This window comes from Hirsutella rhossiliensis (assembly GCF_020360975.1).
Source record: "Hirsutella rhossiliensis strain HR02 chromosome Unknown scaffold00014, whole genome shotgun sequence".
Lineage (NCBI taxonomy): Eukaryota > Fungi > Ascomycota > Sordariomycetes > Hypocreales > Ophiocordycipitaceae > Hirsutella > Hirsutella rhossiliensis.
In genome coordinates this window covers 1,421,605-1,491,959 of record NW_025408680.1, presented here as the reverse complement: position 1 = coordinate 1,491,959, position 70,355 = coordinate 1,421,605, and the positions used below count along the sequence as shown (strand labels likewise).

The following is a 70,355-nucleotide window of genomic DNA, read 5'->3' as shown; positions in this document are numbered from 1 at the left end:
AAGGGAAAGATATAAAAGCATAAGAAATATCTAAAACCCTTTTAATTACTTAGGAACTTATATTAAGGATAGACTATCTCTAAATTTATAGAGTAATCTAGGTCTTAATTCCTTTATAAAAATATTAGCTATATTATCTTTTAATTTAATATAAAAAACTCTAGTTTCCCCTTCTCTTATACTAGTTTTAGTATAGTAATAGGCTAATCTTATATACTTAGACCTTTTATAAAATTCCGGATCTTCTACTAATTTAATAGTAGTAGTATTATCCGTTAAAATAGGAGGTATAGTATTAGGAATCTTAATAGATAGATCCTTAGTAATATTTTTAAAAAGTATATTTAAATAAACAGCTTCTTTATTTGCCTCCCTAAGGCTAATATACTCTACTTTATAGGTAGAAAGGGCAACGGCCTTCTACTTAGAGTAAGCCTAGCTTATTATATTATTATATATATAAAAACAGTAACCGGAAAAGGATTTTCCGTCCGTTAAATCCGACGCCTAGCTAGAGTCGGTAAAACCCTTTATATATAGATAGGTAAAAGGGATATTGCAATTATATTTAATTTTTGGGCTAGGGAATTTATTTAAATATTTCTAAATTATATTTAAAGCCTTAAAATATATCTAGTCGGGCTTAGCCGCGAATCTAGCGCAGGAAATTATAGAATATAAGATATCTAGCCTAGTAAATAAGGCTAAGTATAATAGAGATCTTATTTATTTCTAAAATTATAATATATCTTCCTTAGAAGGTAATTCCTTTGCTTTTATAAGCTTAAAGCCTACTATAGTAGGTAAATTCGAAGTTCCTAAACCTTCTTTATTAAATTCCTTTAATTTATTTAAGGTATAATTTTCTTAGGATATATATAGCTCTTTATTTTCTTAGTTTATTATAATATTTAGACCTAAGAAGTCTTTTATATCTCCTAAGATAGTAAAATCTAGGAATTTAGATAATTCTTTAAATAATCTTTCTTTTATTATAGATTTAGAGGGCCCTACTATAAGAAAGTCGTCGACGTAAATTGCTAAGGCTATACTATAGTCCTTATTTATAAATACTCCTTCGTCTATTAAAAGAGGAAGAAATCCGAGTTTATTTAGTATAATTTTTAAATAATTATACTAGAGCTTAGGACTTTATTTTAGGCTATATAATGCTTTCTTTAGCTTTGCTTTAATTTAACCGGTTTTATATAGGTCTAGGAATTTAGTTAATTTAATTCCTTTAGCTCTATAAGCTAATCTATATTTTAAATAATATTCTTTAAGAGCGTATTCTTCTGTAGCTTATAGGAAGATCGATATATACTTCGCTATCTATATCGGTATATATAAAGGCATTTATTATATCTATTTATAAAGCTTTAAATTCGTAGATAATAGCTAAAATAAGTAGAATTCTAATAGATTTAGGTCTAGCCGTAGTTAAGAAGGTATCTAGGAAATCTAAGCTATAGATCTACTTAAATCCCTATATTATAAAACGGGCTTTATATTTTATTATATTATTTTAACTATCCTTCTTAATAGTATAGACCTAGCGGCCTCCTATAGCCTCCTTATCCTTAGGGAGGTAGGAAAATTCCTAAGTTTTATATTTAATTAGCTAGATAATTTCCTTAATTATAGCTTCTTTCTAAAATGCTATTTTAGGGCTATTTATTACCTATTTATAGGTCTTTAGAATTTTTAGATCCTAATTTTCTATACTAGCTAGAATTAGCTCTATAAAATCGTAGTTTAGAAATAAATTAACGTTAGGGTATTCGATATAGTTAGAATCGAACTCTTCTAGCTTCTTAGGTAATTCTACTACTATTTTACTAGTAGTAGGAATAGGATCGTTATTTAAAGACTCTTCTTTTATAAAGGGCAAGGGACTTTTATCTCTAGGTTCTTTAGTAGCTTCCTCTATAGGGATATAGCTTTCTAGCTTATCTTTATTCGGAATAGAATTAAAATTAAAGGTATTATTACTACTAGAAATTCCTAGATTTTTTATAAATTTATTTTCTAGTATAGTAATATCTCTAGAGATAGTAATCTTTCTCTTAGTAAAATCCTAGATTTTATATACATTTTCTAAATAGCCTACTATTATTCCCTTAAAAGCTCTATTATCTAGCTTATCTTTAGGGTCTTTATTCTTATAATATATAAGGCTTCTAAAGGTCTTAATTTTATTTAAGGTCTCGAAGGGTAGTATTATATTATCCCTCTTTTTTATAAGACTTTTAAATCCTATCGTAGAATATAGTAATCTATTATATAAATAGGTAGCTATTAAAACAGCTTCTCCCTATAGATATTTAGGAAGCCTAGTAGTAAATAAAAGAGTTCGTACTTTTTCTAATATAGTACGATTTATTCTTTCTATTCTACTATTAGATTCCGGCGTCCTAGGAGGACTAAAATTAAAGGTAATTCCTTCTTTTTCGTAATAAAGCTTTATTTTATATATAAATTCTTTAGTATTATTAGAAAATGCTTCTCTAATCTTAGTATTTTTAGGGTTATTTTCTACCCTATTTTTAAATTCTAGGAACCTATCCAAAGCTTCTCCCTTTTTTTAAAGAAGGTATATTTCTAGATATCGGGTTCCTATATCTAGGAAAGAAATATAATAGTAATATTTATTATAAGTAGGCACTTTAATTAGCCCTTAAATATCTAATACTATTTTTTCTAAATAAGAATAAGACTTATATAAAGGTTATTTATTAACCTTATTCGTTGCTTTAGCTCTAATATATCTTTCGTATTACCTTATTTTATTTTCCTCTTTTAGAGGTATTTTTATATCCTTACTATATCTTTTTAATATTTCTAAAATCGCCCTACTATTTATATGCCCTAAGCGTAAGTGCTAAGTATAAAAATCTATATCCTTTGCCTTTAAAGACGTAATAAGGATTAATTAGCTTTCTAATAAAGGTTTTATAGGAATATAATATAGTTTATTTCTAAGAAATCCTTTAGTAAGGACCTTAGCTTTATTATCTAATAAAAGGACTTTATTTCTTCCTATTAAGGCATAGGTATTATTAAAATAAGATTAGGATAGTATATTTACCTTTAATTTAGGTATATAAAAGCAGTCTTAAAGGATATACCTTTTTCTACTATATAGGAATTGAAATACTAAGTCCCCCTTTCCTTTTACTAATATAAAGGAAGCTTTTCCCTAGTAAACTTTAGACTTAATTTCTTTATAGTTAATAAGGAAATTCTTATTAGATACTATATGCCTAGTAGCTCCGGTATTATAGATAAAATTAAAGATCCTTTTATTCTTATAACTAGGAAATCCTCCTTCTCTTACCTTTAAAACTAATTCCTTTATTCTAAGAATCGAGGCTTCTAGAGGTCCTAAAAGAGAGTCTTTATTAGCTTTTACTATAGGGGTATTTATAGAGGTTAAAATTACCTCTAAATCCTTAGACGTTTATATAGGGGTCGGAGCCCTAGAAAGGTCTATAAGGTCGATATCTAAGTCTATATTTTCTTATAAAGCTATATTTAAGACCTTATTACTATCGTCTAAATCGGACTCTAGCTTTATAATTCGAGCCTTCCTTTTTTTATTAGTAGTAGAAACAGTACTAGAAGGGGATTTCTTCCTAGAAGAAAAAGATAAAGAAGAAGATTTTCTCTTCTTAGAAATTCGAGTCCTATTATCCTTCTTTCCTTTATTTAAAATCTAATAAGTAGGAGCCTTATTTAAGTATAATTTATAGTAATTTACTATAAAATGCCCTGGTTTTTTATATTCCTTATAATAAGGAGTATCTATAGAATTTCTATAGGATTTCTAAGGCTTCCTTTATATTAAGAAGGCTTTCTCTAAAGATTTATCTATATCCTCTATTCTTCTAGCTTCGTCTAAAAGACTAGCTATTAGGGATTTAAGGGTAAACGCTATAGAATTATACCTAAGGCTCTATATAATATTTATAATATAGCTTCTAAATTCCTTATTAAGGCAATTAAGAATCCATGCTATAAGGATAACTTCTAGAATTTCTATATTATAGTATTTTAAATACTTATAGATTTCTTTTACCTTATAAAGGTATTTCTTTAAATTAGAGCCCGAGGGACTAAGATTAAAGAGCTGCTTTATAAGTAAATAATTCGACGAGAAATTCGACGGATTATATAGCTTTATAAGCTTATCCTAAGCAGCTTTAGCATTTATTAAATGCTTAATTTATATTAAAGGGCTATCTTTAACTTAAAGAAAAATCTAGGATAAAGCTTCTATAGTCTTTATATAATATTCTTACTCTAAGGTAGCGATAAGCTTTTCCTTAGTAAGGATAGTTCTTATCCTTATAGTCTAAAGAGTATAATTTAAATTTCCCTTAAGTTTAGAGAATTTATATTCTTTCTATCTACCTATTTTATATAAATTCGGTATTACTTCGTTTATAGGGATCGAGAAGTCTAGGCGGGAGTTTAAGAGCGTAGGAAGGTAGAAAAAGTTATTAAGGGGATTTTCGAAAGGAATTTTAATCGGGTATTTTAATAAGGAATTTTAAAGGTATAAGTAGTTAATTTCCTAGCTTAAAAGTAGTAAGCCGGGCTTATAACCTCTTAAGGTATATAAGTAAAAGCGGAATTTTAGGAAATTAAGGAATTACGTAAGACTACGTAATAGAAGGGAAGAAGGAGTATAAGGTAGGGTTTTTAACGGAATTTATTAGTAGTATATTAGTATATAGAAGAGGTATTTAAGTTAATAATTCTCTATCTATCTACTAGCGGACATACTATCTTATATAGATAATTATAGCTAAACGGAAGAACCTTTCGGGACTAGATTTAGGCTGCCGTATAGCCCTAAGACTAGGGAATTCTATAATACCTTAAGTAAATTTAAAAGTATCTTAGTTTACTAATATTCGTATTTAAAGGAGGTTAGTCGTGCCGGTATTCTTAAGAGGTCTCAGCTAGTATTCTAAGCTAGCTCTATTCCTTCGATTCCCGATTATACGATAACCGGCAACCCGTTTAATATATAATAATATATAAAATAACGAGCGATTCTTGCTTTATAGGATAGGATTTTATCTATAATTAATATACTACTTATTAGCTTATATAATCGGGAGATTATATTATAGCTACTTTATTTATAGTAAGAACACCGTTCCTTATACTTTTAGATTCCTTAGCTTCTACTTATACGGGCTTCTATATCTCTACCTAGTATACGATAAGCCTTTAAATATATATACCTATTTAAGAAAACCTATTAATAAGTACTAAGGGAATTACGCTTTTATTATCTTTTCTTCTAAGGTAAAGAGTCCTATTTACTACTTTATATATTATAAATCCGATCTCGTAGTCTTAAGAGTATACCTCGTACTTATTAAGGTAGTATCCTTCTTTACTATAATAGAAGTATCTCTTAGGCCGGTTAAAAGCATTAACCTAAAACTATATATATTAATTAGATAGGTAGTAAAATCCGATAGTATTTATACTACCTCTTTATCTATAACTTAAAGAGTAGCCTCTACTACTAACGCGTCTCTATTCCCTATTAAGCTAGTTAAATATCTACTCTTACTAATAAGTAAGGTTAATCTTTATATCTTTAAAGGCTTTTATTAGGTCTAAGATCTCCTTTATAGGCTATCTAGGTTTCTTATCTATTTTCTTTAGCTCTTTAGGAAGTTTTTCTTCGCCCTTATTAGATTCGGCTTCCTTTATTACTTTATTAATTTCCCTAAAGAGCTAGTCTTTCTTTAGGTTTTTAAGCTTTTAATTATAAACTTTAGATATTATATCTCGTTACTTAACGTCCTAGCGAGGTACTAAGTAGTTATTAATTATATAGATAAGGCTTTTATATAGGAGTTTTAAGATAACTTTAGATATCTTCCCGTTTCTCTTTATAACGTTAATAATAAGCTCCTTTAGTATTATATAGTAGATAAAGTATAACTAGACTATAGATTCTTCCTAGCTATTAGGTTATACCTTATACTATAGGTATAAGTAAAGACTAAGCTATTCTATAACTTTTATAATAGTCTTAGGCTTTTTAGTATTATAATAGTCTAAGCGGTCGTTAGTAGTTTCTAGTTATTTAATATTATATATATAGTAGTATTAAAGGAGTCTCTTCTTTACTTCTTCCTAAGTAAGTCCGTCTATAAGAATTTTAATAGTAGGGGCTTATATAGAGGAGATATAAACTTCGAGCTAGTTTATTTTATCCTCGTTATAGATATAGTTAACGCGTATCTCCTATTTAAACTTCTTAAGGAATTTAGTTATATTTTTACCGTTAAATTTACTAATAGGTAGGAGTTATAGTTAGCGGAGTCTTCGTACGAGGTTATCTTAGCTTTTAATAAGTATATCTCTAAGTCTATTAGCAATCTTATTAATATCTACCTTAATTTTCTTTATATCGCTAGTAGTAAGATTAAATAATCCCTTTTAACGGTTAGCGTTTCTAGATATAGTATACCTATAGATTATAAGGTTACGAAATTTAGAGTTAGAGTTTTTAGAGTTAAAGGATATCTTATTATAACTATCTTATTACTTACTTTCTTATTTATTAGTAGGAGGTAGGCGTTCTTTATAAGCTACCGCGTAGAGGAGAGCTAAGGTTAAGGTTATTAAGGTATCCCTTATTAGTACTTATATTAGTATTATTAGTACGTATATAAGTAAGAGGTCTTAGTAGGGTTCTAGAACGGTTTAGATTACGCTATTATTATTATTTATATTATTTAAAGTATTATATAAGGATCGTAGTTTCTTAACTAAGTCGCTAGTATTAAGGGTTATAGGGTTAATAATAAGAGCTTAAGGTTTTTTAGTATTAGCTTATTACTTTTCCTTTACTATTAGCGAAGGTATTATCTAATTATTTATTTCTTAGTAAGTCTATTACTTTATTAGGTCCCTAACTCTAGCTATTAAGGTAGTTACTACTTTAATTATTAAATCCCTAGATTTTATTTTTTTCTAAATAGTACTATTGTCTTCTAGGTATTCTTGGCTTTATAAAGCTACTTATCGCCGTGTAAATAAAACAGAATAATAAGTTTACGCCCTAGAGACTAGTTTTAACGGGGATAAGGGTATATACTTAAAGCACGCGTAGTACGTAGCTAAGGATTAGCAGAGCAATTAACTACGTAATTATCTAATTATTTAGCCTATATATAGCTTTAAGGGCCTTAGGTTATAAATATAAGTCTTAGAGATTTCTTTACTCTATGCCTTCTTATCTTTACTAGAGTCGCGTAACTAATAGTATTTACTTTAAAAGGGAAAAATAAAAATTTAAATTAACTATAATTAAGGAAGATACTTAATTAGATAATTAAGGTCTTTATAACGCCTTTAAGTATACTTAGAAGTAAGTTAAAAGGGGAGTACTAGGGGTCTTATCCCCCCTTAATAGGCTAATATCTATAGGGGTGCGATCTTACCTATTAAAGTAGTTATATATAGAGGGCCGGATCCTATATATATATATACGGGCTAGCCGCGTATAAGAGAGCTCTATATAGCTTATTAATATTATCCTATAGATAGCACCTACGCTTATACCTTTACTTACTCTATAATAGTTAAAAGTAATAAATAAGTCTTATCTTTCTTTTATTTAATTATAACTATCTTTCTTTATTTTATTCCTAAGGTCTTAATAAAGTTATAGTTTAGTTTTATTTTCCTTAATAATATTTAATAAGTAGCTTAAATAGTTTTCCCTTATTCTCTTATTTTACTATTTTATATATAGTTATAAGATATTTAAGTATACTAATATATTAATAAGTCGGTAGTAATTTAATAGGGATTTATTACTAACTTAGTAGCGCCTTTTTATACTAATAGGTTTCCTTACCTTATTATAAGAGCGCTACTAAGAGGTATAAGCTAATAAAGTACTTACGTATATAGTACTAATATATTAGTAGGGTATTAATAAGGAATCGTATCTACCCCGCTTATATATTATAGACCTCTCGCTACTCTAACTAAAAAGGAGAAAAATCCCTCTTCCTATTAGCTTTAGTCTTATAATAAGGAGAATATAATATATATAGTATAGTACCTCTAGCTATCTCTACTACCTAACTAATTATATTATAATATATATTCCCTTATAATTTTTAAAGCTTCTTTTTTTAGTTACTTAGTAAAGATAGCTACTTAAAGAAAACTATATAACGCTCCTATAGCGCGACGTAGTAGTTAACTAGTTAAGGCCTCTTTATTATATATATCTAGTATCTACTTAAGAGATAAAGAATAAAGAGATATATCCTTAGAATAGACTTTTATTATAAACGATATTCTAGCTATATCGAAGATATCGCTACCTATAAGTATAAGACTACTAACTCGCTAAGAAAAGCTTATAGCTTTATAAGCGCGTATTAAGGAGCTAGAAGAGACGAAACGCTTATAAGACCACGTTATATAATTAAAGGAGGAAATTACTAAACGCGCTAGTGCTATCGCTATCTATTTAAGAAAGCATCGATAGTCCTACTCCCTTAAATCGGACGGTAGTCGCGGTAGCGAGGTTAAGATTAAAAACATTGCTTAATTATCCTAACCTATTAATATATAAAAACGTTTAAACTAAACTTATAATCTAAAGGATACCTTTAAGGCAGCGCCTAAACGCTTTTATCGCGATAAAATAAAGATCCTCTATAGGGTAGATTATATATATAGTAGCTATAAAGCGAGATAGCGCTAATACTTTAAAGAATAAACGCCGATTAACTAAACTAAATATAGTATAGATTAAGTATACTTTAAGGAATAAATACTTATCCTAATTAAGGATACTATAAATAAAGAGATACTATTAGCGATATAATTAAAGGAGGCTCGCTAATAAGAAGGCTAGTCCCCCTTAGAGTTTAGCTTATACCTTAACTCTTTAAAGAGGTATTTTAAACGCCTATTAAAAAAGGCGCGTGCTCTTATATTTTTTACTAAGCTAGAGCTATAACTTTAAGACTAAATTAACCTTTATTCGATACCTATTTATACTTATTAATAAGAAGAGCTTATATAAGTCGCTTAATAATATTAAGATACTACTATTAATAAGAGGTAATATACTAATATTACTTTTATACTTAGAGGAACTAGGAATAGAAATAGTACTATACCCTAAGGTAGTATATATAAGGGAAGGAATTAAAGAGGCCGATAAGCTAGGCCGAATTATTAAGGAAATACTACTAATTCGACTAATAACTAGTAAGCTAGCGATATACCTACTAAGGGCTAAGCTAAGGGACGTTATCGAGGAAAAGGATCTTTTACTTAATCGGGAATTATATATTTCTAATATAATAAGCTAGGATACCTATTTATAAAATATACTAATTCTTTAAAAGTAAAAACCTTAGTAAAAACTCTTAGACTTAATACTATAAAATAAGGAAAAGGTAAGATATTAAAGTAAACGCCTCTCCCTTAATAAACTTAATACTTATAAGATAGTTACTTAAAACTCTTATAATAACATTAAGGTAAAACCCTACTAAAGTCCCTATATACTTAGATACTTATAGTACTATTAACCTTATAAATATATACTTTACTTAATAGTAAGGATTACTATATATAGCGCTATTATACCCTAAGTTATTAAGGCTTAATAATAATAAGGTAAGTATAAGAGTCTTTAACTATTATAGGTTATAAGCTTAAGCTATAGCCTAAGCTATATAGTTATATATAGAGGGCTAGATCTTATATATATATATATAAGCTAGCCGCGTATAAGAGAGCTCTATATAGCTTATTAATATTATCTTATAGACGGCACCTATATATATACCTCTACTTACTCTATAATAATATAAGCTATTAACTAATAGATCTAATAAATATCTTTTTAGAGAGGGCGCTTCTCCTTTAAGGAAGTACTCCGCCCTTTCTTAGACGGATAGGAAGTATCGTAGCTATCCTAAAAGCGATTAAAAGCGCGATAGCTAGCGAGAAGGATAAGGTTCTTACTATACTAAGGGAGCTATCTACGAGACTAGCTTTAACCCCTATAACCTCTATAACGCTAGTTACGGCGGCTATACTATTAACGCGGAAGCCGCTCCCTTAGCTAACTTAAGATAGTAAGCTAGAGTCCTTTTACTTCTTTCTTAGCTAGCTATAAATAAAGTTTATAACTAATAAGAAATAGGGCCTAAATAGCTATTGCGATATAGCGTGGTATTCGCTCCTCTATACGCTACTAGAGCCCTAAATATAGCGGATCTCTAGATTCTAAGATAAGGGCGGCCCTAAGGGTAAACGCGACCTATAAGACTTCTTTTAATACCTTATATATATGTTCGGCAACGTATAAGAGCGGGAGAAGGTATAAGATAGGCTATAGACCCTTAAGTAAAGAGATAGATAAACCTTTAGCGAATTCCTTCCCGATTTTAAAGAGATACTCTTATAGGTAGTAAGGACTATAGTATAAGAAGATAGCGCGAAGCTTATATAGCTATAGAATTTAATTACGCTGGCCCTATAAGAGCTACTTATCCTTATAATTATACCTACTAACTATAGCGAGTATATAAGCTAGTTAATAAAAGTAGCTTAAGGCTATAAATAAACGCTATATTTTTAAAAGCTTTATAAGCGCACGCTATATAGCGGCGATAGGATTACCGCCCCTTTATAAAATAAATAACTAGCTATCGATATAGATAAGGATATATTAATATCGGCTACCTATATAGACTAGGCTAAACGTAGTAAGAAGACGCTATTAACTACCCCTTATACCGCCTTATACTTTAAGTAGTAGGCGAAGTAAGTAATAAGCGAGGAAATTAAGAAAAAGAAAGCTAATAGCCGCTACTTACGTTATAGAGTATCTATATACTTTATATTAAAATGCCTCTTCCTTTTAGCTAAGCGGCCTATAGCGGTTTAAGTAGCGAAAATAAAACCGCTCCTTACCTTAGATAATAAGGAGGACTCCGCCCCCTTAGGCCTAGAGGAAAAAGAGTAGCTCTAGAGTAAAGATAGGCTCTAAAGCCCTAATTACTAATACTAGTAAAGGAGAAAGAGGAATTATCTACCTATATAGAAAAGGAGCTTACTTTAATATAAGTTATAATTAATAACTCCTTACTTATTACTACCCTTATAAATAAGGGCTACTAGTACTATGCTATAGTTAATAAGGCGCTTATATAAGAGATATAAGTACTAGTAGAAAAGATTGCCTTAAAGTAAGTAAAGAGCGCCTTAAGCGCGATAAAGGGTATAGTAATTAAGGGTATTATATAGCTAGCTATAAAGGTTAATAGTTATTATAAGCTTATTATAGCCTATATAATCCCTTAACTAGAATTTCCCTTAATCCTTAGGAAACCCTAGTTATTATATATAGAGTTATACTTAGTTCTATACTAAAGGAAGCTATAGTTTAGGCCTATATAACGGTAGGTCTACTACGACGACGGTTTTATAAGCATAGGACTAGGTATATAAGCTTTATACTTAGTATAAGAAGTCCTTACCTCTATCTTTATAAGAACTATATAATAGGTAGAGTAAGGGTAAGGCTAGGTAGCGGCTAATATAGTAGTCTACGTAGTTAGCTTAGCGGATATCGATAAGGCCCTTTAAATAAAGAGGCTAAAGTCGCCCTCTAAGCTATAGTAGTAGATACTAAAGCGCTTTTATAACCTCTTACTACTATTTAAGTCTTAGGAAGTAAATAAGCTTAACCTATATAAGCTAAGGGTAGACTATAGGATTATACTCTATACTAATAAGAAAAGGTAAGAACTACTTATATTATTTAGACCGCTATATAGTATATTATATATAGAGCTACTAGTATTAAAGAAGACGCTAAGGGACCTCTTAAATAAGGGTTTTATTTAAGTAAGTAGCTTTAAAGTAAGAGCGCTAGTCTTATTTATATATAAACTAAGGGGCTAGATATAGTTCTATTATAACTATAGGGCTCTAAATATAATTATAAGGCTAGACCGCTACCCTTTACCCTTAATCTTAAATACGCTCTATAACCTTTTAAAGGTAAAGTAGTTTATAAAGCTAAATATAAAATAAGCGTTCTATAAAGTATAGATCTTAGAGGGTAATAAGTAAAAGACAGCGTTTTATATACGCTATAGCTTATTTAAGTAGCTTATAACGCTCTTTAGCCTCTTAAGAGCGCCCGCTACCTTTTAGCATTATATTAATAACGTACTTTAAGACTTCCTTAATAAGTTCGCCTCTATATATATAGATAATATCCTTATCTATATAAGCGGCTCCTATAAGGACTATATATAGAAAGTATAGAGGGTCCTAGAGCGCCTTTAACTTTATAGGCTCTACCTTAACCTAAATAAGTATAAATTTAAGGTTAAGAGGGTTAAGAACCTAGGCTTTATTATCTATATAGGTATAGGTATATAAGCGGATCCTATAAAGATCTAGGCGATCTAAGACTAAGCGGCCTTAATTATATAAATAAGCGTATAGAGCTTCCTTAGGTTTATAAACTATTATAAGATATTTATTAAGGGCTTCTCCTATATTATAAGTCCCTTAAACGAGATTACTAGGAAATAAACCGCTTTTTATTAAGGGCCTATATAGGAAGGAGCGTTTTATACGCTTAAGGACCTATTCTTATAGGCCCTAGTACTACTTTAGTAGGACTTCGACCGGTCTATATTAGTCGAAGCGGACTATAGCGGCTAGGTACTTAAAGGAACGCTCTCTTAAGAGGTAAACGGGCGAAAGTAACTAATAGCGTTTTACTCCTATAAGCTAACCCTAGTAAAGCGGAATTATACTATTTATAATAAAGAGATACTAGTAATTATTAGCTACCTTAAGTAATAGTAAGTAAAGCTTTAAAGCTATAAGAGCTTTAAGGTTCTTATAGACTATAGGAATCTTAAGTACTTTATAACCTACTAGTACCTCTTAGAATAGTAAGCCCGCTAAGTAGAGTATCTCTTATACTTTAACTTCTTAATTAAGTACCGGCTAGGGCGGGACTTTATAGTTTTAGAAATACTTTCCTAAAGGGATTAAGACTAGCTAACGGGAGTAGATATTAAGGCCTAGGATCTATAGCTTATCTTATAAGAAGCGCTATAAACTTATATAGGAGCTTCCTTAGTAAAAGAAAGCGCGGCGCTAATAAATAAGCCTTCCCTTATACCTTTACCTTAGCCCGGTAAGGAGGGATAGACCGGCCTAGGGGCGCGTATAGTATAGGTATTTTAAGATAAGGTCCTTTAGCGCTTATAAGATAGGATATCGTCTTTAGACTATACCTATAAGAGTATACGCCGCGCCGTTAAGTCTAGCGCTCGACGTATCGATTTAAAGCTAAAGCTAAAGGTATAAGTAGCTAACTATTATATTAACCTATAAGGGTATCTATATTAATAGGGGAGACTATAGGTCCTAGGCGCGCTATATACTATAGAAGCTAGGGAGAAGGATAGACTACTAGAGCTAGATAAATAAAACGAGCTTTAAGGAAAGCTAGTTTAGCTTATTTATAACTTTAATATTATAGGCTACCTAGGTAAGTAGGGTATAGTAGTAAGCCTCGCGAGGGATTTCTACTAGCCCCTCTTATAATACTATATTCGCCGCTTCTTCTATAACTACGATATCTATAGCTATACTAAGATTTAAAGGGCATAGCTTAAAGGGCTACTTAAGTAGCTTCTAGTACTTAACCGGTTCTATATATATATATAAATAGACTTTATAATAGACCTCCTACTTATAAAGGGCGGTAACCGCTATATATAAGTAATTAAAGACCGACTTAGTAAGTCTATAGTATTAAAGCTAATACTATCTATAGATATAAAGTCCTATATAGCACGCTTCTTATAATACTAGGCCCGCTTATATAGCTAGCTAGCCTTTATTATAAGTAATAAGGGATTAAATTAAACTAGCTGCTTTTAATAATACCTATACTAGCTACTTTAGATTATATAGCTACTTAGTATAGTATATTACTTATAAACTAATAAAGGGCCTAAGAGGGTTAACTAAGAGGTATAGGCTTACTTATAGGCTATTATAGCTTATAACTAAGTAAACTAAGACTAGTAGCTCCTTATAGCTTAACTTACGTTAAATAGTAAACTATATACCTTTATTAAGATAGTCCCTTTCTTTATAATATATAGCTTTAAACTACCCTTACTAGTTCCCTTTACTATAGATATAGTAGTAAAGTAGTATAGTAATTCGTTATTAAAGGGCCGCGCCTTTATATTTATATAAAAGCTATAAGAGACTATAGATTATTACTAATCTATAATAGCCGCCGTAGTATAAAATTAAGAGCGGTATACTAATAAGACTAGGGCCTTAGTAGATAGGTTTATAGTAAGAGATAAGGTATAGCTAGACCTCTATAACTATAGGTCGGTATAGCTAAAGAAAAAGCTTAAATAGCTATATATAAAGTTTATAGTATAAAGGGTTATTAGCCTATAGGTTATAAAGCTTAATAGTCTCTTAATAAGGGTCTATAATAAGATTAATATAGACCTCCTTTATAGAGCCCCTTTTAACTTACTACTTAGATAAAAAGTAGTAGACGCCTAACTACTTATAATTAAGGTAGAGGGAGAGGACGAGTTTAAGGTTAAAAAGATATAAGCCGCGTACTAGAAAAAGGTTAGTAAGGGGAAACGCTAAGAGGTCCTTATTAAGTAGCGCGGGTATCTTAACCTTATATAGGAACTTATATATAAGTTTATAGGAACTATAGCCCTTAATAAGTTTAAAGCCTTATTTAAAATAATAAATAAGAATAATAAACTAATAGACTATTAATAGTAGCTTAGGCTAGGACTATAAAATAAGTAAAGTAAAGTAAGTAATTATAATAACGTAAGTATAATAATATAAGTAGAGATAAAAATAGTATTTATTTTAAGGTAGAGCCCTTAGACTACCTAAACCTACTCCTTATCTTTATTATTATCTTTATCCTTATCCTTATTATCCTCCTCTACCTTATTAGCGGCGGCGGCGCTCTCTAAGGCGCTTAGGTGGCCCTCTAAGCCCGCGAGCTAGTTAGCGGTAGCGGCGGCTCTAGGGGCTCTAGGACTAAGAGGGGCCTAGCTAGTAGTAGCGGCGGGGGCAGCGGCGGGCACGGCTAAGGGGACCGCCGATAAGGCAATAGAGGTAGTATCCTTAGTACCGGGAAAGTTAATAGCGGAAGTAAAAGAGCTAAAAAAAAGGAACTTACTTAAGGATAAAGCCTTAGCGCTTAAGGGCGCGGAGATTATAGTAAGCGGCGGCGGCGGCGGTAAGGCGCTTCTTAGTAGCCCCCCGTACCTACCTATATACGCTAGCCTTTTAAGCCGACGCTATAGCGAGTAAGATAAGAGGCGCCGCTTTATAGGCGCGGCTAGTACGCGTATACTAATAATAACTACCGCTATAGCGGCGCCTAACTTAGTCGGTATAGGGGAGCTCTTACAACGCGTACTATATATAGGGGGCCGCGCGGGCGGCTCTAGCCTATACTTAGCGTTTATACTTTAAGAAGTTAGCGGAAAATAGCTACTATACTCGCTAAGTAGCGGACTTATAGGGGTAGTAGAGGCGGAGGCGGGGGTAAAGGGGCCGGGCGTTATAGCCGGCGGCGGGGATAGCGTTATTATATAGAAAGGCGACGTAAGGGCGGCTAGTATAGTAGAGGTAGAGGCGGCGGCGGTAGGCGCGGGGGCGGGGGCGCGGGTAGGAGTAGCGGTAGCGGCGGAGCTATTATCGGCCGTGCCTAGCACGGCGTCGACGAACGACTTTATATACTCTAAAAGGAAGGAAATAAAGGAGGGGGAGGTAGATATATCTATTATAAAAGTTAGTATTATAAATTACGGCCTCCCGCTCTATAAGGTAGAGAACTTACTAGTTAAAGTTATTATTATTAAGGCTATTATTACTACTATAGCTACTACTATAAGTATATATTAATAAAGCGGCCTATATAACTAAGAATAAACTAATGCTTTAGGTAGAGCGGAACTTACTTTAATAGGGATAAGGGTATATACTTAAAGTATATATAGTATATAGCTAAGGATTAATAGAGTAATTAACTATATAATTATTTAATTATTTAGCCTATATATAGCTCTAAGGGCCTTAGGTTATAAATATAAGTCTTAAAGATTTCTTTACTTTATACCTCTTTATCTTTATTAAAGTCGCGTAACTAGTAGTATTTACTTTAAAAAGGAAAAATAAAAATTTAAATTAACTATAATTAAGGAAGATACCTAATTAAATAATCGAGGTCTTTATAACGCCTTTAAGTATACTTAGAAGTAAGTTAGAAAGGGAATACTATAGGCTTATCCCCCCCTTAATAGGCTAATATCTATAGGGGTACGATCTTACCTATTAAATTACCTAATACTACTACTACTATAGTTAAAGAAGGAGGAGAAGGAAAGGAAGGAAGAAGGGGGGGATACCGCCTTATATACCCTTAGGTAGAGGAGGCTACTTAAGGCCGAGGGGATAGGTAACCTAAGGCTTACGTAGGTCTAGGCCGGTAGCTAGCTACCTAAGAGCGTATATAATAGGTCGCGCCCCTATTTAAACGGCTAGCTAGCTAATAAGTATAGAGCCCGGTTCTAGCTACCTTAGGCTAATAAGTATAGGGATAATAAGGCTAATAAGGCTAGCACGATTAATAAGAAAGGGTAGGGTAAAGCTAGCGGTATAGGCCTAATAGTATAAAAGCTATTAATTAAGTAACGCTACGCCGCGCTTAAGGGAGGGTATTATATAAGAGTCTTTAACTATTATAGGTTATAGGCTTAGGCTATAGCCTAAGCTATATAGTTATATATAAAGGGCCGGATCCTATATATATATATATAGGCTAGCCGCGTATAAGAGAGCTCTATATAGCTTATTAATATTATCCTATAAATAGTACCTATATATATACCTCTACTTACTCTATAATAGTAAGGGAGTATAAAGTATAGTTAGTACTACTTTAAATAATAAATATAAGAGGTACTAAAAAGATAATTACTTATTTCTATATTAGTATTAATAAGTTAACGCTAAACGATTAAGTATTAATCCTTTTATTAGTTACTACCTTAAAGGATAAATATATTTATATTATCCTATAGAAATAATAGTAGTAGTTTAAGTATTAACTAAGTAGCGAAACCTTATAGAATCCTTATAGATTCCTTTAAGAATATAGGAATAAGGTAAGGGTATATATAATAGCGCTTAATCTTAAGCTAATCCCGCTACTAAATAAAGATAAGGATAAAGGGATTTTATAAGAAGAATAGGCCGAAATCCTACTAACTCTTTATTAGTTTAAAGATACTTTCTCGGCTAATAAATCTAACTTATTACTAGCTAAAAAGGGAACGGATTACTTAATTAATTTAATCCTTAATATAGAACCCCCTTATAGACTAATTTACCCTCTATTATAAAGGGAACTCTAAGTATTACGTAACTAAATCTAAGATATAATAAAAAGGAAAATAATCTAAGAGTTAAAGAGCTTAGCTAAGGCGCCTATCCTTTTTATTTTAAAAAAAGATAGTACCTTATAGCTATATATAGACTACTAAGGACTTAACTAGGTTATATAAAAGAATCGGTACCTTATACCCTTTATTTTAGAGATTATTAACCGCTATTAAAGAGCTAAGTATTTTTCTAAGATTAATATATAGAATATATATTAACGTATTTAAATTTAAGAAAGAGATAAATAAAAGACTGCTTTCTAAACGTATTATAGATATTTTAAATACCTAGTAATACCCTTTAGACTTACTAATATACTAGCTATATTTTAGAGCTATATCTATTAAGCGCTTAAGGGGCTTATAGATATAATCTACGTAGTCTACCTTAACGATATCCTTATATACTCTAAGATAAAAGAAGAATATACTAAATACTTAAGATAAGTAATAGAAAGGCTAAGGGCTATAAAGCTCTATATAAAACTATTAAAGTATATCTTTTATTAATAGTTAGTTAAGTTCCTTAGGTTTATATTATCTATTAATAGGGTATTATTATTATTATTATTATTAAGATTATACTAAGGACCTAGCTAGAGGTATCTAGAACTTTAATATTAAATAAGAGGGAAAAACTAAAGTACTTAAGGGAAAACCCTCCTTTCTTTTAATATAGGTCTACCTTAAATAAGGTCGTAGTAGTAATATATAGGAAATTTACGCTAGCTACCGCGGGCTCCTCCCGCGAAATCGCGTCTTAGCGCGGGCCCTCTTAGGCTATAGCCGCTACTATCCTAAGCGGCCGCGGCCTAGGCTCGCTAGCCCGGGCCTAGGGTTATAGGTAGTAGTCTCTCTTTAAGGGCCTAACTCGCGGGCGCTTCTATTTACCCTAGCTCCCGCGTTATAGCCGTATAGCCGCGGTCGCGTTAGCTTATCGGTCTATTAGTTAGTAGGGTAGGTAATATCCGGTTACTAGGCCGGGCGCTAGTATAGGTCGCTCCTAGGTAGGGCCGGCTAATCGAAATTCGGTCGGCTAGCTCCGCTAATTATAAATTAGTTCCTATCTAGCTACGCGACTTCTTAATTAAGGGCGCGGTAGCCTATATTTACCCTTTATCTCGTAGTTACTAATTACGCGCGCTTAGCTCGCGCTTATATATACCTACCCTTCCCCCTTAGTTCTATTATACCTCCTCCTATCCCTTTATTATCTATCTCTTTTATAGGCCTAACTACTACCTTACTTACCTTATTTTTATAACTCTAAGTCTCTTTAGTACTATATCTAGTTTACTTATCGTTATATTACTATATTTAATTAGAAAGCCGACTTAGGTAGTAGTAGCTCGCTTCCTTTAAAACCCCCTCCTTATAAGAAAGTCGCTATAGTAATAAGATCGGAGCGCTCTATCTTATATTTTATATATATCGGGCGTCTTACTAATATACTTACCTATAAGTCCTTTACTAGCTATTAAAACTAATCTTATATATATTAATCCTAGCTTTATCTTAGGTCGGTCTTACCTTTAGTATTTTTACTAACTTTAATAGCTATAAAAGCTAAAGTATATATCGCTTACGCCGACTTTAACTAGTCTTATTACTAAGTAAGTAACCCCTTCCCGCTATAGTACTATCTAAGTTTAGTACTAATCTATAGTCTAGATTACCTTTAAAGGTAAAGAGGCTACTAATACCCTTTACTAGGTATAGTCTAAGGTTAATAGCCCTTCCCTTATTAAGGGTTTAATATAAGAGCGCTTTTATCGTACTACTCTAAAAACTTATATTTACGCTAGTTAGAAGGCCCCTACCGCTAAAGGTAAGGGCGCGTTAAGTAAGTCTACCCTTAGTCTAGCTATAGTTACTAAGAATATAAAGACGCTTATATTAGCTTTTACCTATTTTATAGATAATACCTACTATATATATAAGTCCTTAGAGAAGTACTTAAGTAAGTTTAGCGACGCTATTAAGACCTTAGCTTAGGTCGGGCCTAAGTCGCTCTTAGTTACCTAGAAGACTCTTATAGTAGTTAACGATCTCGCTAACTATTTCTATCTTATTACTAGCGACGGCCTTAATATAAAAGATAGCGGTTTTAATCTTACTAGTCTTACTAAGCCCGTTCTAGCCCTAGTCCCCGTCGATAAAGGGAAGGGTAAAGGTAAGGGTAAGGCGGTAGTTATATTTAAGGCCCTATTTAAAGCTAAGGCTAAGGTATCTATGCCCGCGGCCGTCGCGGAGCTAGCTTAGGAGCTAACCGCGTCTCCCTCTAACGCTAAGCTATAGCCCGGTAGTTTTCTTAGCGCCGAGCCCGCCTTAAAGCGTCCTTATCTTACGTTGCCTACTAATCCTACTAACGCTCTTAACTTTATTTAGTAGTATCTTTATAGCTATCGCGGTTCGGTCTTAGCTAAGATTATTACTAGTCTTAACCTTAATTAGATCTATAGTTATAGTATAGGCTATAGCGAACGCCTCTATACCGCCGCTAGTATAAGTCCTACCTTAGTATAGACCTTAGTTATTACTTTATCTTATAAGCTAGCTATCTAAGCTAGCTTTAGTTTAGGTTTAAGGTTAAGTTTATTCGGTCGTTATTAGGGTTCTTATAGTAGTAGTAGTCCCTATACTCCTTATAAGCCTTAGGTTACTCCCTTTTATACTCCGCGTACTACCTTAAAGGGGTCTCGTTATTCCCGCTATAATAATAAGGTAGATATTACTACTAACGAGCTAAGCTAAGGTCGTAGTTTAAGGGAGGGGCTAGTTATTAGCTCTATCTTAGTTCGGTTCTAAGTTAGGTCTTATTCGGTTATAGTCTTTTAATAGTAAGTCTTATTTTATAGCTATTAAGGTTAGTTTAGTTAGGTTATATTAGTTTTATTTAGTTTATAGTTTAATCGGCGAGGTTTACGCTTAGTCTAGGTTTAGTTTAATTAAAGCTATAGTCCTATAATCGTAAGTCCTCTCCTTTCCTAGGTCGCCCTAATAAGGGAAGTAGTTAGCTAGGGTAGTCTTAGTTAGGGCCGCTCTATCCTTAGCGCGACCCTAGTTCTATTATCTAGTATATCTATATATAGCCTCTAAGCTAGGTTAAACTAATAGAGCCTGCCTAAGTAAAGGAACTATTACGCTAGCGGCGCTACTATCCTTTTCCCTTAAAGGCCTACTCTTATATTACTTATATCCTAGGCCTATATTAAGAGGGACTCCCTTACCTTTACTATTAGTAGATAGTTAATTATCGTATAATAGATAGTATCTTATCTTTATCTATAAGTATATATTAGCGAAACTACGCTAAGGACCTATCGGTTAAAGAGGAAGTTATTAAGCCCGATTTTTCCTATATATATCTAGGTAATTACTATACTAATATACTTAAGGAGGCCCTTATAACGGTCTAGCGTTATTGCCTTATTAAACTAAGGTAGGAAGTTAGCGGAGTAAAGGGTAGTTTAGTATTATTAGATCGCGTTTTCCTTAGTATTTTATTAGGCGGCCTATTCCTTATTTAGCCTTTTAAGCGACTTAGCTTTATTTAGGAGGTCGTTTAATCCTATCTAGCTCTAGACCCCCCTTATCTCCTCTATAAAGGGGGGTCTACTTAGAGGTAGTACCGCTAAGGGTCTATCCTCTCTTTAGTATCGCCTCCTTTTAAGTATACCCGCGACTATATTAAACGCGCGTTAGATTTAGCCTAAGAGCCCTAAGTCCTTTAGCCTTTAAAGGGTATCTATTATTCTTTAATTTAAGTAAAGGTCGATTAAGGGCACCTATACCTCTACTTTAACTTAATAGACTAAGGTCGCGCGGTAGGCACTTATTACTACCTAGAGGTAGGCTAACTAGTCCTAGGTAAGGTCCCGCGCAATTCTATATAATTTCCCCTTTATAGGCGTTATCTTATAAAATATAACTATAGCGTAGGAGATTAAGGACCGGATTACCTTACTATAGACTTCCTTAGCGTATAGTAAGGTATAGCCTTATATAGACGCCGTAAGCCTAGTTAAGGCTATAGTTTAGTGCTTTAACTTTACTTAGAGTTATTTTAAGTATACCTTTTAGCGTAGTTTCCGGTATACCTAAACCCTTAGTAGGCGGGCCTCTTAGACTAAAGTTACTACGTTAGCCCTAAGGTAAACTAATATCGTTATTACTTATCTCCTTTATATAAAGTATAGTAATTTACTCTTTAATAGTTTAAAAGTAACTATAAACTTAGTCGCCTATTCTATATATACCCTTTAAGTTTCTTTTAAGTATACTATTATAGTAGCCTTATTAGGTCTAATACTAACTATATTTATATTATTAGTAAAGCTAATAGTATAAATACTATATACTATATTAAGCCTTTTATATAAGGGGGTTATATAGTATAGAAATAGGATTAAGGATAAGGGGGAGCTTTAAAGGACTCTTATTAATACTTAAGTTAGCTTTAAGGTCCTTTTATTAAAATAAAGGGTTAATCTTATATCGCTTATAAAGCTTTATATTAAGCTTATAAGCTACCTAGGGTATCCCTTAAGCTTTAGTTCCTTTATAAGCTTATTATAGTTAACCGTATTAAATACGCCCTTAATATCTAGCTATAAGAATAATATAATACCCTTTTAAGCCTACGTTACGCGTATTAGTTTTATTATTAATAGGATCGCCGCCTTTATAGATCGTTCCCTCTTATTCCTTATTTATCCGTTTAGTAGGATACCGTTCGCCTCCGCTACTCCCGCGATCCTCTAAGCTAGTATCTACTTAAGTACTTTTCCTACTATAAGTAGGAGGGAAATTAGTCTCTAACCCCCTATTATATAGTAAGCGTCTAGCCTCTTACCTAGCTTTTAAATAACTACTATATTCGCGCTATAGAACCGACCTAGGAAATATAAGAGTTAGGTATAGGCGTTAAAGATCGTAGCTAGTTACTAGACTAAGGCTAGGCTATACTTCTTAATAAACTTTAAGGGGACGCTATTTAAACCCGCTACTTTCTAGCTTACTATCTTACTTAGCGCCCTTATAACGTTAGCTAGCTAGATCTATTAGTTAACTATAAGTATCGCCTTAGCTATAAGCTAGGGTAGCCCTTAAGTCGTGCCGGCCTCTAATAAGAAGAACTTAGCGGCTAGTAGCTAGGCCTTCCCTTTAAAGGTTTCTATTAGTTAGTCCTTACCTTCCTTAACTAGCGGTAGGATATAGGTCGGTTCCGGTAGTAGCTTACTATAGAGTCTTACTTACCTCTCTATATTCTAGAGCTTAGTATTATTAGTATTAAATTCCTCTAGGAACTCGCGCTAATAGGCCCTCCTTACCTCGCGGACGGTCCGCTTTTAAGCTATAGACGCTTTATATAGGTTTTCTTAGTTTACTTTATTCCTTTCCCGCTTATACTTCCTCCTTACCCTCTTAGCCTCCCTTATTGCCCTCCTTACCTCTAGGGTAAACTATACGTTACCCTTAAGTAATACTCGCCCTTAGCGCGGAACTATAGCTATCGCGATCTACGCTAAAGTAGTAAAGATATAGTCTAGGTCCTTATCGATATCCTTAGGCGTCTAAAGTATTAGCTAGTATAGTCCTAGCTAAGATATAGTCTTAGCTTTAACTAGCTTTACTTTTACTTCTTTCTACCTTAAGGCCGGTTTAAGTACCTAGGCCCAAGTATTAACCTATAATATAATAGTTTAAGGGATATAGTCTAACTTAGTTAGGTCTAGGTTAGGCCTAGTATACTATATTTTAGTCTTTAGTATTACTTAAGCTAGGTTAATAGTACTATCCCTTTAGTTATAGAAAAATCTTATATACTCCCTTTTTAAGGTAGCGAGTTTAAGTTATAGCTTTATTACTTCCTATATAAGTTATATCGCGCTATCTAAGGTTCTATTATATCCGTCTTAGAGCGGGTAATAGATATTAAAGTCCTTTACTATTACTATAGGGTGCTTTAGTTCGATTACGCTTAGGTTATATAGCGCTCTTACCCTCGCGGCCCTTAATAGTAAGTAAATCGCCTATAGTTTAGTACTATCCCTAAAAATTACCTCGCTTTAGTCTAGTCTAAACTAAGGTAACTAAGTCCTTAGCCTAAGCCTTTTATATATATATAGCGCGTACCTCCCCTCCTTATAGACTAAGCTATAGGGCGCTACTTTAAGAAGGGGGGGGCCGCCTCTTAGTATAGCTTTTACTTCCTATAGTACTATTAAGTTAAAGCTAGCCTAGTAGTAAAGCGCTAACTAAGCTAGCTTATATCTCTTTTATATATTCTAGAATAATACTTTTAGTTATATATAAGTAAAGTTAAGGTAAAAGGGGTCGTTTATATAAGGAAGGAGGCGCTTTATCTCTTAGCGCTTCTCTATCTACTATACCTATAAATATTATTTATACTTAGTTCGGCCTCCTTAGCCCTACTAGCTAGCGGGTATCTTAAGCTCGACCTCTTATCTTAGCGCGGTCTACTTAGTCCCTACTTCTAGACTATAGTTAATTTAAGAACGCCCTAGGTTTTAATAGTAAGGAGTACTTATTACTTAGTATATATTTAAGTATTCGCGAACTATTAAGGTTAACGTAAGTAGTTTTCCCTTACCTTTTTCTAGGCTTTATTCGCTATAAGGTAGGTCTAGGTCTACGATAGGTAGTCCCTTTAATATAAGATATAGTTATAAGGGATTTCGCCCTTCTTAGCCTTATATTTATCCTTACCTCTATTATATACTATACTCTTATATTAGCTATAGAGTTATATTAATATATATCGCTTAGCGATATAGCTATATTTATAGTGGTTATAGTACCTTTATAGTTAGACCGACTTATTATAGGGTTTATATTAAAAGATCTATACTTTAAGGACTAGGCCTAAGTTATAGAGCCTATTAGCCTCCTTTAAGCTACTAACCTTAATAAGTATAGTTATTACTATCGATATCTTAGATTAAAGGTATAGCGCCTAGGCCTAAAGGACCTTAACTTTATTCGCCTTTATAATCTTATAAAGTAATTACTCCTTATCTACTATCGCTACCCTTAAAGGGACGTTCTTAGCGACTACTATATATACGCGGTAGGAGATCGTAGCCTCCGGTCTAAATATAGCCTTAACCTAGCCTTAGTCCCTTTAATAGGCTCTCGCCGTAGTATTATATATAACCGCGATATCTCTACTTTAAAGGCGCCTTACCGCTATAGCGCTTATAGCTTTTAGGGCTATATTTACCGCCTTTACTATATCCTTTAGTTCGCGGCTTAGGATTTTAAGCGATACCTTAGTAAAGACTACGATAATCTCGCTTTTATAGCGTAGTAAGACCTATTTTACTATAGCTTTATATTAGGTCGGTCTTTTAGTCTTAGCTACGACCGCGGCCTAGGTTCGCTTAGGGCCCCCTAGGCCTAAAGCGATACTTAGGCGGAGTTCTTCCTTAACTGCCTCCTTAATTATATCCTAGATTATCGTCTTAAAGCTCTCGTCTACGCGGAGCACCGCCGACGATATACTACCGGCGCGGCTCTTTACCTTAAAGAGCTATTCGACTACTGCCTATACCTTACTAAACTATACGCTTAGGATAAAGCCTATAAGTTCGTCGTATACTACTTTTTCTATAAGGTCGCTCGGCGCTTAGGCCGGTATTATATTGCTATTTTAGGTTTATTAACTCGCTTTATTAAGGTATATAAATTTAAGTAGCGTCTCTTTACGCTACGCGCTTTAATCGAGCCTAGTATATTAAGGGCTACTACTATATCTACTTACCCTTTAGCCTCGGCGTAGTATCGTTACTAAGGGTAATTAATACTACTAAATTAATTCCTAGTATTAGTTAGTATTTTAGTTATAATATATACCCGCTATAGGCGTATATCGGTTTCGCGAGAAGTTTTTAGCTAATTATTAATAGGGTATTAATAAACCCTTAATAAGTAAAGGAAATAGCTTAATAGCCTAAACCTATAACCTACTGTAATATTTAGGCTTTCCTAGGGTTCTATAATTTTTACCGATAATTTATATATAGGTACTTAGGAGTTATAGCGCCCTTAACTATATTACTAAAGGGGAGTAAGAATAAAAAGAAGCTAGGGAGTATAAAGCTAAACCTTATTAAAAGGGTAGCGTTTTAAGCTCTTAAGGATACTTTTTAAGGAGCCTTACTTCTTTAATATTATGATTTAGAAAGATATATTTATATTAAAATAGATATATCGTAATTCGCAATAATAAGGATTATCTCTTAACCTAATAATAAAGGGCGTTACTATTTAATTATATTTTAGTTAAGGAAGTTTACTAGAGCTAAACTTAATTATAGTATTTTAAACTAAGAACTCTTTACTATTATTAAGTTATTTAAATACTAGTAATATTACGTTAAAAGGGTAGTATATAAAGTAAAGGTATTATTACCTCTAGATATTTATATACTAGACCTCCTTAAATAAGAGGTAAGTAAGATAGTATATATATTTAGTACTATTTAACTTTACGATTAAGTATTATATAGGTAAATCTAACCTAGCAGACGCGCTATTAAGAATACTTAGATATAAGGGCGAGAAGCCCTTATTTATAGAACTATTACTAAAGCTATAAGCGAAACTAGCTACTATTAATACTATATCTATATAAAGAAATAATAAGGCGTTTTTATAAGTAAGGAAATACTTAACCTTAAGTTAATATAAGTATAGTAAAGTGCCTTTATATAAGGAAAATATATAAGCTTATCTATAGTAAAACTATAATAATTTAGGCGTAAGACCTAAATAATTAGCTAATTAGGCTAAAGAGAGAGCTAGTTATAAATAGTTACTCTTAAGGAAGACCGCTAAAGAAGCGGCCTACTATATAAAGGTTTATATAGTAAAAGTTCTAAAACCGTTACTAGAGTTACTAAAACGTACTTAGTTAGTTAATATAGCGATTAATAGGCTAAAGGAAATTAAAGACTTCTTAAAAGAAAAGGGTTTTTAGTTAGTACGCTTAAATAGACTACTACTATAAAAGGGTTATATCGTAGTACTTTTAAAAGTAGCTTTATAGTAAGAGCTAATATAGCTCTTCTATAATAATCTATTAATAAGATACTTTAGCTCTTAATATACTAGCGAACTACTAGCAAGGAACTTTTACTAAGATAAAATAATAAAAGATATAAATAAATACGTTTAGTTATACTTAGTATATTAAGGTATAGTATCTAAGAGGCATTGCCCTTATAGTACTATATAATCGTTACTATATCCTATATAACTATAGGAAGAATTATTAATAGACTTTACTATAGGTCTACTTAAAGTATAGTATAATAAATAAGACGTTAATACGATCTTAGTAATTATAAACTAATATACTAAGTATTACTTCTTTTTTCCTATCTCTAAGATAATAATAGCTTTAGAGCTAGTAGAATTATTCTATTACTAAGTTAAATTAGTATATAGACCTCTAAAAGGTATTATCTTAAATAAAGGGTCCCTATTTATAAGTAAGTTCTAGTTAGATTTCTATTTTATCTTATAAGTAAAATATAGGCTATTAACGGTATTTTACTTATAAACTAATAGGTAAATAAAATAAATAAACTAAGCTATATAGTACTACTTAAGATACTTTACTAACTTAAAATAAACTAACTAAGCGTTACTCCTATATATTACTTAATTTATATATAATAATATAAAGAATATAATAACTAGGTTATTACCTAATAAAGTATTAATAGGTTACTAACTAAACTTTTATATTAATATCGAAGACGATATTATTTAAAGGGGGGTACCTAAAGTAAGAGTAAGAGTTACTAGGCTATAAGAGCTATAAAAGAAGCTTAAGGAATACTAAAGAAAGGCTATTAAATCGTAAGCGAAATACTACGATTTAAGGCACTAACCGCTTATACTAAAAGTAAGAGACCTTATAGTATTATCGATAAAGAATTTACGCCTTAAAGATAAAAAAAGAAAACTCTTACCTAAGTATATTAGACTATTTTAGGTCCTATAAGCTATTAAAAAGTAAGTATATTATCTTATACTCCTTAAGAAGTACTTACGCTTTTATAATGTTTTCTATATTAGTCTCTTAAAGCTATAAAAGGAGCGAAAAGGCACTTATAAAGATAGCGAAACCCTACTAATACTAAACTTAGAGGATAACGAAGGTAAATAGGAAGTCTAAGAGATTAAAGACTAAAAAAGATCTAAGAGTAATACCTTTTTCCTTATTAAATAAAAAGGATAGCTAGCTAAGTATAACTAATAAGTCGATACTAAAGATATAGCGAATAGCTAAGACCTTATTAAAGAATATACTACTCGCCTAACTAAGAGAAAGAGGTATAAGACTAAGTAAGGTAGGGAAACCTACTAGTATAGGGAGACGCTACTAAATCGGTAATAAATCCCTACTAAATCGCTACTAACCTATTAACGTATTAGTACGCTTAAACGTCCTATAACTATATATAAAATAGTAAAATAAAAGAATAAGGGAAAACTATCTATACTACTTATTAAATATTATTAAGGAAAATAAAACTAAACTATAACTCTACTAAGACCCTAATAATAAAAGAGAGAAGGATAGTTATAGCTAAATAAAAGAAAGATAAGACCTATTTATTACTTTTAACTACCCCTTTTCTTTACCGGTATAGCGGGAACTAACTAAGGCGCCCCCTTTACTATATTAAATACCTCTAAAAATACTAGAACTACCCTATCCTCCGCTCCTTCCTTATCCTCTATATTAAGACCTATCTCTATTAGTATAGCACCTACCTCGGCCTTAGTAAATAGTAAGGCGTATTACTATAAAGTATAGCTTATATCGCCGTTAATAAAGTAGAGTTTTAACTAGGATTCCTAGGCTTAATACTTTAAGCTTATATAAGCGATATCGAATAAGGGCGCGGGGTTAAGGTAAATAATAAGCTTATAGCGCTTATTAATTAGCGTATAGTTATCGGCACGCTTAACTTAGTATATCGTTAGGCGGTCGCTAATAAAAGGGTTAGATAAAACTTATAATAGTAGACTTTTATATACCTATAGTCCTAAAGGACTTATAATAGGCCGTCTTAGCGGCGTCGAAAGCCTTAGCTAAATACTATACTATAATAGCGAGATAGCGCTAATTAGCCTCCTTAAAAATAAGCACGCCTACATCTAAGCTATTATCCTTAGTATCTTTATTACTGGTCTTTAGCTTATTAAGCTTATATAGGTACTTAATAATAGCGACTATATTAGCCTAGTTACTAGATATAAGAGTAGCGGCCTTAAGAAGGATTAGCTTATTAATTATAATATTTAAAGTTAAGGGGAAACTTACTTAGTTATAGGTCGTAGTATATCTATAGTACTACTTATAGCGCGTTAAGGAAACCCCTAAGAAAATATAGCTAATTAAGAGTACCTTAATAAGCTTAGGCTTAGTTATACTATACTCCTTAACGACTATCTTAAAATAATATATATACTAAAGCTTATAAGGGATAACCTTATAGGCCTTAACTAAGTAAGCTTTAGCTTTAGATTAAGTATGCTTTTTCGTAGAAGCGCGACCGCCTTATACCGCTACTTAGGTACCCTTATCTCTAGCGCTACCGTTCTTAGGTTTATTAATAAGAGGAGTTAGATCGCGGCCGTCTTTATTATTACTATTATCGTTATCTTAGCCCTTATTTAGCTAGGTATTAAGATTATTTTAGCCCTCGTTTAGCTAAGCCTTATCGTTAATATTAGCCTACTTATTCTAAGGAGCGGCCTAGGCAACGATCTTTTATTAGCTAGAGCCGCCCTATTAAGATAGAGTAGCTAGGTTATCGGTACTTACCTAGGAGCGCCTAGGTACGATCTCCTCGCTAGTATTAGTATTACTAATAGGGGTAATAGATTTATAAGTTTCCTAGCCTATAAAGGTAGGATTATCGATAGTTAAAGTTAAGGTATTTAGCGGGGTAATAAGGGCATAACCCTTACTAATATTAGGTCTTAAACTAGAAGTCTCTTAGGACTAGGATTCCCCTATACCTTTCTTAGCTTTCTTCGCTAAGGGAGAACTAGCGTCGCTATAAGACTTTTAGGCTAATCGCTTACGCTTTAAAGGTAAACCCGCCGCTACCTACTCCTATATATAGTATAGGAAATCGGCGTTATAGTTCTTTATCTTCTTTAATATAGAAGGTATTATTATTAATTAATCGTTAATAAAAAGTAATATAAAAAGGTATAAGGGATTAATAAAAAAAGGCGTAAAACTCTATAGTAATTATAAGCGAAAGAGTTAAAGAAGAAAAGAAAATAAAAGAAGTAGGAGATATATATATACGCTCTTTATATTATAGTTATATAGCTAATATATAGGCGATACTATAATAGTTACTTAGCGGTAACCGCTAGTATAATAACTATTAACGTTATAGAGTATAGACTAACGTATACTTATATAGGCGTATATATATAATATATAACCGAAACTACCTCTCTTCCTAACTAAATATATATAGTAAAGCGAAAGTAATATATATTAAAGATATAGCTAAGATATCTATATAAGAGGGGAGATAATTATAAGAGCGCTACTAAGAGGTATAAGCTAATAAAGTACTTAGGTATATAGTATTAATATATTAGTAGGGTATTAGTAGGGAATCGTGCCTACCCCGCTTATATATTATAGACCTCTTACTACTTTAACTAAAGAAGAAAAAAATCCCTCTTCCTATAAGCTTTAGTCTTATAATAAGGAGAATATAATATATATAGCGTAGTACCTCTAGCTATCTCTACTACCTAACTAATCGTACTATAATATATATTCCCTTATACCCTTCTTTTCTAGCCGTTATTAGTATATCCGTCTTATTTCTCGCTACCTTTATAGGAAGCTATTACTACTTCTACTTCCCCTTAAACCCTTACCCTCCTTTCTATACCTCTTTTTAGCTCCTTCTTCCTTCTTCTATACTAAGTATTTTTAGCTTCCTTAGTCCCTTATACTAAGGGATATCTCTAAGAACTACGAAATTAAGCTACGCTTCGCGATAACTATAGCTACCTTAGCTACCGTATATAAATATACCCTTATCGCGTTATATATAAGTATATCGTTCCTTATTTCTTTATCCTTTTAGGATATACTACTAATAGTATATCTAGTTATATACTAAAAAATCGTTCCTAAAAAGCCTCTAAGCGCGCTACTCTTATTAAATATATCGACTTAAGTAGAGATCCTACCGATATACTATATACTTAATACTTTAAGGTAAAGAAGACGAATTATTAAATAGCCGAAAATTCTTTGCCTTATAATAATTATATTACTAGTAGTTATCCTTATTATAATAGTATTTTAGTAGCCTCTTCTTATAGGTATCTTTTAATTCTTTCTATACGTAGTAGCTAACGTATTTCTTTTAGTAACTAGATTATTAGCGGAGTAGCGTAGGCTATATTCTAAAGAGGAGGAAGCTACGGAAGCTTTATTAAAGCTTTAAGTATAGCTTATAAACCTTTTTTTTAAATTATTTACCGTTAATCGTTTAGCTTATATTTAGGAGATTCGGAATTATATAAAGGAAAAGAGTTCTAAGTTATTTTATTATAGTATCTAAGAAGTAGATACCGAGGATAGCGTTTTACCTACGCTTAATACGTATAAGTATTAAGTAGTAAATAACTTATAATTATTAGGCGTTCCTAACGAGGTAAATTAGTCCTTATTTAGTATTAGCGAGGAGTTTATAGATCTTAGTCCTTTAATCCCTTCTAAACCTTCTAGTAAAATTATTAAAGTAGAGAGCTATAGTAGGTTAAGTACTTAAGTAGTTCCTAAGTATTTTCCTTTAGTCTATATCCCTTCTACTTAATAAGGTATTCTTATTACTAACTATATTTTCTTATATCTAGTATTTATTTTACTTTATATTCTTAATCGTCGTTAACTTTAATTTTTTCCTATAGTTTAACGTTTTATAGCGCTAATCTAATAATAAGATATAAAATATTAGGTATATCCGTATTATTATTAATAGCGAAAGTTCGTATTTAACTTTTAAAATAGTTTTCTTAACCTTAAACGGTCTAAGTTTCTTAAAATCTAATTTATTACTTAGTTGTTTTATTTTAATATTTCGTTATATAAGGCAGACTATATCTCCCTCTTAAAAGATTAGTCCCTATAATTGTCGCGAAGACCATTGCGCCACGCAGGCAAAAGTGGAACGCGCGCTCCGACAGGTGCGCTGCAATTGACACATATGACTGACAACCGCGTTTTCCGACAATAATCTTTTCCGATTATAGTAAGTAGATATTTATTCTTTAATAAAGGCACCGGCAAGCTCACTATTCTCAAGCAGACCAGACTGCTCCTGCCCGCCGACACAAGCTGCCTCGTGGACAACCACCGCGGCGCAACGGGTCGACGAGGCTGGCTGTCGAGACGTTGGATGTGAGCGGGCCGGTGGAACTCCCTGTCCGCCGGCTGATGGGCATCGTCGGTTTCCCACAGAGCACCGTGGCGGTGCAAAGCTGAACTGGTTGATTTTGTCACCCAAGATGTTCATCCTCTGGATCTCCGTGTCGCCGTCTGCGTCTCCATCATGACATTTTCGTGCCTGTTCCTCATCAGCGTGGACCAGCGTAGGAACCTGCTCAACGCGGACGGGGAGGCGGAGGCGGTCAAGAACGATTCCATTGTCGGCTACGAGACGGTCATGTATTTCAATGCCGACGAGTTCAAGTCCAGGCGATTTCGATGGGCGATGGGCGCCTTCCAGGTAGCCTGGCACGGCCTCCCCCCCTTCCGAAGAAACCTTGTCAGAGGCTTAAAGGGCATGTCGAGGTCGATGACTTGGTCAAATACCGCTCGAACTTGATTGTCTCGGTGCCGGCTGCCAAGAAGAACTTAGACAGGGTCGATGGTTGTCTCGAATGTGAGTGAGCAAACGATGCCATCTAGGAGACTGGGGGTAAGAGTGACCGTTGTAATGGACTTGGTGCCGTGGAATTAAACAGGCTAGTTATTTTACAGACAACCGGCCGAGACCAGGAGAACCAGATGGCCGGGATCGCGCATACCTCGAGCCAATTGGACCATATATGGACAGGAGACTGGTCTTCTGGTGTTACTGGTCGCCATCCCAGGCGGCGATGCGCTGACCAGTACTTCAACGGGGGCTAGGGCATGGTAATTAGGGGTAATTTAGTGCGTATATCAAAGACCAGTCCCCGCCTAGGTAGGATAAAGCGCGAACTGTGAACTGGACGAGGCACCTGAAGTTGAGCCATGGGAAAACTACCGCCGTAAAATGGGCGCATCCTCCATCTACGCACGCCCCGGCTCCCACAGCTTTCCCTTGGTCTATTCCTTCATTTACACCTAGGCAGCTGTCCACCTTTGACAGATTGGCTGGCGCGGCCGACGACAGTTACCGCTTTATCATCTCAAGACGGGACAAGCAGGGGGCGAAATGAGTTGACCCAACAATGGCTCGGCTGCCTTCGTTGGCATCCTTTTACTCACTGGACCCTGTCCATTAGTGGCCGTCGTTCTGCGTGTCTCATCGCTGTTCACGGAGCCCGAGTGTCGTTTCCATTCCTTTGTCTCCCTAGTCAATGGGCCGTATCGTGTGTCGTACTGGCCATTTGCGAACCGCGACACAGCCTGGAGCCAGCCACCGTAAAAGGTCGCGCGGGTCATGAGCCCACAGAGTCCCGGCTCAAGCGACTCTGCTGCACACAAGACCATGCCCAGATTGCGTCGCCCCCACGTCTCCCAAGCAGGCATGCATGGCCCACAATATCCCTCAAGCCTTATTACAGCCGAGAGGCAGCAAGGCAAACACGGATTCGGGTCAGGTAAAGTCGTAAACGACCAAGCTCTCTCTGCCGTCCTCGGCCTCTTTGAGAACAACGACCATTTCGTTATCAAACCCGACCCAGTTCTTCCTGTCCGTCACGTTAGTATTGTCCGGAAACCACAAGTTCTTGTCGACTGCGTCGCCTGCGCCATCGGTCGGGGGCCGGGGCCGGACCTCGACGCTGCTCCCGCCGACGCGGCCCTCGAGCTCCCAGAGGCGGATCTCATCGCCGCGGGTACTGACGCTGACGGCCTTTCCGCGGGGGGTGATTTCTGCGTCCGAGATGCCCGACGTGTGGCCCCAGAGGCGGATCCCGGGCGAGATGGTGAGCGAGGTGGCCGTCGAGGTGCAGAGATGCAGCACCATGCAGTTGTCGGGCAGCGTGGCTAGCAGGTAGGGGTGGCTGTAGCAGAGCCGGATGGGTCCGTTTTCGCCCGAGTCCAAGACTTGGCCGGGTGAGCGTGCGGGCGTCGACTCGGCCGAGGGTGTCGCAGACTTGCGCGTCTGCGTCGGGAGCGTGTAGGCGACCCTCGAGTTAACCACGTCAGGTCTTGATGGTCCCGCTGGCTGGCGAATGTCCAAGTCTTGAATGCCAATGGCCCAGCCGCCAACGCCGTCAAACGTGTAGACAATCGAGGCCACCACCGAAGTGGCCGTCTTGCGCAGGGACAGGGCAAGCGGGAGCCGCGTGCTGTGCGACTTGAGCGAGGTCAGCTGGTGCGGCGCGGGGAGAAGTGCGTCGCCGGTACTCTTTTCTGCGGCCATGCCTCTGGACCGCATCGACTCGGCGGACGTCGCATCGGGGTCGGAGCAGTGTTTGTCGTCGTCGTCGGAAAAGTCAAAGGTGTAGAGCGAAATGAATCCTAGGCTCGTGGCCGTCAAGACGTACGGGTGGCGGTAAGCTATCGCCACAAGGTGCCCCAGGTAGCTCTTGGTCTGCCGGAACAACAGCGTCAGTCTGCTCTGCTCAACGTCGAGCCTCCACACGCCAAAGGTGCCGTCGTGAAAGCCGGCCGACATGTCCAGCACGCCTGCAGCCAGCCGCTGGTCATCGACGGCTAGACAGGTGGGCGACACGAGCACGTCGCCGGCGGCCACGAGACTTGTCTGGGCAATGAGCTTGCGCGTCTTGAGGTCCCATGCCCGCAGGCCGGTCTGGCCATCGGCCGTGACGGCGAGTCCCTCGACGACCTTGACGAGGGTCTGCCACTCGGGAGGCGGGCTTCGGTCGACGCCGTGGACAGGGACTTGATCGACGGCGCATCTGCCGCGGGCCCAGTTGTGGCGCAGCTTGTACTGCTTCTTCCAGTCCACTTGATGGACAAGGGCGGCCGACGAGTCGGCGGCGGCGGCGGCGTCGATGAAGCCTCGGCGGCGACGTTCCCATTCGGGGTCGGCCGGGATGGAGGGTTGGCGGGAGGTGGAGGCGGCAGTGGCCCCAGCGCGGAATCCGGGGATGCGGTGGGCGCGGGGGAGGATGAAGCGACGATAGTAGTGGGGCCGCCAGAGCTGCGAGTCCGAGGTGATGCGATGGAAGCGTCTGGAGACGGGAGAAATGGCGAGCAGGACGCGCTCGTCCAGGAAGGCCAGGATGCGGACGAGCAGTTCGTCGGAGAGGGTAGAAATGAGGTCGTGGGACGCGAGACGGTGACGCTTGGCGGGCAACAAACGGCCATCCACGCCGTCGCCTTCGCCGTCGTCGTCGTCGTCGGCTGCTTGACGGCGAGAGATGCGTCGTTTGAGGGCCATGGCGAGCAGTCGACTGTGCCGCCCGATGGTCTCGTGAAGGGGCCGCCGGCGGTCGAGGCAGGTGGTGAGATTGTTGGTGGCGGGGAGCAGCAGCGGTCGATGCAGCTGGAGGAGTGACGCTGGCGGAAGAGCATTGTCCCGGGCTAACTGCGTGTGGTGGCCTACTTGCCGACGGCTGATGGACGGTACTTTGGTCTCGCAACTATTAGTAGCCCACGCGGGCGCCAGCGCCGGCTATGGGGAAATGGACGACATGTAGGAGACGGGGTGATTAACTTGACCGCAGGGGCTGTTTCTGGCCACCCTTGCGAGTCAAAGCCAAAGTTGATGGAAGAACAAAACCAAAACCAAAAAACGACAACCAAGCAGCTCCCAGCATCGCTAGCCGAAATCATCAGGTGGCGCCCCCGATGCTGCACCGTCCCGCGAACCAAGGCACAGGGGGCCCGGCCGCTGTGGCGCCTCGGGCATAGTGACCGGCAGACTTGAATTGTTCGGGCACTCAACACCTCGCGCCTTGTCGCACCAGGTCCCTGCTCTTTGCCGACATGTCTCGGGCCCTTTTTCCTTGCTACGATGGCCTCATCTCCCAAGGCCCCTGCGCTTGACTCTTGCGCTTCTCCGCGCTCAGACGCGAGAGTTGCTTATGCGTGCCTCTACCACCGGTTGTCTGTCTGTAGGGAGGGACGAGCCGTTGCGCAACACGGCCGCCGCCACTATGAAATGGGCATAGCAAGCACGATAATCTGGCAATATATCCACGTGTCATGGCAAAAGCAGGTATTATACATCCTAGTCACCCCAGCCGAGTCACCCAGTCGAGTCCATTATGGCGCCATCAGCCCATCCAAGCCCCAACTCCAGTCCCGAGTTCGCCCATCATAATCCACCAAACTGTACCGAGTATCCGTAAACGACGCCGTCAGCAAGACTGCTTACTTCCCTCCGTGATTCATCATTTGGAGCGCTGCCCTCTTTCAGCTGTCCATGGGTCTGTCCCCCGACCTCCCTCTGCATCTCTGTCTCGGCCAAAACTTACTCGTCACATTCGTACTCTCGCGAGCAGATCGTCGTACATCTTTGCAATCCAGCCCTGCGCCGCTCCACCGCGTGCCACGACTCCCAGCCCGCCCGCCGCCCACAAAGCGGCCAAGGCTAGCGCTGCGCCGTGGACCCCCATCCACTGTCGCCGCCGCTGCTTCCTCGTCTGCCCGTCCACCAGCACGCCCTTCCTGCCGGCCCATCCGCGCGTCGAGCGGGCGAGTCCGAGCCATCGGGCCATGCCCCAGACCATGTGGCCGCACCCCGCGCCGATCAAACCCAAGTACGCAGCCAGAGACACGCCGGGTTGCCGGGCGAAGCCGTGGGCCACGTAGGCGAGACCAATGTTGGAGCTGTCGCCGTCGACGGCCAGAGGCAGGACCCGGTTTACAAAGACGTGCGCACAGTACACGAGGGCAAAGGCGTAGCCCGAAATGGAGATGTAGCTCATCGGGGGCCACAGCCGGACGCCCCTGGACCCAGGCTTTTCGTTCCCTTGCATGCGCCGGTGCAGGGCGTACATGCCGGGCGTGCCTCCGCCGTACCGCCTCATGTTCTGCCACCTCCGCAGCAGCCGCAGGGCCAGCCCCGAGCCGATGTGCGCCACCACGGGCAGGGCCACCAGCAGCGGCTCGGCAATGGCTGTCTGGTAGATTTCGCGCGTCATGAGGAGGTACGTTTCAGAGCCGGCGACGGAGCGCGTGGCAAGTGGGATGAGCGAGACGTTGGCGAGATGGAGCGAGGTGAAGATGGACACGGCGTAGCTTGAATATCGCTGCACACGCGTTACTGCCGAGGCGTGTCATTACCAAGGCCGTTGTTTATGCTGCGCTTCTCGACAAGACATGAGATTCAATACGTACGGTAGTATATGGCGCCATGGCCACCGCTTAACCCCGGGGCTCCAGCGGTTGCGCCGGCCTTGACGGGGCTCGAGGTGCTCTCGAGTGCCTCGGGGGGCAGCGGCGGGAGCTCCTTGTCCTCGCGAGGCGAGTCCATGGGCGACGGGTCAAGCTGCAGCAGCGAGACGAAGGTCTGCTGCGAGTCCCGACGCTCTAAACGCCCGGGCGTCTCCATGGTTGCTTGGAGAGGCCCAAGAGGCTGGGGACCGACGGCGGCGAAGCAGTCGAGCGAAGCGACTTGAACCAAGGGCGGGGAGTTGGGCCGGCGGCGGCGTGAGTATACCTGGGGGATGAGCAAGATTGGTTGATGCCCGGCTCCGAGTTGGGCTTTGGGACTCGTCGTCAAAAGACCAATCGTGGCCTGCAGTGCTGTAATGGGCGACGATGCGACAGGGGACGTCAGTCGTTGACCGTGGCGCGCGTCAGCATCCAACTGCCTGCACCCCAGTGGCAGGCGACAGGGCCCGCAAGTCAACCGCCATTGTGATTGGTGGACATGGTATGGAGACGAGGTACGGAGTACGTACCTGCCTTTTTCCAACGCTGGCTCCCCCCCAAAGTACCTCGGTACCTCTTGATGCCCCCTCGCAGCCTCGGATTCTCCATTCCTCTCGCCATCTTCACATTCGTCCTCGTCGGAGCCACAAATCACCACTTGGGCGACCCAAGACCCTCACAGGAGCGCCAACAGAAGCCTTCGACGAGTAACTCGGCCGAAACGAAAAAACCTGTCCCGTATCTTCAAGAACTTCTGCAGCCCTCTGTGTTGCACCGGCATCCAGTCACCATGCCTCCTGTGAGCCGCCCCGGCCCTCGACCTCCGTTGACCTCGTCACAGCTGACCTCGCTCCAGCGACATCAAACTCTTCCTGCCCCGCAGACATCGTCGGCGCGCGAGGCCCAAAAGTCCTTCTACTGCACGCTCTGCTCCAAGGGCTACTCGCGCATGAACGACTACGAGGCGCACCTCAGCAGCTACGACCACACGCACAAGCAACGACTCAAGGACATGAAGGCCATGGTCCGCGACCCAAATGCCGGGGCGCGTGCCCGCAGGGCCGAGGCCAAGGCGGATGGCCTCATCAGCATCAAGCTCACGGATAAGGACAAGCAGTCTACTTCTGCCGCCACCGCCAAGAAACCGGGCTTCAAGCGGAGCGGTTTCAAGAGCGCTTTTGCTTCCAAGGACTCTCAACCTGCCGTCGCGGATACCAAGACAGCCGCCAAAGTGGAACCGACGCAACCTGTCCCTGCCAAAAAAGACAGCTCCCCCGATGAGAGCTCCACCGAGGACGAGGGCTATGAACGATACGATCCTCGGTATCCTACGGACTGATGTGCGTTGCAGCAATGCCACGATTGGAACAGAAGCAGACAAGGTATCAACGCGACGAAATATGTTCGGTCGATTCCACGTCCAAGTCCATTGCATTCCCCGCAGGCTATTGCATCCATCGGTATGACTCTATACGTGACAAATCCTCTTCCAGCAGCCCCATCATGTTGCGATTTCCCGAAAACCAGTCTGCTATCTGCGCTACTTGCCCATTGACGCCCGGGGGCCCCCGACTACTGGGTGCGTCAGCCAGGGTTTGGTCTTCCGTCGGCATGAAACCCAACTGGCTCAGGTACATCTCAAACTCATCGCCTATCGGGGCCATGGTCTGGTCGTCCTGCTGTTGCGTCCTGGCCTCGACGTAGAGGCCGGCAACGTCAACCATGACCTGGGTGAGGCGGTAGAGCTTGTCAATTGTCTCGGATGTGTCCCGGGATCCGTCTAGTGAGGTGACAAAGTCTTGGAGGAGCTTGAGGTCTTCGAGTGAGGACGTCTCTATGACGTAGCAGAATAGGACGAAGAAGGGGGCAAATGGGGTGAGCAATAGGTTCCTGAGGTAATAATAGCCCCAGTCAGCGTTTGCAGCCACTCAATCCTTGATTTTGACAAGCATTCGGGATCCTGACTCACCAGTGGACATAGATGGACCGGAAGTAACTGCCCAGGTTCGTAAACTCGGCGTATCGCTGATGGACCTGCATGGCCTTGCGGGCCACCTCGAGGCACTCGTCGCAGAAGCGGCTGACGGAGCCTTCGGGCGCGGGAATGACTCGGTAGACGAGGGTCAGGGTTACCTGGAACTGGACCTCGTCGCCGCGCAGGAAGACGTCAACAATCTCGGACGAGTTGACAGCCTTGAGATAGTTGTACACTTGTTCGCGGGAGTCCTCGGACTCGACCTCGAGCTTTCGACAGTCCTCGGCCAAGACTCGGGCCCGGGCGACCAGCTCTGCCTGTGGGCATGCCAGAGCAGCAGGGCTATATCTGCACACGAGAAACTCAGCCTGTCGCTCTCAGACGGGTGCAGGGTGAAGACAAGGGGGCTCGGCTGAGACTCACAGCTGTTCGTAGATGCGACTCTGGAGGTGGCTTATCTTGACCCACAGAGTCGGGATGGTGCACGACTCGAGGCCCCAGCTGTCAAACTCAAAGACACGGGGGATGTCGATGTCACACTCGTTGATGACCGGGGCGCGTCCCAGCCTCAGGCCGAGACCCTTGTCAAGGGTGTAGACGTGCCAGAAAAGGATGCGCTTGAGCTTGGACATGGACGGCGGGTCGTGCTTAAGGGTCTCGGAACGGTGATAGCCAGCAGCTTGGCACAACTGGGCCCCCATGCAACTGAGATGCCAGGCCACCGAGGGGCGCGACACGTCGATTGCATAGAGAGCCTGCGGGGGAAAGCCATTCATGGTCAGCTCCGGCCAGAAGAGGAGGGGAGTGAGGGCCAAGCCCGGCTTACCCCGAGGACGAGGGCCTGGACGTTTTCAATCTTTGCCGAGAGGAAGAGTGGGGTGTTGGCCAGGCATGTTTCGAGGTTGGCGCGGCATTGCTGCATGTACGCGTGATACTCATCCCGGACGATGGGGTCCGTGGCCAGGGCGTGCTGCTCCATGAAGAGATTGTACAGCATGGCGTTGACAATGGTGAAGGTGGCGTCGGAGAAGTCCTCGGTGGCAAAGTAGACGAGGCGGCACAGGCTGGCGAAGTCGGACAGGCCCACGAGCGCGCACATGACGGTGAAGAGAGTCGGGGGCGCGGCTAAAGCCAGAAGTAAGTCAGCAAAGGGGGAGGACAGCAAGAGACGAGAAAGTCGCGGAGGAAGACGTCTAGGTACGACATGAAGGGCAACTTGCCTTTGGCATGCTTGAGCAGGGCGACGACGGCCGGCATGGGGGGCATGGGCAGCTTGCAAAGACCACCAGGAGGGACGGGCTTCTGGAGCGGGAACCGGGGCCCGTGGCTGATGGACCGGAGCTTTTGCATCTCGACGAGCTGGCGGAGGTTTGCAAAGGCAGCCTCCATCTTGGGATTCACCTCTCGCAGCGAAGTCCTGCGGACGGCCTTTTCGAGGAACTCGCTGGCAAAGGTGGTCTGGGCGGTAAGGCCCGAGTCGCCGGCAAAGGCGGGCTCTTCGTCGCTGCTCTCGAAGTCGGCGGCGGTGGTCGAGGCCGCCGTGGTGGGGATGCTGCTGCTGCAGCCGGTGCCGGGCGTGTTGGCGACGCGGCCATGGTCGACGGGGGCGATGGGCGAGGCGATGGTTTTGAGGAGGGCTTCGATATTGCCGAGGCGGTTCTCGATTTGGTCTATCTTGCGCTCACTGGGAAAGGGGTGGTGACGAAGGTCAGCAGGAGATGTATCGGGAAAGATGACGGCGGATGCGCCAAGATGGACTGCCGCAAAGCTGGCACGTAGAGATGGATGTTGGCGATGGAAGTGATGGGCGTCGGTCGGTGTAAGTGAGGAGAGGTGAGGGGTTTTTGATGCAGGAGTGAGCATGAGGTTCATGACAGATGAGTGCCAGTTACGTGAATATGGAAAGCAATGACCTCGCCCGCCGACTCCCTACCACAAAGGGGGGGACGAGAAGACAGAAAAGGAACGGAGAGACCAACTATTGAGAGGAGATGAGGACTCGCTGACGCGGTTCCTTGGGCCGCTGGCCGAGGCCTGTGGAGGAGCAGGCGCGTTTTGCAATGCGGCAATTTGCGCAGGGCCAATCGCGGTCACATCTGATCTAGAGAGAAGGAGAGCAGACGACGTCAGCGGACTGGCCGTGTCTCAATGGCGACGAGTGAGACGGGGAGTGAGAGAGAGAGAGAAAAGTACCTTGCGTAGCCGGCATTGGTCGCACTGTAGCGATGGAGGAAGAGAGGAGGCGTTGAGTTAGCGCACGTGTGAATGGCATCATGGTATGAAGGGGTGGATAGTCCAGGAACGGGAAGGACGGGAAAGGCGGCAATGGAAAGGGAATGGCGAGCGAGGCCTCGGGGGTGTCATGAGAGAAAGGGGGTCGGTCAGGGCACGTCCCAAGGTCGACCGAGTGAGTGAGTTACCACACGGGATGTAACAATGAAGACAGAGGGGTGTGAAGAAACCAAAGGCAACATAGATAAGGCCAGGTCGGCATTAAGCTCAGCTAGGTATGTACTCTCTGCCGTGAGCCGGAGAGGGGGGGGAGAGGAGGGGGGTGGGTGCGTATGTCTGTGATGTGGTGTACGGTAAAGGCAGAGAGAGAGTGAGGCATGTATGGCACGTATGGCATGATTGTATGTATGCAGTGGGCATGTATGCAAGAGGTTAAAGGGCAGAGAGGGCGATGCGCATGCACGGTTGTTGATGTACAGATGGTCTATGCCGACGGGGGAACAGCAACAGCAAATGCCATGGTGGACTTACAGCTCTGCGGCCGGCGGCATCGTCGGCGGCCGCGGAAGCGAAGCCCTGGGGATCGCTCTGCATGGTGGCCGGGCCGGGGGGGAGTGCTATTAGGTGCCGGGGAGAGGCGGGCGAGGCGGGCGTGACGGAAGGGGAATGATACGTGGCGGAGAGGGGGTGGATTCATCGGTGGTGCGAGGCAGAGAGAGGGAGAGGCGAGAGGGCGAAGGGATGTATGTACGGCAGACGGTAGGGGCGAGGACGAGGTAGGTGGATGTACCGCGGCGAGGTAGTGGTGGAATCGAGGAAAGGGCTTGGGCGTTGACGCAAAGCCTCGGGTCCCTTGTTGATGAGATGTGGCGTTGCGTGCGTGTCCATCAAGCAGGGCCTGTGGCTCTGTTGCCCGCGGAGAAGGAGAGGAGGAGCAGGCGGAGGAGCAGGCGGACGAGAGGGGAGGAGAGAGAGTGCGGACGTCGGTCCAGGCCGATTCGTTGACTCTTGGGCCTCTCTTTGGCCAAGGCCAGGCCGGAGAGTCACACCTTCGAAGCTCTTGCTATCGCCTCCGCCACCGAGTCAGCCTCTGTCGTCGGTCCCTCTGCATTAGGCTCGGCTCGTGGCAGGTGGATAAGCAAGGGCGTGTTTGTCTACGGGTAAGTAGCAACCAGGGGGCCTGTACGGAGTAGGTACAGTGCACACATACGCCGGGGGGAAAGCAGCTTACCCGAAGAGCTGGGACACTGGCTGGCTGGCTGGCTCCCGAGCACGTTGGGTTGCGTCAGGGTGCAGACGTCTAGACAAACGGGCGGGCACAGAATGGGCGGGAAAAAGGAACCGGGGCAGCAAGGCGCCCATATACGGCGGCGCCGGAAGCCGCGGGCGCCGCGGGGGCCGAGCTGGCCTACGGGGCGGCCGGCAAATCAGATGGGCGCACACGAAACGAATCGGGAAAATGGCGAGGGGAAAGTGCCGAGCAGGGGCGGGCAGAGCCGGCTATGTAGCCAGTAGTTGCGGCTCTCGCGCCTGCTCCGGAGATGGTGCGGAGGAGGCGACGACACGGAGGACTGGCGGAGACGGGGACCGGATGCGGCTCCTTTTTGTCTGTGTTATTGTCGGCCATCATCGGGTTCGATCCTTGGGTTCGATCCTCGGGTTCGATGGCCCTCCCCCTGCCCCCAGCCGCCTGCTGACAATATGGTCGAGTCACGCCGTTGCACTGCCGGCGCCACTGGCGCCGGCTGGGCGGTTGGTTGTTGGACGCGGTCAAGGACGAGGAGCCTGTCCGTCCCGTCCCGCCGTCTCAGCTGCTGCCACAGCACGCATGTACAGACAGCCCGGCAAGACGGTGAAACACACGCGAACCCACTCTTGCCGGGAAACAGGCGACCAGGAAAGCCGGCGGTGGGTTCCCTGGCGCCATGTGGACACAAAACAAGTCTTCTTCTTGCTACAACTGCAACGGGGCCGCCCCAAACATGGCCTCGCCGGCCGCGGCGCGGCGGCTCCTCCCCACCCCGACCTCGACTCGGCCGGGCTGCACAGCACGCGAGCCTTGGCTGGGTCCATGCGTCGGCGCGCTTTCCAGCTGGGGATTGGTTGGGTGGGCTCGTGTCGGACACGGGTTACACCTTCGTACATACTGTATGTACATGGCTGACCGGAGGCTGAGCTGGGCCGCGGACATGGAAGAATGGGCAGCATCGGACTGAGACGGACAGCGAAACTGAGATAGAGGCAGAGAGGTAGCGAGGTAGCGAGACGAGAGCGGCAGCGGCAGCGAGTTCGTGGGCAAGACTTACACACCGGCTCCGCCGGCCCTGAACGCCCCGTCCCGTTTCGGCTGCTCAGATGCGCACAGCCAACAACATGCCATGACCTAGCTGTCTCTATTTTTCCTCCCGCTCTTCTATATATTGGTTACACACAAGTCGCGCTCTGCACTTCCCCGGTTATCAACGCCAGCACGGCCTTAAGCAGCCCCCCCCACCGCTATCGAGTTGAACTCAGACTCCTTGACGGCTCCTATCAACCACATCTCCTTTTGGAAAACAATTCTGGCTTGCTCTCTCGAGGCCAAGAGAGAGACCGGCACCAGCCAAAACACACTCGGCCATGCCGTCGAGTAAACAGGGCAAAGAGCATGGCCTCATGGCCGCCACAGAACCTGCAGTGGCCACGACGTCCCCCTCGGCGTCTGTGCAGGGAGGCAGCGAGGACGCAAAGGAGGATGGGGGAAAGGCCGCCGGCGGGCAGGACTCGTCGTCGAGCTTCCGCTACCTGGTGGTATGTTCTCAATCTTGTCCCTTTGCTTCCCCGTTCCCTCTCCCGTCTCCCGGCCTTGGAGAGAAAAACACAGACGGAGAGAAGAATCAGTGCCACTCTTCCTCCCATGTCCATGTTCCTGACCGCACGCTCCGCCACAGCGCGTCTTCACCTACAACGACGCCAAGGGCTGGCTCATGAACGCCGGCGCCCTCGTCTGCATCATCGCCTCGGGCACTGCCCTGCCGCTCATGGACGTCGTCTTTGGCAAGTTCGTCAACGTCTTCAATGACTTTTCCACGGGCACGCTGTCGCCCGCCGCCTACCGCGCCGAGGTGGCCCGGTTTTCGTATGCTTTGCCTGCGTGGCTCCTCGCCTTGACCTGTTCTGTGACTGACGGCTCCATCAGACTGTATTTCGTGTACATCTTCATCGCCAAGTTTGCGCTGACGTACATTTGGACGGTATGGCTACACATGTCTCCTGTTCCCCCCCCCTTCCCCAGCGTCTCCCCATCTATCCTAATGCCTCTTACAGTCGCCACTGGAAAAGATGGAGATACTGACCATGGCAACAGGTGCTGGTCAACGTGACGGCCATCCGGACCACCAAGAAGCTGCGCGTTGACTTTGTGCGGCAGCTGCTGCGGCAGGAAATCTCCTTTTTCGACACGCCCTCGACGTCCGTGTCGAGCCAGATCACGACAAACGGCAACCTCATCAACACAGGCATCTCGGAGAAGCTCGGGCTTACCATCCAGGCCATGGCTAGCTTTATCACGGCCTTTATCGTCGCCTTTGCGGTGCAGTGGAAGCTAACGCTCATCGTGCTGGCCATTGTGCCCCTCAACGTCGTCGTCACCGTCGCCTGCGTCGCGCGCGACACGTGGCTTGAGTACCAAATGTTTGACATCTACGGCGAGAGCGGTAGCCTGGCCGAGGAGGCGATTGCGTCGATCCGCACCGCGCATGCGTTTTGGGCCTTTCCCGGCCTGGTGCGCCGCTTTGAGGCTATTCTCGATCGTGCTAAGCGGATCGGGGACAAGAAGTCGCTTGTCTACGCCATCCTCTTTCCCGTCGAGTTCTTCTGCGTTATTTCTGGCTATGCGCTGGCCTTTTGGCAGGGCATGAGGATGTATGCGTCGGGCGAGATTCAGAACCCGGGCACCGTCGTGACGTGAGTTGTCCATCCTCGAGTGCCCCTTATAGGCCAAGCCCCTGACTCGCTCGCAGCGTCATCTTCGCCGTCCTCGTGGCCGCCCAGGCTCTCACCCAGGTGGCTCCCCAGACCGTGGCCATATCCAAAGCGGCCGCCGCGGCGCAAGACCTCTTCGCCACTATCGACCGCAAGTCGGCCACCGACTCGCTCTCGCGCGACGGCGAGCGCATCCCCGACTTTAGGGGCGAGATCCGGCTACGCGGCGTGCGCTTCGCCTACCCGTCGCGGCCCGGCGTCCCTATCCTACACGGGCTCGACCTTAACGTGCCGGCGGGGAAGACGACGGCGCTCGTCGGGTCCAGTGGCTCCGGCAAGAGCACCATCTTTGGCATCCTTGAGCGCTGGTACCCCTTTGAGGCAGGCTCATCCGTCACGCTCGACGGCCACGAGATTGCCGACCTTAACCTGCAATGGCTTCGGACGAATATGCGGTTAGTACAGCAGGAGCCGACGCTCTTTAGCGGCACTATTTTCCAAAACGTCGTCGATGGACTTACGGGGACGGATATGAATGGCCTTGCCGACGAAGAAAAGGCAAGGCTGGTCACGGAGGCGTGCAAGGCGGCCTATGCCCACGAGTTTATCGAGGGCTTGCCCAACGTAAGAGACCCTTCCTTTCTCAGCCCCCCCTTATCCCGTCCCCTTGCTCACATATTCTTACCCGAGACTTAGGGCTACGAGACGTACATTGGTGAGCGCGGCGCCTCGCTGTCTGGCGGGCAGAAGCAGCGAATCGTTATTGCGCGTAGCATTATCTCGGACCCCAAGGTGCTCCTCCTCGACGAGGCGACAAGCGCGCTCGACCCCAACGCCGAGAAGATTGTACAGGCGGCCCTCAACAACGTAGCCAGGGGCCGGACCATGGTGGTGATTGCGCACCGGCTGTCCACGGTCCGTGACGCCGACAATATCGTCGTCATGGCCAAGGGCGAGTCGGTCGAGAGCGGCACCCACGACCAGCTGATCGAGCGCGGCGGCGTGTATGCCCGGCTCGTCAAGGCGCAGGACCTAAGCAAGGCGGGAGATAAGTCCGACGACGACGACGACGACGACGAGGAAGAAATTGTCCAAGCCAAGGACGCGGCGCCGGCGGACCTCGACGTGGCGCTGACGCAGGTCTCGACGGCGGCCGGATCTGCTGCCGGCGCCGCGTGGGCTTCGGGCCCGGCGGCCGGTCGGCAGTACGGGCTACTGCACGGCTTGGTGCTCGTCCTCGGGGAGCATCCGTCGCTGTGGTGGCCGATGGCTGTGTCGGTCGTGTGCGCCGTCGTGGGCGGCGGTACGTTCCCGGTGCTGGCCGTGCTCTTCTCCAAGACCCTGGACGCCTTTCAGACGGTCGACGTGGCGCGCGGCAACTTCTTCTCCCTCATGTTTTTTATCGCTGCGCTGGCCAACTTTATCGCCTATTTCTTCATCGGTTGGTATGCCAATGTGCTGGCCCAGGTGAGTCCACGCTGGTCCCCCCTTTTCACCCCCTTTTCGCCTCCATCATGATGCTCGGCCGTACACAGGGGGATACAAACATCTGCTAACACATACATCCTCCTGCAGACCGTCATGAAACACTACCGCACCGAGGTCTTCAACAACACGCTCCGCCAGGACATGAGCTTCTTCGACCGGCCCGACAACTCGACGGGCGCCCTCGTGTCGCGCATCGCGGCAGAGCCGACGTCGCTGCAGGAGCTGCTATCGATGAACGTGTCGCTCCTGGCCGTCAACGGCGTTAACCTAATTTCGTCGTCCGTTTTGGCCATTGCCTATGGGTGGAAGCTTGGCCTAGTGCTTTCGCTGGGCGTGCTGCCGGTGCTCGTGGCCGCAGGCTATGTCCGCATCCGGCTCGAATTCCGCTTCGAGGGCGATACGGCGGCGCGCTTTGCTCGTAGCAGTGGCGTCGCGGCCGAGGCCGTCATGGGCATCCGCACCGTCTCGTCGCTGGCTCTAGAGCACGCCGTCATTGAGCGCTATGAGACGGGGCTGCAGGGCCTGGCGGTCAAGGCCGTCGGCGAGCTGGGCTTTAAGATGCTCTTTTACTCCCTTAGCCAGTCCCTCTCGTTTCTCGCCATGGCGCTTGGGTTTTGGTACGGCGGGAGGTTGGTGTCAACGGGCGAGTATACCAACGGCCAGTTCTACGTCGTCTTTATGGCCATCGTCTTTGCCGGCGAGGCGACAGCCATGTTCTTCCAGTACACGACGAGCATCACAAAGGCGCGCACCGCCATCAACTATATCTTTGGGCTGCGGCGCCAGCTCGAGCTGGTCGACGAGGAGCCCGACTCCTCCTCCTCCTCCGCCCGGCACGACAAGGCCAGCAAGGGCACCGGCGATAAGGCCGAGGACCCGGCATCGCAGGGCGTCGAGGTGCGCTGCGAGGCCGTCGAGTTTGCGTACCCGCTCCGGCCGCGGCACCGGGTGCTCCGGGGCATCGACCTCGACGTCGGGCCCGGCAAGATGGTGGCGCTGGTGGGCGCGTCGGGCTGCGGCAAGTCGACCGTCGTGTCGCTGCTCGAGCGCTTCTACGACCCGACGGCCGGCACGGTGCGCGCCGACGGCCGGGACGTCCGGGGGCTCGGCCGGCGGCGGTACCGGCGCGACGTGGCGCTGGTGCAGCAGGAGCCGGTCCTGTACCAGGGGTCCATCCGCGACAACGTGGGCCTGGGCGGCCGCGGCGGCGACGACGGCGACGGCGACGAGCAGCAGCCGGCCGAGGGCGCCGTCGTGGCCGCGTGCCAGGCGGCCAACGTGTGGGACTTCATCGCCTCGCTCCCGCAGGGCCTCGACACCCCCTGCGGCCCGCAGGGGCTCTCGCTGTCGGGCGGCCAGCGGCAGCGCATCGCCATTGCGCGGGCGCTGGTGCGGCGCCCGCGGCTGCTGCTGCTCGACGAGGCCACGAGCGCCCTCGACAGCGAGTCGGAGAAGCTGGTCAAGCAGGCCCTCGACCGCGCCGCCGCCGGCCGCACCACCGTCGCCGTCGCCCACCGCCTCAGCACCGTCCGCGACGCCGACGCCATTGCCGTCTTCCACCGCGGCGCCGTTGCCGAGCTGGGCACGCACGATGAGCTGGTGGCCCAGAGGGGGCTGTATTACCAGATGGTCCTGAGCCAGTCGCTCGACCGCGAGGCCTCCTGAAGCCTCCTTTTGCGCTGGCCGTCTCTGTCCGTGATTGATTCATGGGCGTCTTCTCTACCTTTGCTCACCCCGCCTCTCTCTCGCTCTTCCGTCTCTCATACCCTGGGTCGGATAATAAATCGCGTTGGTTGGCGGTGGTTGTCCTCGAATGAAGCACGAGGGTTACAGAGGTGCTTGTACTTGTTCATTGAAGCATGCATGGCCATATACACACATATATATACGCCCGATAGATAGACAGACGGATGGTGGACGGGAGCAAGCACTTACGATACCTGGACGCAGATTAGCAGTTGTGGTGCCGAGGATGCTGGCCATGACATGATAGATAATCGCAATCGCCGTATGATGAGACTTTTCTCGACCGAAGCCGTTGAACTACTCCAACGTTAAAGACAGTCTCTTGCTGGCAGTATATCCATGACACCATATTGTAGTCTATGCGCCTCCCTTTGGAGGGGGCTCTCTATCAACCCGACCTATACATAATGGCCGACGAGGGCCACATGTAAAGACTCCCGCCAGCAGCAAACAAGACATGTAAATCTAAAAGGAAACGCACACAGGATGGCGGACCAGGATCGAGGCCACGCTCACTGCAGCGACTTGGCCTCGCCGTCCTTGAGCTTGCCGGCCCCGACCAGCCGCTTCACCTCGCCGCTCCACGCAGCCTTGATGTCGTCGGCCACGCTCAGCCCGCCCAGCTTGCCCGCCAGCGCCGCAATCTCGTCGGGGTCCAGCTTGCCCTGCACCAGCTCCACGTCGCCCAGCACCGCGTCAATCTGCGCCGCCGACGCGTCGCCGCCGCCGGCAAAGTAGCCCGCGTCCTTGACGGACCCTTTGAGAACGCGCTTGTTCTTCTTGACGGCGTTCTTGGCCGCCTCCTTGGTCTTCTTGGCCGCCTCGCGGTCCGTCTTGGCCCGCTCCTCGGCCTCGCGCGCCGCCTTGTCCTCGGCCTCCTTCTTGACCTGGGCCTCTTCGGCCGCGTGCTTCTCGGCCGCCTCCTTTTCTAGGCGCTTCTTGTTCTTGGCGGCATTGGCCTCTTGGCGGAAGCGCTTGATGCGCTCGTCGCCGGCGGAGCACTCGTCGAGCAGCTTGCGCAGGCGCGTGTTGTCCTCGGCCTTCTTCTTCCTGCGGGCGTTTGCGTTTTTGCGCTCGACGTGACGCTTCTGGTCGCGGTTCTCGTTGTCGTCGGGCACGTCCTCGTCGAGGTACTCAAAGGAGCGCCAGCTGTCAAAGTTGTACCAAAAGTTGTAAAAGTCCTCGACGTGCTCGCGCGCCGACTTTGCGTCGCCAAAGGTGGGCACGGGGTGCGTCTTGGAGAAGCGCGCCTCCGACTTGAAGACCTTGCTCCAGAGCTTGTAGAAGTCGCCCTTTTGCAGCTGCTTCTTGGTGGGGGGCTCGACGTCGGCCTCCTCGTCGACCGAGTCGTACTGGCGCCGCTTGACGGGGTCGAGTAGCACCTCGGTGGCCTTTTGGATGCACTTGAAGAACTGGTCGTCCTCGGTGTGGCCCTGGGCGGCCTTTTTGTCCGGGTGGTGCTTGAGCACCTTTTTGCGATGGGCCTTTTTGATTTGCTCCTCGCTGGCCTTGTGGCGGTACTTGGACAAGCCGAGGACCTTGTAGTGGTCTTGGGTCTGGAGGGAAAGTCAGCAATTGGTCTCAAGGCCTACTGACGATGCTCGACGGACCTTCCAGTCTTTGGCCTGCAGCTGGAGCATCATGGGGTCCTCGGCCTCGCTGGCGTCGCTCTCGTCGCCATCCTCAATCTTCTTGGCGTTCTCCTGGGCCTGGATGCGGTCGTCTTCGGAAAAGGTGCGGTTGTTGCGCGAGCGGCGAGCGTGGGCGAGAAAGTGAGGGCCGACGGGCTCGATGCTTCGCTGCGTGGCGCCCGAGAGACGGCCGACGGCCTTGAAGTCCTTTTCGGCGCTCCACCCGCCGGGAAGGACGGGCAGCGTGATTGTGAGTTGTGCCGCCGACGCCATGGTTGCAGTGCGTCTGTCTCTCGCCGCTCTGTGATGTGCAATGGGTGGCTTTGGTAGACGAAGAGAAAGGGTCCGTGGCTAAGCTGAGCCTGGAGTTTTTTTTCTCCCCAGCCTCAAATTCCGGTGGGGCACAGGGTACCTGAGAAGACGCTTGATCGGGGGCGAAAAGTAGGTGCCCCGGAGTATCCGCTCCGGACTTCGAACAGCCCGGAAGACGGCCAAACTTGAGCTCCGCCATCGAGAAGCTGGAAAGAAGGCAAGTCGTCGTCGAGGTTCATCATCTCGATTCTTTATCTCCTCGAGCCACGCCACAGCTCTTCACCATGGCTCTGGTTGCCTACAGAAACATTCTGCGCGCCACGCGCATTGCCTTCCGAGGTCCGCGCCTCTTGCTTCCCCAAACAATCTCCTCCAGGCGTACTGACCGGCTGTATCATCAAACCCCCAGGCGATGCCCCCGTCCTCGCCGCAGCCCAGAGCCAGATCCGGCACGAGTTCCGGCAAAAGTCATCACTCGACTCGGCCAGCGCCGACGCCCAGGCTGCCATCCAGCACGCCCAGCAGGTGGCCAGGATCCTGCGCGAAAACGTCGTCCAGGGGAGGAAGGCCGAAGGCCGAGACGACACTTATAGTTAGTGGTCTTATCTGCCTCTTTTGATCGCGGACATAATCACGAGTCAAGTGTGCTGACACGAGATACCATGATAGAGCTTCGCATTCACGAACACACCGAGAGAGGAGACAACGAAAGCATACTCACGGCTGGATCGGACAGCGCCATGGGAGGATGCGGATGCAGATGAAGCCGGTTGTACAACAATTTTGTAAAAGAAGACCCTGTCCCTTTGATTTGTGTGATACCCTACACCTGATGCAATGATACAAAGATATCCGCAGCTCCCCTTTCCCTTTTATTCTCCATCATCTGTCCCTGAGTAAACAATCAGATCCCAGCCCCAGTCCGCTCAACGCCATACACCGACACAATACTGAATATGATGCAGAGGACGTATAAGCGGCCTAGTCACCAGCGAGACTGGCATAGTTGGGCTGGTCTTCCGCCCCAGGAGGCGCGGCCACCACGGGCGCGCTGGGCTGACCCTCGGGTCCACCGCCCTCGATGGAGTGCTGATGCCGAGTCCTGTCTTGCTCCCGTGGAACCCGCGCGTCTCGTAGCATCTGTGTCCGTTGCTCCTTGTCCATGGTCCCGATAGCTTTGGGTTGACCCCATCGTACGCGCAAGGGGCACCCCGCAATGACGGCACGTCCCTGGCAGGCCGCCGCCGCCTTCTCGGCCGCCTCTCGCGTCTCGTAGTTGACAAAGGCGCAGTGCGACATGTGAGAGCAGACTAAGCTCTTGATCTTGCCGTAGGTCTTGAAGAATTCGCGAAGCTTGTGTTCGGGCAAGTCGTCCTCAATGCCCGTCACGAACATGGACATGATGTTCTGATCGTCGGGAGGCAGCCAGTCCCTGGGGCTTGGAGGTAGCTGGGCTGTACTGGGAAAGGCCTGCCGCCCCTTGCCGCCCCTTGGCCGGGCCCCGAATGCCGCGGCAGCTCGGCTATCTCGTGTTCGGATAGGCCCTGGTCCTCCGATGCCTGCGCCCATGGCAGCATTACCACCTGTGGCACCGCTCCCCGGCAGTTCGGATTCGTCAACGGTCCTCCCCTTGCGAAAGTATGGTTTGCTGACTGCCAAGCGGCGTAGCAGCTCGCGGGCCTTGTCGTCGGTCTTCTCGTACTCTTCGGTTCCCGCCTTGCCCTCCTCGATCAACTTTTCATTATTTTGTGCAAAGTACTCGCGGTTAATGTCGGACTGGGGGCCGGGAGCGACCATTTTGAGGGCTGCATCTCGCACAGCGATGGGAAGGCCAAAGGAGAGGTCGAGCATGCAGCTCTGGCAGCAGTTCTTGAGTCGGGCGCACGTCAGACAGATGTTGGTGCGTTTCTTGCGTCCCTGGGCGCGGTCGGCGTTCCAGGCAAATACGGTGAAAGGTCTGGTACACTAGGGAGGGAGGTTAGCATGACGACCCTGAAGAAGCAGCGGGACGCGACCTACGAGTTTGCATTCGGCGCCGTAATCCTCCTTGAGCATCTTGACAAATGGGTTGTCAGGCAAGCAGTTTTCGCAGACGGAGGGGAAGTCTGTCGACTCCCAGCCGGAGCGGTTCAGATCCTGCTTGATTTGGGGCGGCATGGCGTCCGAGGAAGCTGGAGGCAAGAGGCGTGGGGCCAGTGACAGGGTGCTTCTTCGTCGACTTGGATGGATGTTGGAGCTTGCCGCCGGGATTTCAATCTGGGTCCGTCGCGTCGTCTAAAGAAGACTGGGGAAATAAAGTTTGCTGACCTAAGAGTCACGCTCTCTGCCTAGATTTGCAAAGGCTATTCGTAATCATGCGTCGGTGGCGGTGCTGCCTTTCGGGTTCGAGTTCGTATTCGTGTCACTGCATTCTGCCGGTCCCACCGCCTGCTCTTTTCGACTCAGGGCGGGATGGTGCGCCGCTCTGGCCGCGTCCTGGAGATTGCCAAGCCAATGCATGCCGCCCCCGCCTCCAGGCCAGTTTCAGGGGCATTGCAGATTGCAGCAGCATGTGAAAAAAAAGACCCTCTTTTGTTAAAAAGAGCCACTTCTGCTCGTTGCCATTGAGTCGCCGCGCATCCATTTCGCAACTGCTCATCTGCTTCAACAGCCGCTTCTCTCTCCGCGCCAGCTATTGTCCGCCACGATAGCTTCAACATGGCTCCGTCCTCCTCCAAAATGTCCAGCCTCGAGCGCGAGGATCACCGCCGCGATGCCGCCTTCAACAAGGCCATGCACGGCAAGTCGGCCCAGGCTCGCGGTGGCATCGCCGCCATGTTCTCCAAGGGCTCTGATGCCAAGAGGGCTGCCGTCGACGAGTACTTCAAGCACTGGGACAACAAAAAGGCCGCCGACGAGACGCCTGAGCAGCGCGCTGTGAGCTCGACAATTTGTGACACCATGGACAGGCGACTGACGGCTTGGAACAGGAGCGGACAGCCGAATACGCGACTCTGACGAGACAGTAAGTCCTGCTGCCCTGTCCTTGGGCCTTGGACCTCGCTTCTCACCTCGACCCCCCTCTAGCTACTACAATCTTGCGACCGACCTTTACGAGTACGGCTGGGGCCAATCCTTCCACTTCTGCCGCTTCTCCACCGGCGAGCCCTTTTACCAGGCCATTGCCCGCCACGAGCACTACCTCGCCCATAGCATGGGCATCCAGGAGGGAATGAAGGTCCTCGACGTCGGCTGCGGCGTCGGTGGCCCTGCCCGTGAAATTGCCAAGTTCACGGGCGCCCACATCACCGGGCTCAACAACAACGACTATCAGATCGAGCGTGCTACCCACTATGCCGCCAAGGAGGGACTGTCTGACCAACTCAAGTTTGTCAAGGGCGACTTCATGGTGAGCTCAGATGCCTTCTCTTGTTCATCCATTCAGGCGCTCATCATGTCCGTCACAGCAAATGTCGTTTGAGAACAACTCCTTTGACGCCATCTACGCCATCGAGGCCACCGTCCACGCCCCCACCCTGGAGGGCATCTACAGTGAAATCTTCCGCGTCCTGAAACCGGGCGGTGTCTTTGGCGTCTACGAATGGCTCATGACCGAGGACTACGACAACGACAACCTGCACCACCGCGAGATCCGCCTCGGCATCGAGCAGGGCGACGGCATCTCCAACATGTGCAAGATCTCGGAGGCCCTCGACGCCATGAAGACGGCCGGCTTCGAGTTGCTGCGCAACGAGGACCTTGCCGACCGTCCCGACCCTCTGCCGTGGTACTGGCCCTTGTCTGGCGACATGCGGTACATCCAATCCGTCGGTGACATCTTCACCATTGTGCGCATGACGCGATGGGGCCGCACCATTGCCCACAACCTGGCTGGTTTCCTGGAGACGCTGCGAGTGGCCCCGGCAGGCACCAAGAAGACGGCTGACAGCCTGGCGCTCGCCGCCGACTGCCTCGTTGCTGGCGGACGTGAGCATCTCTTCACCCCCATGTACCTCATGGTTGGTCGCAAGCCCGCCAAATAAAGCGCGCGATGGGCATGGCGTGCATGGCAGACGGGGGTGAGTGAAGCTACTGCGACGCGCATTTCGGAGTGGCGGAGACTCGGGCAAAGGCCCTTTCGGCGCGGCGAACCGGCAGGGGACATGCTTATCATGGCCAACATCTGAGAAAAAGACTGGGGGAGCGTAATGGATGATTAATTTGGGCTGTGTATTATAGTGGCAAGCGTGAGTATGTGTTTGGTAGACCTTGATATGCATACCGCCATTTTAGTTAGATGATCAGGGTCTAGATACATCATGAGTCTATTGTCACGCCTGGCTGCCGTCGGTGAAGTGAGTGACCTTTTGAGAGGAGACGGCATCGTGTCCTTGTTCAGGGGTATACGAGGACGAAGTCGGCCACGGTCAACTCCCCTTTTAACAGGCCGCGCCGTGAAGCCTCTCCACCTCGAGAGAAGCCAGGATAAAGGCTCCCTCTCCGAGCAGGCTGTTGGGTATAATCGGCCGGTTGATGTAGTAGTCGTAAGACGCGGTCGAGTTGAGGCTGTTGACAGCCACCGTCTTGTCGAAGCCAATGGTGCCGTTGGCGCATCCCACGTCGGTGACAAAGTTGCCGACGGTGTAGTCGTAGGCCCGCAGCGCGACCTTGCTGTAGTCGGGCCCGGCGGCGGAGAGGAGGCCGATGCGGCGGCCCTTGAGCAAGGAGAAGATGAAGAGGGCGGTGCTGGAGCTTTCGAGGTAGTTGCCGGGGCTCCCGCCCAGGGCCGTGAGCTGCCACCAGGCACCGGAGGCGGCATCGGCGTAGTCGACGAGCGACTTCGAGATGCCGTTGGCGAGGTGGTGGATGCGGGTGCAGAGCTTTCCCGACGCATCGTCGGGGCAGGCCAGGAGATGGTATGTCTCGACCATGGCGGCGAGGAACCAGCCCAGCGAGCGGCCCCAGACATAGGGGCTGGCTCCGGTGACGGGATCGGCCCAGACGGCGGTGCGGGACCAGTCGTAGCCGTGGACGAGGAGGGAGTCGTTGGTGGCGGTGCGGCAGTGCGCCTGCAGCAGGGCGATTTGCAGTTCCATGTCGGTCTCGTTGCGCCGCGGGGCCTTGGCCATGAAGGGCAGCAGCGAGAACATGCCGTCGAGATAGCTCCAGTGCGGGTAGACGTAGTACCACAGGCCGCCGTCCGGGTTGCGGACCTGCAGGGCGAGCGAGTCGTTGATGGCCGTGTAGGCGGCGCGCGCCGAGTCGGAGACGGCGACGCCGGCGGCCGCGGCCTGCTCGATGGACCGGGCGAGGGAGAAGCGGTCGAGCGGCTGGGTGGCGGCCCAGGTTGCGTTGTGGGCAAAGGGCCTCGCGGTGCCGTCGAGCACGGCGGCGAGGAAGGCCTCGTCGCTGCGCCGGACGTCGGGGTGCTGGGCGTCGGGATGCTGGGCCAGGACGGCCTCGATGGCCTGCGCCAGGAGCCCGCTCTCGAGGGTACTCGTGACGGCGCCCGAGGAGACGATGCCCTGCTGGCGCTGCTTGATGCTGTCCAGCATGCGGCGCGAGTAGGGCACCTCGGACGTGGCGATGCCGCCGAACAGGGCGGCCGCCGTGAGAAGTGCTGCTGAGGGACGCATGCTCGCCTATGCCTGGAGCCTATGCCTGGAGCTTACAGACTCGACTCGGACCAGGGCTTACGGGAGAAGTCTTCACGCCCTTTCTTCTTGTTATCAAGTCGAAGAAAACATACGGGCCGGGGGGCAGGCCGGGGGTCCCGGGCCTCAGGTAGCCGCGGCGGACCCGGCTCCAAATCTTAAACTGGATAAAGTTGACGGGTAATTGCCTGATACGACAGGGATGCGATTATGGCGAGCCGGGGATGACAAGCTACGAGCCAAGACGCAGCCGTTGGAAGTCGTTGCACGCGAGCCGGGCTGTGTTAGTGCCAAGCCGACCGATATCGTACAACACAAATGATTACAGGCTTGGCGGACTGTGCTAAGACTTGTTATGGCTAGGCGGTGATTGCAAGCGTCAGTCCTCGTGTCAAGGCTATTGGTCAAGAGGTTGGCCGGCCGGGAGCGGCATGGATGGGGATTGATGAACGGGGAAGGCAATTTAATGCGGCTGTCTGCAACCATCTTACCGATAGTTTGATGGCCACGGGCTATTTCCCGAGTCTTGTACGAAGTTGGCTGAGAGCATTAATTGGAATTCCTCGGTTCATGGCCTCACCAAGGCAAAGGTCAGCCCTTGCTGTCAGCCTGTCACCAGCTGTTGGTCCGAGACAAGTCGGCAACTCAGCCATGGCAAGATATTTCGCAGTCAATTCACGCTCAAAGCTCCGTGAATAATTCAAAGGGCTTCTCTTCATTCACAGCGCTGGAGAGTGATCCTTGTCGTGACTCCATTCACTCAGTCAACAACCGTCTGGTCTGAGGCTCTGAGCCCCTTAACTGTGGGTAGTCGGGCAACTTCCACCCGTTGCGCTGCATGAGACTCGACTCAAAGAGCCGGTTGAGCTTGAGCGTCGACATCAGGCCGAGGACGGAGCGCAGAATCCACACGCCCACCGCCGTCTCGGGGTAGACGAGGCGCGGCAAACCGCGAGGCAGCTGCTGTATCTCCTCGACAAAGGGCCGCAGCACCTCCTCGTAGGCGGCCAAGGCCGAGGCCACGGCGTCTTCTTGGCCTTGTCCACTTGGTGAGGAGCTGCTGATCCCCCTCTTAGACAGCTCGCCGGCAAGGACGTAGGCGCCGATGAGGGCCGCACTCGTCCCCATGCCCGTCAGCGGCGACGGACAGTATCCCGCGTCGCCCAGCAGGACGACTCTGCCCCTGGACCACGGGCGGCACTTGATCTGCACAATCGTCTGCGCGTAAAAGTCGTCGGCCCGGCGCATCTCGTCGACGAGCCGCGCCGCCTGCCATCCCGCGTCGCCAAAGACGCGCGCAAACACGTCCTTTTGCGTGCCCACATCCTGCTTGAGCGCCCGCTCCATCTCCTCGCCGTGCGCCATGGTCGCCAGGTAGCCCTGCCCGCGCTGCGGTGAGTGCCAGCGCGTGGCCAGCAGACGCCTGCCCGTGGCGTGGTACATGGTCCCGAGACTGGGGTCCTGCGGCGTCCGTGGCAGCGAGTAGTAGGCAACGTAGACGCCCAGGCTCCTCGACAGGTCCTTGCCACCGTCGCCATCCTTTAGCATCATCTTGCGGATCCTCGAGCCCTGCCCGTCGGCGCCGACAAGCATATCGTACCGCTCGACGCTCCCGTCTGAGAGCTTGACCCTGACACCGCCACGCTCGTTGTCGAAGCCATCTACCGAAAGCCCAAACCGGTAGTCTGGCTTATTCGCCGCCGGCGCCGCCCCGGCAAGGACCCGGCACAGGTCGCCGCGCATAATCTCAAACTCGCTCGAGAAGCCCTGGTTGCCGGAGCCGGCTTCCGTTCGTGGGAAGAGGGCCCTTCGCCAGCCCCTGTCGTCGACAAACTGCAGGCCCTCCTCGTCGACGGCGTGGCTGCGGATGGTCTCGAGCAGCCCCATGCGCCGGGCCGTGTCGACGCCTTGCTCGCGAATGTCGATTTGCTGCCCGCTGGCCCGGAGCTGGGGGAAGCGTTCGAGCACGGTGCATGCGTGGCCCAGGCGCGCCATCCAGAAGGCGAGCGCGGGGCCTGCGATGCCGCCGCCAGAGATGAGAATCCGCAGAGGGGCCATGTTTCTTTCTTTCTGTCCTGCTTCGCCACCGGGTGGGCATCTATAGAGCTCGGTCGAGGAATTGTGATGTCTTCGCTCAGGGTGAGCTCCAAGGCTGGCCCCGGGGACGCGCAACAAAGGCAAGGAGGCCCAGAAATAAGACTGGCTCTCGTCTCCCTGGGCCTCAAAATCGAGACTCGAAGGATCCAAGGTGGGGTTCGTCGTAGTCGAGTGTAAGCGCGGTGCTGCAGCAATGCTTCAAGCCCCGACGGCTCATTGCTGCGCCATCTTCTTCTACCGGAGCGGACTCGCAATTTCGACGCCGATGCCGACACTGCGCTAGGAAACTGCTGGCCTCCGAGTTCCGAGACACCCTTCGGGCGCAAAACCCCTGGATATTGAAACAGGGGTCTTGCTCGTGCTTCGGGACCGATCTGTGGCCGAATCGACGTCATAAACTCAAGACGGGCACGTCCAGGGGTAAGTACTATGACGGCAATATTTTAGCACCTGGCAGGTTTGCTTGATGCATCTCATTGAGCGCATATCGATACTGAAAGGCTTGACGTGAATATCAGTCCCCTAATCCCAACTCTGGGGCTGCTCATGTTCGGTGCATGACTGGTCTCACTCGTCCAACTGCCCATCTCAGAGGCCGGTTGATGAGACGGCACGGAGAAATGTCGACCGCATTTAAACGAGAAAACAGCCTTGATTCGGGCCATGCGTCGCTTTGGCGATGACTACGTGATCCATCAGACAGTTGAGCCAACGTCTTAAGGATCGTAGTCAACGCCATTGGCGAATTCAGGGCATGTCCCTTCCCAATGTCCGCAGCGCTCACACAAACCCTTTCATATTCCATTCAGCGCGATACCTTTCATGCTTGAATAACTGCCTTCTGCCCTGCCCGACACCTCGAGCGCAGACCGGGCCCAATATGTATATATATCGGGTCCAGGCCGGAAGACGGACACGTGATAGGGGCTGAGAGTTTGGCATAAGCTTCTGCATAGCCTTATGTTCGCATAGCACGCCCACCCCAGGTGTCGTGAACTCATGTTCAACTTAATGTGCCGTGACGCAGGATGAAATGATGCCCGATGCCATCGATGACCTCAAAAGTCAGCCTTCCGGATCCAGACACTGCCGTCCCCTACCGCCTCCATAATATGTAGGTCCAGCTTCAGGAGACACATGCACACTGAAGCCCAGCCACAAAGCCAAGGACGTTGTTCGCCCCAGGTCACTCAACACACAGGCGTCTGCGACATGTCGCGTTAAGACCACTCGTGTAAGCGCTACTCCCGCTTCATCTATGTAGATGCCATATCGCGCCATTGGATCCCATCGCCAATATTACACGGACGCAAGTATGTCTGATTTTGATGGCCTTGAAGTGCGATGAAAGACAGCCCAGCTGTGCGCCGTGCATCTGACGCGGCACTGCCTGCGTTGCGTGTACGAGGCCACGAAAAGCGGAAGCGTTAACGACGAGCTTCGGAGCCTCGGCGATATTTTCCATCAGCTCAGAACCGCCACAGCTGTGGAGGCCCTCGCAGTCTTGCAAAGGCTGATGGCCGCTCGTGGTCCGGCTCGGCTCTTTTCTGCCGTTGATGGCAAAGTTCTGGGTATGCTGAGACCGTCGGACCTTTGCACGGCCGTCTCGCTTCGACCATGTCTGGGCTCGAGCTTGAGTTGACGGCTTGTCACCCGACAGCTCCTCCGGCTTTTCTCCCTCTAAGCGTCACGATGGCGAGCTTGGAGCCGCTTTCAAGGCATGTCGGGCATTTCCAAACTTTCTTAAATTCCGACTTACGAGACGGCATACATGATCCGCAACCGCTTGAGGCTCTGATGCTAACCAAGCAAGTAAAGTTCCTTCATCTCAGCCATCTTCGCCGTAAAAAAAGAACCAACTCTAAGGAGACTCCTCTCTTAATAGCTGGTCCGTGGCGAAGAAAGTTATGCGATGATCGCCTGTATAGACTTTAAACCAGACACTGGACAGACGTCCCCGTCGACGACGACATTATCTTAAGATAAACCGCCCGATTCTCGGCTTCTGCGGGGAACATCTATTTATCTAAGACTTAAATAACCAAAGAATAGAGATTAAGTGCCTTAAGGAACGTAGTAACAAAAGGTTCTATTAGTTCCTCCCTATAAGAGTCTTTAACTATTATAGGTTATAGGCTTAGGCTACGGCCTAAGCTATATAGTTACGTACGGAGGGCCGAATCCTATATATATATATATATATAGGCCAGCCGCGCATAGAAGAGCTCTATATAGCTTATTAATATTATCCTATAGACGGCACCTACGTATACGCCTCTACTTACTCCGTAATAGTATAAGCTATTAACTAATAGATCTAATAGATATCTCTCTAGAGAGGGCGCTACTTCCTCGAGGAAGTAATCAGCGCCCCCCCCCCCTCCTAGACGGATAGGTAGTATTATAGCTATCTTAGAAGCGATTAAAATCGCGACGGCTAGCTAGAAGGACGAGGTTCTCGCTATACTAAGGGAGCCGTCTACGAGACTGGCGTTAACCCCTACGACCTCCGTAACGCTAGTTATAGCGGCGATACTACTAGCGTAAAAGCCGCTCCTTTAGCCGACTTAAGATAGTAAACTAGAGTCTTTTTACTTCTTCCTTAGCTAGCTATAGATAAAGTTTATAACTAATAAGAAATAGGGCCTAAATAGCTATTACGATATAATATTATATTTACTCCTTTATATACTACTAGAGCCTTAAATATAGTAGATCTTTAGGTTCTAAGATAAGGGTAGCCTTAGGGGTAGACGCGACCTATAGGACTTCTTTTAATACCTTATATATATATTCGGTAATATATAAGAGCGGGAGAAAGTATAAGATAAGCTATAAACCCTTAAGTAAAGAGATAGATAGATATTTAGCGACTTCTTTTTTAATTTTAAAGAAACGCTTTTATAAGTAATAAAGACTAGAATATAAAAAGATAGCGTAAAGCTTATATAGTTATAGAATTTTATTATATTAGCTTTATAAGAGCTACTTATCCTTATAATTATACTTACTAACTATAGTAAGTATATAAGCTAATTAGTAAAGGTAGTATAAGGCTATAAATAAATACTATATTTTTAAAAGCTTTATAAGTATATACTATATAGTAGCGATAAGATTACTACCCCTTTATAAGATAAATAGCTAGCTATAGATATTAATAAGGATACCTTAATATTAGCTACTTATATAAACTAAGCTAAATATAGTAAGAAGATACTATTAACTACCCCTTATACTACCTTATACTTTAAGTAGTAATCGAAGTAAGTAATAAGTAAAGAAATTAAAAAAAGAAAAGCTAATAGCCTTTACTTATATTATAGCGTATTTATATACTTTATATTAAAGTGCCCCTTCCTTTTTACTAAGTAGCTTATAGCGGTTTAGGTAGTAAAGATAAAACTACTCCTTACCTTAGATAATAAAAAGGACTCTACTCCCCTTAGCTTAAAGGAAAAAGAGTAGCTTTAAAGTAAATTAAATATTATTATCCTACCTATCTAACCCTTTACTTTTATATTTACCTTTATATATTTTATATATACTTTTTATATCTCTCTTTATAAGATCTATAAGCTTATTATAGCTTATATAATCTCTTAACTAAAGTTTCCCTTAATTCTTAGGAAACCTTAGTTATTATATATAGAGTTATATTTAATTCTATATTAAAAGAAGCTATAGTTTAAGCTTATATAATAGTAGGTCCGTTATAATAATAGTTTTATAAGTATAAAACTAAGCGTATAAGCTTTATACTTAATATAAGAGGTCCTTACCTTTATTTTTATAAGAACTATATAATAGTTAAAGTAAGAGGAAGGTTAAGTAGTAGCTAATATAGCGGCTTATATAGTTAGCTTAGTAAATATTAATAAGGCCCTTTAACTAAAGAAGCTAAATTCGCCTTCTAAGCTATTATAGTAAATACTAAAGAGCTTTTATAACCTTTTAGTACTATTTAAGTCCTAGGAAGTAAATAAGCTTAACTTATATAAGCTAAGGGTAAACTATAAGGTTATACTCTATATTAATAAGAAAGGGTAGGAACTACTTATACTATTTAAGCTACTATAAAGTATTATTTATCTTTTTAATATATTCTTAGCTAACCTTTTAAAACTAAGCTTAAAATATAGAAAAGGTATACGCTTAAAACCTTAGTAAATAGCGTATTACGCTTACTTAAGTATAGCCTTACGTAGCTATTAGTAAGTATATAATATACTACTAAAGCTTATAAATTAAGCGAGGTTTTCTTTTATATAAGTAGAAAACTCTTTCTTACCTTAACTAACTAAGAGTATATACCTTTTACTAATAAGACCTAGCTTAGTATAACGACTAGTATTATTCTTAAGGGATAAACCTATTAAGGGGCTTATATTAATAGATATAATAAAGCGTAGTCTAAGTAATAATAAGTATATTACGTTAGTAATAAGTAAGAGGTTATAGACTATAGACTATAACTAGGTAATTAAGTAATCGGAATTAAAGATAAGATTATAATAGAGATTATAATAATTATAATATTAAAAGCTATCGAGCTATTTATTTAAAGGAGTATTCTATTCCTTCCTTATATATCTTAAGAGCTTCCCTAGATCGCCGAGAGCACTAGGTAATCCTATAGCTTAGGAGCGCTAGAGCGCTAAAGCGATCTTACGATCCTAGCTATAAAGCGTTAAAGCGCTAGAGTAACCTATCGCTTTAAACTTAATTAGCCTATCGGTCTATTTAATATTCCTTATTTCCTACGTTATATACCCTTATAATATATACTAGTCCTCGCGGTTTACTAGACTATAGTCGTAGTAAGATACCTCCCCTCCTTTTAGTCTTACCCTTAAGACTTACTACCTTAGCCGCTATATATAAATATACCTTTATCGCGTTATATATAAGTATATTATTCCTTATTCTTTTATCCTTTTAGGATATACTACTAATAGTATATCTAGTTATATTTAAAAATCCCGTTCTTATTATTCTAATAAATCGCGTTAATAATTAAAGCTAGTATCTTAGACCGAGATCTATAGTATTAAAATTATACCTTACTCCTATTATTTTTAGTTAGGCCTAACCTATAAGGTTAGCGAGCGTTTTAATCGGTATTTTAAATATACCTCTATAAGCTATTCTTATAATAGTTATAATATAGCGTTTACTTATTCGTTTTATCCCTTTCCTTCTATATTATTCTTTTTACTAATATTCCTTCTTTTTTAGTTTATTATATTATAAGTTAATAGTAAAATATTAATTTAGATAAATAGAAAGTAAAAGAAGCGTTAAAGGAAGTAATAGCTCGCTTAGCTTAGATTAGGAAATAAAAGCGTTTCTTAAAGGACCGAGGTAGTAAGTTATTTTAGCGGGGTATATAAGCTATTAATAAAGAAGATAGTATAGTATATTCTTTTAAAGATAAATTAGTTTATTTATTAAATAAGGAAACTATTATTATTAGTAAGGTTTAATCGTTTAATGCCTTAAACGTATTAAACTAAGATATTATTCTTAATAACCTTATATTTCTAAGTAAGGGTTCGCTTAGTAGAACTATTAGAGTAAAAAACTATAGTAGGTTAAATACTTAAGTAGCTCCTAAGTATTTTCCTTTAGTTTATATCCTTTATATTTAATAGGGTATTTTTATTACTAACTTTATTTTCTTATATTTAGTATTTATTTTATTTTATATTCTTAATTATCGTTAACTTCGATTTTTTCGTATAGTTTAGTATTTTATAGCGCTAGTTCTAATAATAAGATATAAAATATTAAGTATATCTATATTATTATTAGTAGTATAAGTTTATAGTTAACGTTTAAAATAGTTTTCTTAACCTTAAACGGTCTAGGTTTCTTAAAATCTAATTTATTACTTAGTTATTTTATTTTAATATTTCGTTATATAAGGTAGACTATATCTCCCTCTTAAAAAATTAGTCCCTATAATCTTTTCTAATTATAATAAGTAGATATTTATTCTTTAACGAATTAAAGTTCTTATTATATCTATTTATATAATTTTTATAGCTAATCTACTTATAGTATTACTTATTTTACTTATAGTCTTTATTAAGTAACCTTAAATACTTCTAAGTTATATTTATAATTATTATATACTAGTAAGAGCTTAGTTCTTTCTATAATTAAGCTATTATAAGCTAGTTATACTATTAATAGCTATTTAACTTAATTGTTTTATTTATAACTAATATAGTATTATAAATATTATTTAAGCGTTTAGTTAAGTCGTTTTATTTATCTATCTATTTATAAGTAATAAGCTATACTTAGCTTATATTTCGTCCTTAATTATACTATAAGAGCTTACTAAAACTTAGCTATAAATATACTTCTTTTATTAAAGATAATCTCGTTTAATAGTCTATAATTACTAATAATTATTTATAGGAATATATATACTAGCTCTTTTACGTTACTTACTTCTTTATATAGTAAGAAGTATCTATACTTTATTAATCTATTAGTAATAATAATTATACTATCTTACTTAATATTAGTTATAAGTTCTTTTAATAGTAATAGCTTTATAATATAGTTAAAAGCTATTAAATCCTATAGTTTCTCTAGTATTAATAGCGGTTATAATTCTCTATATAGCTTATATTATTTAGCTTTACTTTATATATAAAGTTTATATTTTTTAATAACTTATTATACTACTTCCTTAAGCTATAAAAAGTTATATTATCGTTTAATCCGTTCTATTATTTTTTAGATTCCTTAGTATCTATATATTAAATATTTATATATATCTTATATAACTTTATCTTATAATTTTAATAGTATCTAGATTTTATTTTTATATATTAAAACTTCTAAATATTCTATATAATATCCGTTTAATACTTTATATTCTTTTATTTATTTTAGGATCTTTTAGTAAGTCGAGTTATTAAGTTATACTTTAAATATTATACTTAGCTATTATTATTAGTAGTTCCTATTTTCGTTAATTTCTAAGAGCTATCCTTTTACTATAAGTGCCCTTATATTATAGTTACTTTATCGACTAAGAGTATTAGCTTAACTATTTTCTATTCCTTTTTTATAGATTATTTTATAGTCGAATTCTAATAAGTATTTAGCCTATTAGATCTATTATCTATTTAACTATTATATTATTATAAAGTATAAGATATTTTTATAATCTATATAAACCTTAACTTTATACTTACTTTTAAGAAGATAGTATTAAAATTCCTTAAAAGCTTAAATAATTATAAGGAATTCCTTATCGTAAATAAGGTAATTAAGTTCTATACTATATAGCTTCTTAAAATAAAATATAGCGGTTATAGTCTTCCTTTTTTTTTTTCTAATTTATACTCTTAAAGTAAAGTTTAATATATCGGTTTTAAGTTTAATTTATTATTTTAGATCGAAGGTAGTTAAGACTAGTTCTTATATAATTATAGTTTTAATATATTTAAAAGCTTTATTAGCTTTATTATCCTATATAAATTCTTTTTCCTTTTTCGTTAAGTTATATAGTAATACTATAATCTTTCCGAAATCTTTAATAAATTATTAGTAGTAATTTATAAATCCTAAGAAACTTTATATATCCTTAACGTTCTTTAATATTAGCTATTCTTTAACTAAGTTAATCTTATCTTATTATATTTATATCTCTCTTAGTATAAAAGTCTTTAACTATTATAGGTTATAAGCTTAGGCTATAACTTAAGCTATATAGTTATATATAAAGGGCCGGATCCTATACGTATATATATAGGCTAGCCGCGTATAGGAGAGCTCTATATAGCTTATTAATATTATCCTATAAATAGCACCTATATATACGCCTTTGCCTACTCTATAATAGTATAAGCTATTAACTAATAGATCTAATAGATATCTCTTTAGAGAGGGCGCCTCCTCTTTAAGGAAGTACTCCGCCCCTCCCTTAATAGATAGGAAGTATCGTAGCTATCCTAGAAGCGATTAAAAGCGCGATAGCTAGCGAGAAGGATAAGGTTCTCGCTATACTAAGGGAGCTATCTACGAGACTAGCTTTAACCCCTATAACCTCTATAATACTTATTACGGCGGTAATACTACTAACGCGGAAGCCGCTCTCTTAGCCGACTTAGGATAGTAAGCTAGAGTCCTTTTACTTCTTCCTTAGCCGGCTATAGATAAAGTTTATAACTAACGAGAAATAGGGCCTAAATAGCTATCGCGATATAGCGTAGTATTCGCTCCTCTATACGTTACTAAAGCCCTAAATATAGCGGATCTTTAGATTCTAGGATAAAGGCGGCCCTAGGGGCAAACGCGAACTATAAGACTTCTTTTAATACCTTATATATACGTTTAGTAATATATAGGAGTAGGAGAAGGCGTAAGATTCTAAAGGTATATAAGTAAAAGAGGAATTTTAGGAAATTAAGGAATTATATAAGACTACGTAATAAAGGGGAAGAAGGAGTATAAGGTAGGATTTTTAACGGAATTTATTAGTAGTATATTAGTATATAGAAGAGGTGTTAAAGTTAATAATTCTCCCTCTATCTACTAGCGGACATACTATCTTATATAGATAATTATAGCTAAACGGAAGAACCTTTTAGGACTAGATTTAGGCTGCCGTATAGCCCTAAGACTAAGTAACTCCGTGATACCTTAAGTGAATTTAGAAGTATCTTAGTTCTATTAATATTCGTGTTTAAAGGAGGTTGGTTATACCGGTGTTCTTAAGAGGTCTTAGCTAGTATTCTAAGCTAGCTCTATTTATTCGATTCCCGATTATACGATAACCGATAACCCGTTTAATGCATAATAACATGTAAAATAACGAGCGATTCTTACTCTATAGGATAGAATTTTATCTATAATTAATATACTACTTATTAGCTTATATAAACCGGAGAGTATATTATAGCTACTTTATTTATAATAGGAACACTGTTCCTTATAAAGATAGGCTATAGACCCTTAAGTAAAAAGACGGATAACCCTTTAGCGAATTCCTTCTTAATTTTAAAGAGACGCTCTTATAGGTAGCGGGGACTATAGTATAGGAAGATAGCGTAAAGCTTATATAGCTATAGAATTTAATTACGCTAGCCTTATAAGAGCTACTTATCCTTATAATTATACCTATTAATTATAGCGAGTATATAAGCTAGTTAATAAAGGTAGTATAGGGCTATAAGTAGACGCCGCGTTTCTAAAAGCTTTATAAGCGTACGCTATATAGCGGCGATAGGATTACCGCCCCTTTATAAGATAAATAATCGGCTATTAATATAGATAGGGATACTTTAATATCGGCTACCTATATAGACCGGGCTAAATATAGTAAGAAGACGCCGTCGACTACCCCTTATACCGCCCTATACTCTAAGTAGCGGGCGAAGTAGGTAATAAGCGAGGAAATTAAAAAGAGAAAGGCTAACGGCCGCTACTTATATTATAGTATATCTATATACTTTATATTAAAATACCCCTTTTCTTTTTAGCTAAGCGGCTTATAGCGGTTTAAGTAGCGAAGATAGAACCGCTCCTTACCTTAGACGATAAAGAGGACTCCGCTCCCTTAAGCCTAGAGGAAAAAGAGTAGCTCTAAAGTAAAGATAGGCTTTAGAGCCTTAATTACTAATACTAATAAAAGAGAAAGAGGAATTATCCGCTTATATAAAAAAGAAGCTTACTTTAATATAGGTTATAATTAATAACTCCTTACCCGTTACCGCCCTTATATATAAGGGCTATTAATACTATACTATAGTTAATAAGGCGCTTATATAAGAGATATAAGTACTAGTAAAAAAGATCGCCTTAAGGCGAGTAAAGGGCGCCTTAAGCGCGATAGAGGGTACGGTAATTAAGGGCATTATATAGCTAGCTATAAAGGTCGACGGTTACTATAAGCTTATTATAGCCTATATAATCCCTTAACTAGAGTTTCCCTTAATCCTTAGGAAACCCTAGTTATTATATATAAAGTTATACTTAGCTTTATACTAAAGGAAGCTATAGTTTAGGCCTATATAATAGTAGGTCCGCTATAATAATAGTTTTATAAGTATAGGACTAAGCGTATAAGCTTTATACTTAGTATAAGAAGTCCTTACCTTTAACTTTATAGGAACTATACGATAGGTAGAGCGGGGGTAAGGCTAGGTAGCGGCTAATATAGCGGTCTATATAGTTAGCTTAGTAGATATCGATAAGGCCCTTTAAATAAAGAAGCTAAAGTCGCCCTTTAAGCTATAGTAGTAGATACTAAAGTGCTTTTATAACCTCTTACTACTATTTAAGTCCTAGGAAGTAAATAAGCTTAACTTATATAAGCTAAGGGTAGACTATAAGATAGTACTCTATACTAATAAGAAGGGGTAAGAACTACCTATATTATTCGGACCGCTATATAGTATATTATATATAGAGCTATTAATACTAAAGAGGATACTAAGGGACCTCTTAGATAAGGGTTTTATTTAAGTAAGTAGCTTTAAAGTAAGAGCGCTAGTCTTATTTATATATAAACTAAGGGGTAGGATATAGTTTTATTATAACTATAGGGCTCTAAATATAATTATAAGGCTAGACCGCTACCCCTTACCCTTAATCTTAGATATACTTTATAACCTTTTAAAGGTAAAGTAGTTTATAAAGCTAGATATAAAATAAGCGTTTTATAAGGTATAGATCTTAGAAGGTAATAAGTAAAAGATAGCGTTTTATATATACTATAGCTTATTTAAGTAGCTTATAACGCCCTTTAGCCTCTTAGGAGCGCCCGCTACCTTCTAGCGTTATATTAATAACGTACTTTAAGACTTCCTTAATAAGTTTACCTTTATATATATAGATAATATCCTTATTTATATAAGCGGCTTCTATAAGGACTATATATAGAAAGTATAGAGGGTCTTAAAGCGCCTTTAACTTTATAGGCTTTACCTCGACTTAAATAAGTACGAATTTAAGGTTAAGAGGGTTAAGTACCTAAGCTTTATTATCTATATAGGTATAGGTATATAGGTAGATCCTATAAAGATCTAGGCAATCTAGGACTAAGCGGCCCTAACTATATAGATAGGCGTATAAAGCTTTCTTAGGTTCGCGAACTATTATAGGATATTTATTAAGGGCTTCTCTTATATTATAATGCCCTTAAACGAGATTACTAGGAAATAAACCGCTTTTTATTAAGGGCCTATATAGGAAGGAGCGTTCTATATACTTAAGGACCTATTCTTATAAGCCCTAGTACTACTTTAGTAGGACTTTAACCGGTCTACGTTAGTTAAAGTAGACTATAGCGGCTAGGTACTTAGAGGAACGCTCTCTTAAAAGGTAAATAAGCAAAAGTAACTAATAGCGTTCTACTCTTATAAGCTAACCTTAGTAGAGCGGAATTACGCTATTTACGATAAAAAGATACTAGCGATTATTAGCTACCTTAAGTAATAGTAAGCGGAGCTTTAAAGCTATAAGAGCTTTAAGGTTCTTATAGACTATAGGAACCTTAAGTACTTTATAACCTACTAGTACCTCTTAGAGTAGTAAGCCCGCTAAGCGGAGTATCTCTTATACTTTAACTTCTCGATTAAGTACTAGCTAGGGTAGGACTTTATAGTCCTAAATACGCTTTCTTAAAGGGATTAAGACCGGCTAACGAGAGCGGATATTAAGGCCTAGGATTTATAGCTTATCCTATAAGAAGCGCTATAGACTTATATAAGAGCTTCCCTAGTAAAGGAAAGCGCGGCGCTAATAGATAAGCCTTCCCCTAAACCCTCGCCTTAGCTTAGCAAGGAGGGATAGACTAGCCTAAGGGCGCGTATAGCGCGGGTATTCTAAGATAAGGTCCTTTAACGCTTATAAGATAGGATATTATTTCTAGACTATACTTATAAGAGCGTATACCGCGCCGTTAAGTCTAGCGCTTAACGCCTTAATCTAAAGCTAAAGCTAAAGGTATAAGTAGCCGATTATTATATCGACCTATAAAGGCATCTATATTAGCGGGGGAGACTATAGGTGCTAGGCGCGCTATATACTATAGAAGCTAAGGAGAAGGATAGACCGCTAGAGCTAGATAAATAAAACGAGCTTTAAAGGAAGCTA

At 43.3% G+C, this 70,355-nt stretch overlaps 12 protein-coding genes across 12 annotated transcripts; 5 read left to right on the top strand and 7 right to left on the bottom strand.

Annotated features, from left to right (window-relative positions):
- Positions 1-32,206: 32,206 nt before the first annotated feature.
- HRG_10018 (uncharacterized protein) lies at positions 32,207-32,547 on the top strand (the record flags this gene model as incomplete). The annotated part of the gene is made up of 2 exons (XM_044868489.1): positions 32,207-32,383; positions 32,428-32,547. The coding sequence occupies 2 exons, from the start codon at positions 32,207-32,209 to the stop codon at positions 32,545-32,547; spliced, it is 297 nt and encodes a 98-aa protein (XP_044716486.1).
- Positions 32,548-33,460: 913 nt separating this feature from the next.
- Positions 33,461-35,215, bottom strand: HRG_10017 (f-box-like domain-containing protein; the record flags this gene model as incomplete). Its single annotated transcript, XM_044868488.1, has 1 exon — positions 33,461-35,215. The coding sequence occupies one exon, from the start codon at positions 35,213-35,215 to the stop codon at positions 33,461-33,463; it is 1,755 nt and encodes a 584-aa protein (XP_044716485.1).
- Positions 35,216-36,257: 1,042 nt separating this feature from the next.
- On the bottom strand, positions 36,258-37,333 carry HRG_10016 (N2,N2-dimethylguanosine tRNA methyltransferase; the record flags this gene model as incomplete). The annotated part of the gene is made up of 3 exons (XM_044868487.1): positions 36,258-36,729; positions 36,778-37,045; positions 37,120-37,333. 3 exons carry the CDS (start codon positions 37,331-37,333, stop codon positions 36,258-36,260), a joined length of 954 nt encoding a protein of 317 aa, XP_044716484.1.
- Positions 37,334-37,945: 612 nt separating this feature from the next.
- HRG_10015 (zinc-finger double-stranded RNA-binding domain-containing protein) lies at positions 37,946-38,494 on the top strand (the record flags this gene model as incomplete). The annotated part of the gene is made up of 2 exons (XM_044868486.1): positions 37,946-37,954; positions 38,012-38,494. 2 exons carry the CDS (start codon positions 37,946-37,948, stop codon positions 38,492-38,494), a joined length of 492 nt encoding a protein of 163 aa, XP_044716483.1.
- A 106-nt stretch (positions 38,495-38,600) lies between these two features.
- Positions 38,601-41,956, bottom strand: HRG_10014 (fungal specific transcription factor domain-containing protein; the record flags this gene model as incomplete). The annotated part of the gene is made up of 8 exons (XM_044868485.1): positions 38,601-39,045; positions 39,125-39,478; positions 39,554-39,885; positions 39,957-40,255; positions 40,351-40,814; positions 41,110-41,231; positions 41,324-41,347; positions 41,894-41,956. The coding sequence occupies 8 exons, from the start codon at positions 41,954-41,956 to the stop codon at positions 38,601-38,603; spliced, it is 2,103 nt and encodes a 700-aa protein (XP_044716482.1).
- A 2,025-nt stretch (positions 41,957-43,981) lies between these two features.
- HRG_10013 (ABC transporter transmembrane domain-containing protein) lies at positions 43,982-48,478 on the top strand (the record flags this gene model as incomplete). Its single annotated transcript, XM_044868484.1, has 7 exons — positions 43,982-44,152; positions 44,293-44,480; positions 44,541-44,595; positions 44,709-45,307; positions 45,364-45,949; positions 46,022-46,792; positions 46,901-48,478. The coding sequence occupies 7 exons, from the start codon at positions 43,982-43,984 to the stop codon at positions 48,476-48,478; spliced, it is 3,948 nt and encodes a 1,315-aa protein (XP_044716481.1).
- A 593-nt stretch (positions 48,479-49,071) lies between these two features.
- On the bottom strand, positions 49,072-50,463 carry HRG_10012 (ribosome-associated complex head domain-containing protein; the record flags this gene model as incomplete). Its single annotated transcript, XM_044868483.1, has 2 exons — positions 49,072-50,115; positions 50,170-50,463. The coding sequence occupies 2 exons, from the start codon at positions 50,461-50,463 to the stop codon at positions 49,072-49,074; spliced, it is 1,338 nt and encodes a 445-aa protein (XP_044716480.1).
- Positions 50,464-50,786: 323 nt separating this feature from the next.
- HRG_10011 (uncharacterized protein) lies at positions 50,787-51,266 on the top strand (the record flags this gene model as incomplete). The annotated part of the gene is made up of 3 exons (XM_044868482.1): positions 50,787-50,841; positions 50,912-51,094; positions 51,172-51,266. 3 exons carry the CDS (start codon positions 50,787-50,789, stop codon positions 51,264-51,266), a joined length of 333 nt encoding a protein of 110 aa, XP_044716479.1.
- A 217-nt stretch (positions 51,267-51,483) lies between these two features.
- On the bottom strand, positions 51,484-52,659 carry HRG_10010 (RNA recognition motif domain-containing protein; the record flags this gene model as incomplete). The annotated part of the gene is made up of 2 exons (XM_044868481.1): positions 51,484-52,467; positions 52,522-52,659. The coding sequence occupies 2 exons, from the start codon at positions 52,657-52,659 to the stop codon at positions 51,484-51,486; spliced, it is 1,122 nt and encodes a 373-aa protein (XP_044716478.1).
- Positions 52,660-53,199: 540 nt separating this feature from the next.
- Positions 53,200-54,524, top strand: HRG_10009 (methyltransferase domain-containing protein; the record flags this gene model as incomplete). Its single annotated transcript, XM_044868480.1, has 4 exons — positions 53,200-53,418; positions 53,472-53,506; positions 53,569-53,890; positions 53,949-54,524. 4 exons carry the CDS (start codon positions 53,200-53,202, stop codon positions 54,522-54,524), a joined length of 1,152 nt encoding a protein of 383 aa, XP_044716477.1.
- Positions 54,525-54,920: 396 nt separating this feature from the next.
- HRG_10008 (glycosyl hydrolase family 88 protein) lies at positions 54,921-56,117 on the bottom strand (the record flags this gene model as incomplete). The annotated part of the gene is made up of 1 exon (XM_044868479.1): positions 54,921-56,117. One exon carries the CDS (start codon positions 56,115-56,117, stop codon positions 54,921-54,923), a length of 1,197 nt encoding a protein of 398 aa, XP_044716476.1.
- Positions 56,118-56,891: 774 nt separating this feature from the next.
- On the bottom strand, positions 56,892-58,193 carry HRG_10007 (FAD binding domain-containing protein; the record flags this gene model as incomplete). The annotated part of the gene is made up of 1 exon (XM_044868478.1): positions 56,892-58,193. One exon carries the CDS (start codon positions 58,191-58,193, stop codon positions 56,892-56,894), a length of 1,302 nt encoding a protein of 433 aa, XP_044716475.1.
- Between the last annotated feature and the right edge of the window lie 12,162 nt (positions 58,194-70,355).